The sequence below is a fragment of the Quercus suber genome, unplaced genomic scaffold (assembly GCF_002906115.3).
Source record: "Quercus suber isolate HL8 unplaced genomic scaffold, Cork oak 2.0 scaffold_363, whole genome shotgun sequence".
Classification (NCBI taxonomy): Eukaryota; Viridiplantae; Streptophyta; class Magnoliopsida; order Fagales; family Fagaceae; genus Quercus; species Quercus suber.
In genome coordinates, this window is record NW_027069815.1 from 292820 (window position 1) to 357575 (window position 64756).

General features: G+C 32.7%; 2 protein-coding genes and 1 long non-coding RNA gene across 6 annotated transcripts; all 3 read right to left on the reverse strand.

Moving 5' to 3' along the window:
• Nucleotides 1-881: 881 nt before the first annotated feature.
• On the reverse strand, nt 882-1949 carry LOC136061915 (uncharacterized). The gene is made up of 2 exons (XR_010623769.1): nt 1617-1949; nt 882-1504 (listed from the first exon to the last, which is right to left on the reverse strand). It is a non-coding gene; the product is annotated as an uncharacterized LOC136061915 (long non-coding RNA).
• Nucleotides 1950-6107: 4158 nt separating this feature from the next.
• Nucleotides 6108-12178, reverse strand: LOC112006512 (TMV resistance protein N-like). The gene is made up of 6 exons (XM_065760372.1): nt 11652-12178; nt 8832-9924; nt 8172-8217; nt 7008-7300; nt 6239-6935; nt 6108-6118 (listed from the first exon to the last, which is right to left on the reverse strand). The coding sequence occupies exons 1-6, from the start codon at nt 12152-12154 to the stop codon at nt 6108-6110; spliced, it is 2643 nt and encodes an 880-aa protein (XP_065616444.1). The 5' UTR covers nt 12155-12178.
• Nucleotides 12179-31550: 19372 nt separating this feature from the next.
• On the reverse strand, nt 31551-41406 carry LOC112006510 (TMV resistance protein N). 4 transcript variants are annotated; one of them, XM_065760367.1, is made up of 8 exons: nt 41170-41405; nt 40511-41016; nt 37382-38474; nt 35045-35332; nt 33926-34801; nt 32882-33738; nt 32230-32291; nt 31551-31936 (listed from the first exon to the last, which is right to left on the reverse strand). In XM_065760367.1, exons 2-6 carry the CDS (start codon nt 41002-41004, stop codon nt 33151-33153), a joined length of 3339 nt encoding a protein of 1112 aa, XP_065616439.1. In that variant the 5' UTR covers nt 41005-41016; nt 41170-41405; the 3' UTR covers nt 31551-31936; nt 32230-32291; nt 32882-33150. The 4 variants fall into 4 exon arrangements, with proteins under 4 accessions (XP_065616439.1, XP_065616438.1, XP_065616437.1 ...); XM_065760366.1 differs by having other exon boundaries at nt 32844-33738; XM_065760365.1 differs by having other exon boundaries at nt 32230-33738.
• Nucleotides 41407-64756: the final 23350 nt, after the last annotated feature.

Consider the following 64756-nt stretch of genomic DNA (forward strand, 5'->3'; position numbering starts at 1 on the left):
CAAGCCACCAACAATGCAAGCCACTCTAACAGTTCTGTAGAGGAGTATGGCAGGACATTCTCAATTTTTCTGGTTCCACCCCTCAAGCTAGCTTTGTTTGGGTGAGAAGAGTGACTGATGGTGCTGCCTATGCTCTTGCTAAGTGGGCTTCATCGTGTCATTTTGATGGTCTTGTGCATTACAGTTCCTATCTATTTTAGTATAAAAATTTATTTTTTCTATATACAATCACTTTTCAAAAACACTGAAATCAAATTAGGATAAATTACGTATTTGGTCTCTATCCTTTATACTATATCTCAATTTGGTCTCTAACCATTCAATTGTGTCAATTTGATCTCTAATCTTTCAGTGTTATGTTGATTTAGTCCGTACCATTACCAAAATAAAAAACTAGTTTTTTGCCACATCAAATTATCTATTCTACATTTTATTTCAATATAGTATTTCTATCATTTACACCATATCTCAATTTTGCTCCTAACCATTCAATTGTATCAATTTTATTTCTAATCTTTTAGTGTCATGTCAATTTAGTCTGTGCCGTTATCTCTTAGGCGAAAATTGTTGATGTGACAAACGGCCAAACTAAAAAATTAGTTTATTGCCACATCAAATTATATATTCTACATTCTATTTCAATATAATATTCATTCTATATTTATTTATTTTTCTATTTCAATAGATGGGGAGAGAAGGAAAAAAAAAAAAAAAAGCAAGAGAAATAAATAAAATATTGATATGCACATGAAATATTAGTGGTTTATATTTACACAATTACTATAGCTAGAATGTAAATTTGCACAATTTTACGTGAGCTGATGTGGGTGATTTTTGGTGTTGAATATGCAAAATTTACCTCTTAAGCTATTATGCATTGATTGATGCGAGTACTCTTATAATATCATTTATTTGTTCAAAATCTTGTACAAATTTAAACCATTACTATCTTCTTTTTAGAGAATAAAACATTTACTATCTAATTCCCACAATTACCATTTTTGTTAAAGAAACACTCTAACCACAATGTTCGGAGTCTAGCATTCTTGACCATGAACGCCTTTGCTGCCTTTTCATTATCCACCAAATAATCAAAAGCAGATGCAAGCATAACTTCATCAAACCCTTCTATCTTCATAACTTCTTCATAAAGCTCATTCACATCAAGTTGATCTTTTTTGAGTTTTTTTATTGCTAGCTCAACCTTTTGGAGTTGTTTGGAAAACTTATCACAATAAGAATCTTGGTATGGACAACTCCTTTTTCTATGAGAGCTTACTCCAGATAAAGCTTTATCTGAAGAAATAACTTGCTTCCCTTTTGATGCCTTCTTAAAATCAATGTCTAGATCATTTAACTCCAAGTCAATAATCATTTTTTCTGAATCAATATCACAAAAAGACTTCGCAGAACTCCATGTTGCCATGTCTTTACAAAAAATCAGAGCCATCTTATCAAACATCTCAATTTTCTTGTTCAAATATTGCTCATGATCTGGATGTGCCTGTTTTTTTTTTTTTTTTTTTTTTTGAAAAAAAAGGGGGAAAAAACACATAGTTAGGAAGAGATCAATCACTAATATAAGACATACATAATGATGAATATATGCTTCATACCATTACTTCTTCATCATACACCTTCTTTTCACAAGTAATCATTTTCAGATTATCATTCCATCCAAAAGTATTTTTTCTATTACGAAGTCGTGTAATTGTACTCCAAATGCTTTCAATGGTTAGAAGACAATTCTCCACATGATTAGGTCGGCATTCAACCCCAAATTTCTCGCTAATTGTTTGGGCTGCTAGAGCTAATGATCCAGGCATAAATGTATTGGATGGCTTATTTCCTTTAGTAGCGTCATTAGCAAGTATCTCAATTAACAAACATTGCATTGGTTTTGACCACCTAAATTGTTCGATTTTACTTTCCTTCTCCTCATCCTTTGTTTTGTCCATTGCTACACTTGCAAGAACAAGAAGTGAAATCAAAATTCAGCAGGCCAACACAAAAAATAACGTGAAAACTCTATTTCATGTCCACTCAAAAATTTTATCATCAATCATGAAATGTAAACGCATAATAGACTTTAATGAAGAAAGTTCTAGAAAGTCACATTACATAGCCACCTATACAAAGAAAATTTATTCATTCTACATAACATTATAATTTTCCCACACTGCATGGCATGGCATATTTCATCTGTTTCACTAACCATTCTCTATTTTCTTCCTAAACTTCCCTTTGTTTTTGTTGGACCCTATAATTTTGAAATTCAAATTGTATATCTAGATCTACATCTTCTACAATTGAGTTTGGGGTCAACCCTCCTTATGCGATTGTGAATGACATAACATGCTAAGAGTACCTAAGACTACATTCAACTGTGTTTGCAATGACCAATATGGATATGCATCCAATACAGAAAAATGTTTATTCAATACATCGAAACCTCCCTCAGTAGTTGGTAGCAAGGAAAGGGGAAAAAGTGTAGAATATGGCTTGAATTTGGAGTTCGACTCCTTGTTGGATTTGGATAATAAAGGAATTTTATTCCTTTTGGGTTACTGTTGTTTGAAGTTATCAAATTCTATTAGAAGTCTTGTCTAACACTTGATTTTGAGTTTTATTTGGAATAGGAGTGATTCTCCTTTTGTGTGTGGAAAAGAAGTCTAGTCCTTTTTAGTTTTGGATATACTAGCCAACTCAAGTCTCCTATATATGCATAGTGCTACTACAGAAAATTAGAGAGAAAGAGATGAGAGTGTGTGAGAAAAAGGCTATCTCTTTGTTTGGTTATTTGATATTTGTGGGTTGCAATTTGGAATAGTGAGAGAGGTTTGTTACCGCTCGGTTTTGGTTTTGCGGTTTGATGATTTGCTCTCTCTTGGTGCGTTGCAGCTTTTGGATTTGCTTTGTGGCCCTCTCTTTGGTTTGTGCACAATTGGTATTTGGTATTTGTGAACATTTGGTTCTTTGGTTTGTCTTTGGTTCTTTGGTTTTGTATTTGTGAGAGAGAGCTATTTGGGTGTATTTGAGATTTTGATTTGTGAGAGTGTCTCTACACAAAATTTTATTATCCCAAATTTGTTATAGTGAAATTTGTTCGTCGTCGCCCGTGGATGTAGGCTATTGCCGGACCACGTAAATTTTGGTGTTTTGTGTCTATTTTCTTTTGGATTAATTTTCTTTGTTTCTATTGTTTGTTTGGAGATATTTCTTAAGTCTAAAATATTTTCACAATCAATCTTAATTTTTTGAGCTTTTGCTATTTTACAACAAACTAGTATCAGAGCCCAAGTTTGCTACCTAGGCGTTTGGATTTGTTCTCTTTAGAGATTTTGGTGATTGGTTTGTGGATCTGATTTTTAGGGAGAAAGATGTCAGGTGATTCCTCTACAAAATCTTTGGTGAATTCTTTTGAAAAAGCTATGTCAGAGTCTTTTGCAAAACATTTGGCGATTAGAATGATGGTTTTTAATGCCAAATTTGAAGTAGAGAAATTTGATGGAATGAATAACTTTGGCATGTGGCAATGCGAAGTTATGGATGTCTTGGTCCAACAAGAGTTGGATATTACTTAGGAAGACAAACTTGAAGGGATGTCAAACAAGGATTGGGAAAAGATTAATAGACAAGCTTGTGGCACTATTCGTTTGTGTTTGGCCAAGAATGTTAATTTTGGTGGTGACATGGTGATTAAACCTTTGCACAAGTTCAAGCATTGCTTGGACTTGTATGATATTTGCAATTTGAATTAGCCCGTAGGGGCTTTGGTGGTGGCAACAGAGAAGTTTTGTTTGTTATGATATGCACTTTGTTTTGCACTCTTATTTGGATTTGACACTATCTTTGGGTGCATTTGGCATCCATTGGCGCATTTGGAAGTGGTTTTGGATAATTTGCACTTTTTTTTTTCTGGTTAGGCTCTAATTTGATTGAGTGTTTTTCAGTTGTGATTTAGGAGATGGCTTGTCAGGGTGGAGACTTGTTAAGGATTTGCATTTGGTGGTCTACTAGATTTCGTTTGTAAGGCTTGATGGAATTCAAGCCAAGGTGGAGATTTGTAGAATATGGCTTGAATTAGGAGTTTGACTTCTTGTTGGATTTGGATAATAAAGGATTTTTATTCCTTTTGAGTTACTGTTATTTGAAGTTATCAAGTTCTATTAGAAGTCTTGTTTAACACTTGATTTTTAGTTCTATTTGGAATAGGAGTGATTCTCCTTTTGTGTGTGGAAAAGAAGTCTAGTCTTTCTTGGTTTTAGATATACAAGCCAACTCAAGTCTCCTATATATGCATAGTGCTACTACAAAAAATTAGAGAGAAAGAGATGAGAGTGTGTGAGAAAAAGGCTCTCTCTTTGTTTGGTTATTTGATATTTGTGGGTTGCAATTTGGAATAGTGAGAGAGGTTTGTTACCACTTGGTTTTGGTTCTGCGGTTTGATGACTTACTCTCTCTTGGTGCGTTGCAACTTTTGGATTTGCTTTGTGGCCCTCTCTTTGGTTTGTGCGCAATTGGTATTTGGTATTTGTGAACGTTTGGTTCTTTGGTTTGTATTTGGTTCTTTGGTTTTGTATTTGTATTTGTGAGAAAGAGTTATTTAGGTGTATTTGAGATTTTGATTTGTGAGAGTGTTTCTACACAAATTTTTATTATCCCAAATTTGTTATAATGAAATTTGTTCGTCGTCACTCGTGAATGTAGGCTATTGCCAAACCACGTAAATCTTGGTGTTTTGTGTCTATTTTCTTTTGGATTAATTTTCTTCGCTTCTATTGTTAGTTTGAAGATCTTTCACAAGCCTAAAATATTTTCACAATCAATCTTGGTAATTTGAGATTTTGCTATTTTACAACAAAAATAATGAATTTTTTTTTCTATATTCAAGAGGATCATGACTACATTCTTTCAATCAGTATTGAAAATCACAATAAGGGAAGAGAATTCCTTTTCCATTTGTAAAACCAAAGTCACCAAAATATATAATATTTACTTACAAATTTACAGAAAATAGAAAAAAAATTATTAGTAATGACTAATTATTTGTTATAACAGAGAATTCCTTTTCCATATGTTAGACATTTGTTATGGTTCAAAGTGAGTATTATGCTTCATGAAGCCTTATTTTGAAAAGGCTTATACTGCACCGTTTCCGTTTCCACCATTCTTTTATATCATCGCAATGAAAGGATTATAATATAAGTATAGAACTTTACTTGGCAGTTCTCCAAATCATATGGCATGTTTTGCAAACTGTTAATAAGAATAAAACTTGCATTTCCTTACCTCCATTATTTTTGCTACTTATTGGGCTTTGGCTCTTCATTGCTAATTATGTGTGATTTCCAGATTTGTGGTCAATACGCAAAGAACTTCTCTTATTATAGGTAAATGCAAATGTAATATTTGAGTTGGTGGACTAGAATTAGAATGATTTGTATTTGAGGGTTTAACTTATATATTTTGTAGGTTATATGTCATGATACTTGTTTCTGTTTGAGGTTGGACTCTTGGAACTTGTGGGTGCAAGGTGTGCCAAACCCACATTTGTTGTTAGAGTTGCATATCTTGGGAAGGATTTTGAAAGACACTGAACTATAATTAATTCTTTTTCGTCTTAATTACCAGTGATTTGTTTTGGTCTATGAGTTCGCTTGTGGTCAGGCAAAAAAAGAAAAAAGAAAGTATTAAAATTGCTTGCTGAGACAAAACCAACGGAACACATTAATCCACACCATTTACACACTTAAATCTCTAACATCCTTTTCAAGAATTGCATTATCCACAAGGGTTATTTACGTAAGCTTCTACTAGTTAGTAGGCTTCATGTAACTAATGATAATGTGGAGGCTGAAAAATTAAGTGTTTTAGACAACTGGCATTGAACTCAAGTGACAGAATCTAAGGTTAATTTTCAAGAATACAGAAGTTTAGGGCGATTTGGACTGCTTGAAGTACACAATGTTACCAGGTTAGCTATGAAATAATTTGTCACAACTTGACGAAAGTGTTAGCCACAATTATGCAATACCCTATTATAACTAGCCACAATTGAGATTTCTCATATTTATTTGTAAAGACAAAATCTACACAGTAAATGCCTATGCAACACCTAAACAATCCAATCTAGGCAAAAATATAGACAAGCAATCTGGGATATTACAGCTACAAAGAAAATATTACAAAATAAGACAATACTTGTAACAGGAAGGATGAGTGAGATGGTTGTTACCTCTTTCAGTTTCCCCAGGAAAGCCCCAACTTGCACTACGTTCTGCTTCGTTATGGTCATCATAGGTTCTCACAATTTTGGTAGCTTTTACTACTGCTGAATTTTCAAATTCATGGACAAAATCTGAATCCTCAGAAGTAATGACACAACAACTGCTGCCTTGTGCAATTGTTTGGTTGAACTCTTCCACGTCTTGCTCATATATCAAACGGACAGCACATTTGATCACCTCCACACTCGGGTTGTTGCTGTCAAATACAACATTAATCCGACTGCATTCAAGATCATACCAATGTGTACCTAGCAAGTCATCACGAGACCAATACAATAGCCAGAGGTGACACACACTATAATCAAAGGATGTCTCCCCAATGACAACCTCAAAGGATGTCTCTCCAATAACCTTAAAAGTATGGTGAGGCACATCACCAAGGGCTTTCACATGACCTTTAAGACTATATCTTTCACTTGAATACCCGTAACAATTAATTCTAAAGAGAGCGCACAAAGCAAATCCCATCCACCTACTATTACACCAATTTGGAGGCAGCTCTATGCTTATTGAATACCCAATCCTTTGATGAGTTAACCACTGTGGAACATCCAATCCGGGAATAATTATCTGGAACGCAGCTCTAGATCTATCTTTCCTTCTGGTAGAACTTTCATATAATCCAGTTTTTGGATAAATGAGTCCCTATACCATAAAAACCATATTATTTAACAATGAGAGAGAGAGAGAGAGAGAGAGAGAGAGAGGGTAGATTACCTGTAGGTAACGTTTTAACATTGCAAATGCCAGACCATCACTGCCCTCATTATACTCAACCAACTTGCAGCAATTAAAAAATGAAATTGATGGTTGCAACAAATTGCTCATACTGAGCAATGCTGGTGATGGTTCTAGGGAAGAACAACCTTTAGCATTTATATATCTTACATTTGATGGAAGATCTGGCAACGAGTGAAGCTGAATGCAGTTGCCCAAATCAAGAGCTTCCAACTTCGGAAGTTGACTGATGCTTGCAGGTAAAGCAAAGATAAGATTGTTTGTAGATAGTGCTAAATATTTTAACGAGTGAACGCAGAAAACACTGTCAAGCCTTGACTTAAAAAATTGCTTTTCACATCCATGACATATCAAGAAACTAATGGAAGAGGGAATTTCTCGAATAGCAGCTCCAGTCAAATCAAGTTCCTTCAAACTTTCAATTTTTCCCAAGTTCTCTGGCAGGTTGGCTAGTTTTGAGCATCCCAAAAGAATGAGTATTTCAAGAGACCTTAAACTATCCATGCTGTTTGGAAGATTGATAAGAGATTGGCAGAATTTTAAATTTAAAACAGTAAGCTTACTGAGTTGTCCAATAGATGGGTGGATCTCAACCAAATTTATGCAACCTCTAAGACATAGTTTTTCAAGTCTCGGAACCCCTGTGAAGTCAGGTGTCCTAATAAGGCTTATGGAATGTTCAAGATCGATGAGTTTTAACTTGTCTAAATACTGTAAAAAAAAAAAAGGATAATTAGCTTGCATTAAACAATGAATTTTTTTAGTTATATATATATATATATTAGAACAATTTTTATTAATGAAAGGATGAAGCTCAAGTACAAAGGGAGTGTATTTGATGAGACTTCTGAAGAAAAGATAAATACTAATAAGTAATAAAAAGACAGAAGAACATAATCACCTTTACACCTCTCCAAAGATATTCAATTTTGCTAAACCGCAGTTTGAGTTCAACCAGCTCTTTTGATTGGAATCTGGATGGCAAACATTTTGAAGAATAGCCACGCCATTCAAGTAGTCTTAATTCATAAGAAAGATGATTGAGGCCATTTGGGATGTGCACGTTATCAATTATAAGCAATCTAAGATTACACATCTTTGAAAAAACTTCAGAATAGGATTCAATGGGCTGATATGCCTCATCCCCTCCAAATAAGTCTAGGACAATTGCTTGAATTGCTTTTGTTGCCTAAGAATCAAAAGGAAAGGATCAGTAAATCACACAATAAAAGTTAAGAATACTAGAAAATTTCAGTTTTATAGTGTCAGAGGAGGCAACTAATAAATATACTGAGTTTTCCACACATATAACCTCCTCTTGACCATTGGTAAATCCAAGAAAGTGGAGGATGAGAAATTGACAAATTGAGGCCTTAGAAACAATTTAATTTTTTATTTAAATTTTATTCATATGGTAAAAGTGTTATTTTCATTTGAGAATCATAAATTGCAACGAGTAAGGATGCTATTCTACAATTCAAATATGTAAACAATGTCACAATCACATTATGTTTTCAAAATGTAAGATATTATGATAGATGAATTCAAAATTTATTTATTTTTAAAAATTTTATAAGTGACAATCACATTATATTTTCAAAATACAAGTAACAGTCAGCATATTAACATGAAATTAAATGGACTTTTGTATTATATATTTTATGAATTAAGTACTTGGGTAGCTATTTATATATTGGATTTCATTTTTTTTCTTAAAGAACTTAATTTCCTGAACAAAATTGTGTTGTGTATCCATTCAATATTTCCCTTGAAAAAAAAATGTTATTTTGCCAATGTTCTTACCGTATTGTTCATAAATACATGAAACAAATCCTTACGAAGCCACAACCTACTGCGCTTCCCAGGCTCTTCTCGTGATTCTCGACGCACAATTTCCATACCCATTTCTTGTAATAGATCATGCATCTGCAATGTGTCGTTTTCTATAGTTAGGAGAGATTTATCCATGAGAACTTGTATTCCAATTCTTGCATCAAAACCACAGGTCTCTAATATCTCTATTACTTGATCTTTCATCTTCCCTCTAAAGAAACATGCAACATCTAGAAATATATCCTTCCACATTTCCTCTAGCCCATCAAAACTCAATTTGAGTATGTCAAATATTTCTCTTTTTGGAATTTTTTTAAATCTGTCCAATGCACTTTGCCATACATCCATTGTTCTTCCAAACAAAAAGGAACCTAAACTTACAAGAGTTAATGGATGGCCATTAGCATAGCATACAACATCTTGGGAGAGTTGCATATAACCTTCTCTAGGTTGCTCATTTTTGAAGGCTTTCAAACAAAAAAGTTTTAAAGCATCATCACTGTTTAATGCATTAGGCTTATATATTTTATGTACTCCATGATGGACCAACAAATGTTCATCTCTAGTCGTTATGATGATCAAACTCCCCGATCCAAACCAGCCATGCTCTCCAGCCAAATTTTCTAGTTGGTCCAATTTATTAACATCATCTAGAACAATTAGAACTTTTTTATGACATAACCTTCTCTTGATCATGTCAACTCCGTAATAAACATTCCTTATATCAATATTTCTTTCCTCCAAGATATCTGCTAGAAGCTGCTGTTGTAATTGAAGCAAATCAAGTTTTTCTGGATATTCCCTAACATTAGCAATAAAGGAAGAACCTTCAAAATAATTACGAAACTTTTCATAGACAACTCTAGCAAGAGTTGTCTTTCCAGATCCCCCCATACCACAAATCCCTATAATGCAAACATTGTTCCCAATATCTAAATACGAAGTGATCAATTCTTCCACTGAAGAATCTATTCCTACCAAGTCATTGGTAATGCTTGAGAAACATGAACTCAGATTTTGTAATATGTGTTCCACAATGCTTTGGATTAATTCTGACACATGCCTGTGAAGATGATAGAACAATAATTAAGTGATGGTCTAAAGTCTAAACCAATCATAAAACCTTGGGGATAAAGAAAAATATTGGGTGATAATACTCTCCTTGGTCAAACAAATATGAACTAAGGTGTATAGAACTACTCAACTACCCATATAAGAATTGTATGATTATATTTACTGAAACAACTCTATCAAATTTGGCTATTTACTTATAGGATAAAAATTTTCATTCTTGCCCAAAACATGTGGGCCTTCACAAAGAAAAAGCAGATAAAGAGGGAGAGAAACAGGGATACTATTATACTAGCAGATATCAGGAGCGGAAAGCAAGTGCCATCATCCAATATCATTGCTTAAGTTAGAAATAATATTAAACTAGTAAATCCAAAATCTAATTCACAATTGATTGACCAAAGAATGGGTGTCTTATTTCACCCTTGATTGCTAAGAGAAACTTCATTGGAATATCTTTAAGTTGAACAGGCTAATATAAAAGTTCATGACCTTCTGAGGTAGCTTGAGTGCTAAAGAATTCTTTTTTAAAAATGTTGTTTCCCACTTTGAGGGTTCCGCTTTATGCTTCACCAACCACACATTTATCTTTTTTTCCCTCTTCTAAAGTAACCAAAATTTAAAAGGAAAACGAATATCAGAGAAATGGCACACTGTAGTTGATTGAGTATATAGTGGAACACTCAAACTAGGATAGACGATTTTAGTTCCAAAATATTAATAACAAATCAACAATGGATTACACAAATTTAGATGACCAAAAAGTTGAAAATGCTTTATAATAATACCAGGTAAAATGATTGAAGAGAAGGTAAAGCCGTAATATGGCGTTTGGTACAGGGTAATGTTTTAGGATTCCTAAGAATGTTTAAAGATTCTCATGTTTGGTTGTAAATCATACTAGGGAATCAGATGCCAAGGGAATCTAGATTCCCCCCTTAAACCCCTCTCAGTAGGAATGTGGATTCCCTTTAAAACAGGTGAGAATCCAGATTCCCAGGTTTAAAGAAAATTGTATTTTTTATAAATTGAAAATTTTAACCATTTTTTTTAAATGACTTGGTAGTCGACATTCAAATCTAAGAATAAAATGAGAAAAATAAATAATTTATTTAAGATTCTTGAGAATAAACCAAACATAGGAATAGCTACATTCTTAGGAATGTAATTCCTAAGAATCACATTCCTATGAATCTGAATGCCAGGAGTAATATGGATTCCTAGAATCACATTCCTATGAATCTGAATGCCAGGAGTAATATGGATTCCCCCGTACCAAACACCACATAAAGGTTTCTTTAGGAGGGGAGAGGAACTAAAAATTTAAGCCTTAGTGCCAACAGAGATTGAAGCATAGATTAGAGATTTGATTTTCATCATTGAAGAGAAAAAGGAAAATGCTTCATATGTTTTTCTCCCCCTTTTAAGAGAAGATCTCTTTGAATTTCTATTTCTGCAGACAAATATCAATTATAAACTCGTTGAATCTCTACTTCCTAAAATTATGTTAACATTTTCATTCTGTAAACAATTGGTTTGTGAATAAAATTGTCAAAATGCACTTTTAAGGATTTTACCTAACCGAAAGCAACATTTCAGCCAATAGAGAAACTTAAATAAAATTGTCGTTTAAATATCAGCCAATAGCAATTTATATGCTTCATGATATATGAAAGAAAATGGTGTTTAAATATCAAAATAAATTTCTTAGGAAATTACCCATCTTGAACAAGCCAACCAGACAGATTCGCCACTTCTGTCAAAGCAGCTCTCCACACTTCAACCTTCTCCATGTTCTCCATAAATCGTCCTTCATGCTCAGCAAAAGCCACTGCGAAAGTTCCTCTTTGTCTCTGTACATCGGATGGGTCCACATTATAGAAAACTGGCAGAACTGTCGTTCCCATCTCTTTACTGTATCCAATGATTTTAACAAGCTCGTCCAAGCACCATGTCGAAGCTGCATAGTTTTCTGAGAGAACGACAATGACAAACCTCGATCCTTCTATTGCTTCTAGGATCTCTCGTGCAATAGCTTTTCCTCTCTCAATTTTCTTATCATACTTAAATGTCAAAATGCCCTTCTGTTTCAAAGCAGCGTATAGATGATCTGTAAAACTGTTACGGGTGTCCACGCCTCGAAAGTTGAGAAAAACATCGTATTTCCACCGACGTGTTGAAGAAGAAGAAGGTGATGACGTTGACGCTCCTTGAGTGCACATGGAATCCGTTGAAAATATACTTCATAAATCTTGAACTATAATACATAGATAACAAAAGTAACAAAGTCTATTCAAATCCAATTCAAAGTTCAAACTGGAGACAATTTGATATGTGTAGATTTCTTCATTTCACGGATGAAGTGAAAGTAAAGAAATAAAAGTGTAAAAAATGAGAACTTACAGAGCGAAAATACTCTTGAAACAACGCCGGAATTCAGTTCCTATTACATAGTAATTGCTTTTTTTTAGTAAATGAATGGACAAGGTTCTTTCTCCGTGTATGAGAGAGAGGGAGAGACAGAGACAGAGACTCAGAGAGACGGGAGACGAAGAGTGAATCGAAGTCTATTTCACAATTTCGCGTATTGTTACGTGAGTAAGGTCAACAAGTCTTTAAAATACTCTTTTCCCTTTTACACGCACTTTCCCACGTACTTTAACTATTACATTAACTATCTTTTCCATTCACTGCTTACATTTTTTTTTTTTTTTTGATTGGATTCACTGCTTACAATCTACCGTGTTAAACAAGAAATTATTAGATTAATTGAAAGGTTGTTGTAGAGGTCAATTTTAATTTTCCCAATAGACAAAATATTATTATTTATGCAAATATGTCATAATCTATTTATTCGTTAGTTAAAAAGACTGCGCTAGCAATACCTGTGGCACACCTAATAGTAATAAATAGTTGTTCCAAATACGTGGCACAACACGCCAAAAGACAGTAATTTCGTGGTTTTGGTGACTGCTGGCCAGCTTTGAGCCTATCAAAAACGTTTTAAAATTCTTTTATTCAGATGACATTTAGCTTTTCGGGTCATGTTATGGGAAAATACAGGAACGATCGATTGCATGGGAATTTCCATTTCCATTTACAAGGAAGTTTTCTCGAGACTTGTCCACTTATTATTAGTATTATATTAAATAAGAGATCTTAATTAATTGGACTGATAAAATCTTTAATAGTTGAATATGAAATTTAAAATTTAATTCTTACCTACACCAAATATTAATTGGTGTCTTAGAGTCTAATCTTTAAAAGTACTATCTTGTAATCCTATGCAAATATATGGATACACTTAAAAATATACAATAAGATACATAATATAAATCCTATATATAATTTAAATACTATTGATAGTTATTTTTATATTTTTTTTAATTCTTTAAAAAAATTTGTAAGGATATTATTAGGTATAAATGTAAATTCTCTATTTAAAAAAAAAATTATATTTAAGCACTTTTTTTTTTTTTTTTTTAAGATTCATTTATTATAAACTCTTTAGTTTTTGTACTTAATAACTTGGATGAATATTTATGATATAGTCTCACATTTGATTCTAAAATTAAGAAATAAAGCTCTTTAAGAATAAATAATTTAGGACATATGGCACAAAATTAGAACTTTAATTTCAGTTTCTCTCAAGTTTACCTATTATTATATATAGACTAGCGAGACTTATAAACCGAAGACTCACTCACTAAGTAACCGATGTGGTACTTTAAACAACTTATTTTTTATTTTTTATTTTATAGATAACATAGACAGAAGGCGTAGGGGATGGAGAAGGAGGAAGTGAGAAGATAAGATTTACAACACTAGCACCTACAAAAGGACTTAACATTTGTAAGTACTAGTAGGACTTATAAACCAAAAACTTAGCTACTAAGTAAAGTCTATCTTTCTTCGTCCAAAAAACAAAAAAAAAAAAAAAAAAAACTTAGTAAAAAGAAAAACCAACGAGGGTCTGTATCCGTGTGGGTGGAGAATTATCAAAGACTATATACTCAAATCTACAGCATTTAAGTGTTGTGATTGGTGCATTTAATTTAATTTAATTTTTTTAAAAGAAGCATTTGTGGTGGTCTCATAGATCCAATCACAAGTTAATATCCAAGCTTATGAAATTGAGCGTGGGTTTGAGTATATTCGTAGGCGGACTGAAGACTAAAAAGTCTTTAAGACCAGGGTGGTTGGGTACAAACCAAGGAAAGACTGAAGACTAAAAAATCTTTAAGACCAGGGTGGTTGGGTACAAACCAAGGAAAGAAAGGGAAAAAAAAGGATTACCTTAGTCAAAAGGATTACTTTAGCAATACTTGTGGCAAACCTAATAATATATATTTGTATCAAAGTACGTGGTGTTAAGAATAATAAGTGAATCAACAAATGGTTTTGGTCAAGAGATGCCCAAGATGTCCAACGGCTAGTTTCCAGTCAAATACCCAACGGCTAGTTTCCAACTCTACAGCAAACGGTGGCGTTTTATCTCATGATTTAGTGTTAATGTATTTAACTAAAACGCTGCGTTTAGAACTTAGGATGATTAGTTCAAACGCTGCGTTTTCATCTCTGGGAATGAACTTCACTTACACCGTGGAGACTGTTTTCTGGAGATCAGTTGGGCAGTTAAGATTAGTTAGTTAGTTCCTAATCTTCCTCCGTAAAATACGGATCCATTCCTAGATTTCAGGGATTAGCTTAGTCTGTTATTAGATCAGGTAAGCTATATATATGTATTGTACTTGACATGAGAAGCATAACAAGAATTCTTTTTCAACAGAAATTTTCTCTTCTCTCTCTCTCTCTATCTCTGTTTGAAGTTCTCTCTTCTTTACTCTCTGTTTTCATTACCTCTATAGTGTGAACACCATTGAAGAATCTTTAAACCTCTGTTAGATTCTTTTCATGGTATCAGAGCAACAATCGATCCCAGTAACAATGGCAGAAAATTCCTCAGCTCCACCTTCAACAACTGTACCTTCAACCTCCACAACCTTACCATCAATTTCAACACCTACCTCCTTCAATCTTACAAATCAACCTCTGCTTCTACTATCAAACATGTCAAACATGATGACAGTCAAATTGGATTCTTCCAATTATATCGTTTGGAAATATCAGATTTCCATGGTGTTAGAGACCTACTCCATGTTTGAGCTTCTTGATGAAGCTTCACTTGTTCCTGAGAAATTTCTCAAGGATTTATCTGGCACAATTACCTCAGTGATCAATCCAGAGTATCTCATCTGGAAATCCAAGGAAAAGGCACTGCTTACCTTCATTAGCTCAACCCTCACTCCTTCAGTATTGGCTATAACTGTTGGATGTTCTTCAGCACAAGATGTCTGGAAGGTTCTTGAAAACAGGTTCTCTTCAATCTCAAGGTCACACGTGATGAACCTAAAGGCTGAGCTACACAATGTGAGGAAAGGATCAGATTCTGTAGATGCATATTTGCAGAAGATCAAGGTAATAAGAGATAAACTTATGGCAGTAGGTGTGCTATTGGATGATGAGGAGCTACTTCATGTAGCAATCAAAGGTCTCCCAAAGGAATTCAGTGCATTCAGGTCTGCAATCAGAACCAGAAGCACCAAATTGAGCTTTGATGAATTAACCACCATGTTAAATGCAGAAGAAGAATCGTTGAATGAAGGAATGGAGATCAAAGACTCCACCTTTGCTATGGCAGTCAACACTGCACCAAGATTTAACAATACCAGCAACAATAATACTCACAACCAGTATCACAACAGAGGGAGAGGAAGAAACAACAATGGAAGAGGTAGAGGCAGAGGTCCATTCCCTAATCACTTCAATCATCAATTTACTTCATCTCAGTTCTCACAACCTCAAGGTTCCATCACTAGATCAGAAAGACCTATTTGCCAGATTTGTGGTAAGTCAGGACATCTTGCATTAGACTGTTACCACAGGATGGACTATGCCTATCAAGGCAAGCATCCACCCACGAAGCTAGCTGCAATGGCCACTTCCTCAAATTCAATGATCACTCAAGAGCAACCTTGGTTAGCAGATAGTGCAGCTACAGACCATGTCACTTCAAGTCTGAGTCACTTAAGCTTCCCTAAGCCTTATACAGGTCAGGAGCACCTCACAGTGGGCAATGGTCAGAATTTACCTATTTCTCATATAGGTAACTCACTCATTTCTACCTCCAATACTCCTATTCAACTTAGAAATGTTCTTAGAGTTCCATCTATTGCTTCTAATCTTGCCTCAGTTCACAAAATATGTCTTGATAATAACTGCTGGTGTTATTTTGATGCAAACACCTTACTCATTCAGGCCTTGGCCACGGGGAAAACTCTTTACAAGGGCAAGAGTGAAGGGGGTGTATACCCTATCTACCCTCACAAGGCCACTGACCTTTTGCTTCCCAATAAACTCTGTCATTCTGTCCAGCTCTCTTCTTCTAGTTGGCATCTATGGCACAACAGACTTGGACACCCCAACTCCCAAACTCTTAAGCTTTTGTTACAAAATAATGGCTTGTCTTGTAATAACAATGTCAATTTTGCTAATTCTTGTATTCACTGTCTTCATGGAAAGATGCATAGACTTCCATTTCCTAGGTCCAAATTTGTAGCCACTGCTCCATTTGAACTTGTACACACTGACCTGTGGGGTCCTGCACCTCTTACATCAATAAATGGTCACAAATACTATGTCATTTTTGTTGATCACTTCACTCGGTTTACATGGCTCTACTTCCTCTCTGCAAAATCTGAAGTTTACTCCAAATTTGTCACTTTTCATGCCATGGTTAAAACACAATTTTCAACCACTATTAAAACTCTTAGATCAGATGGTGGGGGTGAGTACACTTCACATTCCTTTGAATCCTATCTCACCTCTAATGGTATTAATCACCAAATCTCCTGCCCATATACACCTCAACAAAATGGCTTAGTTGAAAGGAAGCATAGACACCTAATTGAAACTACCATTACCCTTCTATCACAAGCTTCCTTACCTTCTTCCTACTGGTCATTTGCTGTTCAATCTGCTGTAACACTTATCAATTTACTCCCTACTCCTACATTAGGCTTTCATTCTCCTTGGTATAAACTATATGGTCAACCACCTGATATATCCTCCCTCAAAGTCTTTGGCTGTGCTTGCTACCCTTTCCTAAGACCATACACCAAGCACAAGCTACATCACAGAACCAAAGAGTGTACTTTTTAGGCTATTCTGCAATTTCTAAGGGTTACTTGTGTCTTGATCTGTCTACTCATACCCTATACACTTGCAGACATGTGTTATTCAATGAAACCAAGTTCCCTTTTCCTTTACACACATCCTTTCCTGCAAATTCAACTCCTCCTTCCTCTGATGTCTGGCTGTCTAATCTCCTCTACTTACACTCCTCTAACCAACCTTCCATTCTAGGACCATATTCTACTTCTCCTTCCCATTCCTCAAATCCTACTCATAATTCTTCCTGTCAAACTGGTCCTTCCTCATCTACTACTCCCTTTACACCTCCATCTCCTCCTTCCTCCATTCCTGCAGCCACTACTTCCTCACTTCCTGCAGTCAATACTTCCTCACTTCCTGCAGTCACTGCTTCTTCCCTTCCTGCAGTCAACACCTCTTCTCTTCCTACAGCCCCTACTTCTGTCATTGCTCCTGTGAACTTACACCCTATGACCACCAGATCAAAGAATGGTATATCTAGACCTAAACAATGTTACAAGGCTGTGGTTGATTACACTCACACTGAACCTCCATCCTACAAAATTGCCTGCAAATTTCCTCAGTGGGTTCAAGCCATGGATGAGGAATTCTCAGCCTTGCAAAGACAGCACACCTGGTCCCTTGTTCCTGCTGCTTCTGGTGTTAATCTGGTGGGCTGTAAGTGGGTATATAAGCTCAAATTGCACAGTGATGGCACCATTGCTCGTTACAAAGCAAGGTTGGTTGCCAAGGGTTTCCATCAACAGGCAGGTGTGGACTACACTGAAACATTTAGTCCAGTGGTGAAACCTGCTACTGTGAGACTGGTGCTATCCATTGCAGTCAGTTGCAAGTGGCCCCTAAGGCAATTAGATGTCTCTAATGCCTTTCTTCATGGGTTTTTAAAGGAGGAGGTGTATATGTCACAGCCTCCAGGCTATGTGGATCAGCAACATCCCAACCACATCTGCAAATTACATAAATCTCTATATGGTTTGAAGCAGGCTCCCCGTGCCTGGTTTGATAGATTCACTTCTCAGCTGCTGCATCTTGGCTTTGAAGCTTCCATGGCAGATTCTTCCTTGTTTGTATTTGCCTCTCATCAGATTATAATCTATCTTTTGGTGTATGTTGATGATATTATCATCACAGGCAACTCTTCATCACAAGTCTCTCATCTTGTCACTGCACTTATAAAGCCTTTGAACTTAAGGATCTGGGGGCTCTCTCCTATTTCTTAGGCATTCAAAATGTGCCTTCCAAAGTTGGTCTTACTCTATGCCAATCCAAATATGCTTCCGATGTTNGGCAGTTAAGATTAGTTAGTTAGTTCCTAATCTTCCTCCGTAAAATACGGATCCATTCCTAGATTTCAGGGATTAGCTTAGTCTGTTATTAGATCAGGTAAGCTATATATATGTATTGTACTTGACATGAGAAGCATAACAAGAATTCTTTTTCAACAGAAATTTTCTCTTCTCTCTCTCTCTCTCTCTATAATCTCTGTTTGAAGTTCTCTCTTCTTTACTCTCTGTTTTCATTACCTCTATAGTGTGAACACCATTGAAGAATCTTTAAACCTCTGTTAGATTCTTTTCACGTGGCACAACACGCCAAAGGAGAGTAATTTGGTGGTGTTGGTAACTGGTGACCAGCTATTACATGGTAATTGCATTTTTTTTTTAGTAAATGAATGGATAAGGTTCTTTCTCCGTGTATGAGAGAGAGGGAGAGACAGAGACAGAGACTCAGAGAGACGGGAGACGAAGAGTGAATCGAAGTCTATTTCACAATTTCACGTACTGTTACGTGAGTAAAGTCAACAAGTCTTTGAAACAGCATTTTTCCTTTTACACGCACTTTCCCACGTACTTTACGGTGACTGTTTTATCTATCACTATTACATTAACTATCTTTTCCATTCACTGCTTACAAGCTACTGTGTTAAGCAAGAAATTATTAGATCAATTGAAGGATTGTTGTAGGCTTGTAGTGGCCATTTTTAATTTTCTCAATGGACAAAATATTATTATGTAAATATGTCATAACCTATTTTATCCGTTAGTTAAAAGGACTTCGTTCGCAATACTTGTGGCACGCCTAATAATAAATAGTTGTTCCAAATACGTGGCACAACACGCCAAAAGACAGTAATTTCGTGGTTTTGGTGACTGCTAGCCAGCTATGAGCCTATCAAACACGTTTTAAAATTCTTTTTTTATTCAGATGACATTTAGCTTTTCGGGTCATGTAATGGGAAAATACAGGAATGATCGAATGCATAGGAATTTTCTTGAGTCTTTTCCACTTATTATTACGAGTCTAAATCTTCTATTTCACTTTTTCTGTTTTACTTTATATATTACCAATAAATATTTACTATGTGTTCACTTAATTAATTAAATATCATAATATTATTGAATTATTAATACTACAGTTATTAATTAATAGTAGTATTTAAATAAAAGATCTTAGTTAATTGGACTAATAAAATCTCTAATAGTTAAATATAAGATCTAGAATTTAACTCCCGCCTATATGAAATACCGATTGGTGTCTTGGGGACCTAACATTTATAAGTACTAGCGAGACTTATAAACCGAAGACTCACTCACTAAGTGACCAATGTGGTACTTTAAACCACTTATTTTTTATTTTTTTATTTTTATATATAGATAATATAGACCGAAGACATAGGGGATGGAGAAGGAGAAAGTGAGAAGACAAAATTTACAATACTAGCACTTACAAAAGAGACTAACATTTGTAAGTATTAGCAAGACTTATAAACTAAAAACTTACTCACTAAGTAAAGTCTATCTTTCTTAGGGTCCGTTTGGATAGAACTTATTTTGCTAAAACTAAAAATTGAAAACTGAAAATACTGTAGCAAAATAATTTTTAAATGTGTGAATAGTACCATGAGACCCATTTTTAATGAAAAAGTAGCTGAAAAGTGATATTTGTGAGTCCGTAAACAGTACACAGGTGCACTGTTCACGGTTGAAAAGTCAACCTTTGGCTGTTAAAAAAAGGAACGCAGGAAACGCAAAACGCAGAAAATGTCCTGTCCAAACCGCACCTTAGTCCCAAAAAAAAAAAAAAAAAAAAACTTAGTAAAAAGAAAAAACGAGGAGGGTCTGGATCCGTGTGGGTGGAGAATAATCGAAGAATATATACTCAAATCTACAACATTTAAGTGTTGTGATTGGTGCATTTAATTTTTTTTCAAAATAAGCATTTGTGGTGGTCTTATAGATCCAATCACAAGTTAATATCCAAGCTTATGAAATTGAGCGAGGGTTTGAGTATATTCGTAGGCAGACTGAAGACTAAAAAGTCTTTAAGACCAGGGTGGTTGGGTACAAACCAAGGAAAGACGGAAAAGAAATGTGAAGTAAAAATAGTTGTTATTATATAACATAACCTATTGTTTCTTTAGTCAAAAGGATAACTTTAGCAATACTTGTGGCACACCTAATAATATATATTTCTCCAAAAAAAAAAAAAAAATCAAAGTACATGGCACAACACGCCAAAGGACAGTAATTTGGTGGTGATCGTAACTGGTGACCAGCCATGAGCCTATGAAACACGTTTTAAAATTCTTTTATTTATTCAGATGACATTTTGCTTTACGGATCATGACTCATGTTATGGGAAAATACAGGAATGTCTGAATGTATAGGAAGAGTATGCCTAATATCACAAAATTTTCACAACTTTACCACAATTTTGCTACGTAACAATTTGTGAAGGGTGGAAATAAAATAGTGAGTCTGTATGAGTCCATGATTTCATCATTTATGAGTCGTTATATAGTAAAGTTATGACAAAATTGTAAAAATGTTTGTGGCAAAATTGTAGAAAAGTTTATAGCATTAGACTTACCAGAATTTCCATTTCCATTCACGAGGAAGTTTGTTCTGAGTCTTTTCGAAGTTTGTTAGAAGTCTTTTCCACTTTCTTTTTCAGATGCATTTTTCCACTAATTATTAGTATTATATTAAACCAATAAGATACTATGAAAACACTTAAAAAAAAAAAAAAAACCGACGACGACGACGACGACAAGGGTCTGGACTCTGGATCCGTGTGGGTGGACAATATACTCAAACCCACGCTCAATTTCATAAGCTTGGATATCAACTTGTGATTGAGCACAAACCAAAGAAAGAAAGGGGAAAAAGTGTGAAGTAAAAATAGTTGCATTGCCTTTTTTTTTTTCTTCTTTTTATTTTATTTTATAGAAATTACCAAAATTTTCATTTTGAGAAATCCTTTTCTCTTTCTTCTTCTTCTTCTTCTTCTTCTTCTTCTTCTTTGTTTGTTGTTGTTGTTTTTTTTTTTTTCTAAATGAAATTTACCTTATGTTTAGATGGAAAGAGATGAAAGAGAGGATGGCAATCATAAATCCATAATTATCAAATAGTGGGAAAAAGGCAAAAGCGTTTTTTTTCCCCCCTCTCTTTAATATAGGATTTAGTGTTTGATCTAAATTTGGATAATTGCAATGCCTGATTTAGATTTAAATATTTGGATTTGTTCTGATTTTTAATTTTTGTTTTTTTGTTGGGAGAAGATTAGTTGTTGAGCTAGGCTTTACATAAAGTTCTTATAATCTATGCCAACCGTGTTGACACTTGACAGGACGAAAGGTAGAAGAAAAAAAGGTGCCTACTGAAATTACTTAGCCATATGTAGAACAAAAAACCAAGATAATTTCTTAACAAAATCAAAATTTTCAGTAAAAATAAACTTTCTTATAAAAAAAGATATTTAAATTTGTAAATTGTAGTGAACAAAAGTATAAAATGGTAGACAAATTGAGTTTTATTGTGAACAAAATGAGTATATTTTTGCCAATCAAATCCAAAATTTATTCACATAAGACCATGCAAAATTTAGTTTTTTATTCTTTCTTTACATATCTCAAGAATGAATTGAGTAGTAATTGTTATGTGTGAAAAAAGATAAACAATTTTAAAAAAATCAAGAAAATTTTATATTTTAATAAAATATAATGTAAAATAGATAATCTGATGTCAGAATTAAGATGTTTTGAAAACTGAGTATGTAAAATAGAAAAAATAAGTTTTTATACTAAAATAGAAAGTCATTTTGCACGAGTTAATGTGAATGTTCTTAGCGTGCGTTTGGATTGGGCATTTTGCCCAATTTGCACATTTTGCGTTTTTTGGTGGGTCCCATGGGTATTATTCACTTTTCCACTAAACTCAGTAAAACACATATTTTTAGGTAAATTTGGGTCCCACAGTACTATTAACACTCTTGAATATTATTTTGCTATAATATTTTCAGCAATAAGTTTTCAGTTTTCAGCAAATAAGCCATATCTAAATACACTCTTATTACTCATATTATTAGAATTTAGGACTACCATATGTTGGGTACACCACACCTTGAGGTCCAGCCCACCCACCGTTGGAACTCACATAATGAGCTTGTTAGACACGCAAGAAATGAATCTACTTCTATTAGAAATTGAGTATCATGAGTCTTTAGAAGACTTCATAAAAATTAAAAAAAAAAAAAAAAAAAAAAAGAGAGAGAGAAAAAAAAAAAAAAAAAAACCTCTTTAGAAGATAAACTATTGCAGTTTATATGAACAAAGTTGCAAACTTATGCAATGTGTGGAGATATATTCTTCTTCTTCTTTTGTATATATAAGAAATTTATTTAGAATGTAAAAATGATAACAATTCTATTGATTTATTTCAATGTATATGAAATTAAGATTATGATGATATCTTAACTTCTAAATAAAATTATGATGATTTATTCCAACTATAATAAAATATTTTGCACATGTTTGTTATCCCATAATTAACTATGAACTAGACAAGTACCAGAAACAGTAGCGGCTTCAAGAATTTTTTCAGGATGTTCCTTAAGAAACATAAATTATAATTTAATAAAAAAAGAAATTCATATATTGACAACAAAAACAATAAAAAAAACACGTAAATACATAAAGTTTACAGTTGCCTTCTATGAGTTTTCATATTTTGAAATTGTTGCATGATAATCTCATTATCAATGCTACAACCTACATCTCTTTCAGTGTACACAACCAAGTAATCATTTATTCATCCACTAAATGTAAAACAAATTATAAAGCAAAATTTAATTTTATTGGCATTAAAAAAAAAAAAAAAAAACCGAGGGTGTTCCCAAAATTTTTTTTGAAGGGTTGACAAATAAAAAATTTTAAATTATTATATATATAAAAAAAAATTCAGAAAAAATTCAGGTCAGGGTGGTCCTGCCGCCCCTGACCAGAAAGAAGATTACTTCAAGCCAAGGGTGAACTTGTTTTCCAACAGTGTCTATTTACTTTTTAATTGCAAGAAAATATTCTAGAATGAAGATTGAATTAATGCTTAGCTTATCGTATAGCGTGATTGATAAAAAGTAATAACTTCTAAACTTCTCAAAAATTCACAACTCATACTCTCATAGACATTAACATGAGATAATTGTGAGAAAGTTACCTAAAACTATAGCTTGTAGGCCATCCAATACCAATGGACTTAAATGAACTTCATCCTATGAAGATATTATAAGTGAAACCATATAACTCACATCTGATCAGGAGTAAGGACTAGAACTCCTTAGAAAAGAAAAAAGAAGAAAGAAAAAGATCCAAGCTCTACTATCACTATGAAACAAGATACAAGGATATGCCACTTCAATACATTTCCAAATCATTATAACTGAAGCCATATATAAATTCAATACAACATACCAAGTTTTTTATCTAAAGGGGAAAAAAATCCAAAACATAGTCAGACTAACATAAATGTTTAAGAATATGCAGTGGATGTAGCCCCCAACTGAAAGAGATAGTATATCATGTTTCGGGTGTATATGCCATCCCTCTCATAGCAGTTAGGTCTCACACAGTTGTGGGACCTAGCTGTTGTGAGAGAGATGACATATACACCCGAAACATAATATAATTTTTCCAACTGAAATTCATCCTACGAAATCCTCTCAATTCAAAAGCCAATCAAGTATAAACAAAGCACAAGTGTCATCTTCTGCAAACATGTCAATTGTTTCATTTGTATGTATGTGAAAACTTGAGTTAGTATGGTACTATAATTAAAAAAAAAATAAATAAATAATAATTCACTAATTAATAATCAGTATTATTGGAGTTCCTCATCTTTTCATGGCACCAATGTATGAAGTATGAAGGAAGTACTATACAGTCTCTAGTTTTCATGTCTCAAAACCTATAATAAGGAAATATTCTCTTGCCTTCACCGGCACAACACAAGGTGTATATAAAAATTAGCATAATAATTCAAAACTTACAAATGAGATGCCAAAATAGGACTGAACCATCTACCTTAGCAAATTCTTTAAAGTTCAAAATCAAAAACCTTTTGAAACTATCACATTCGGTAGGTAGGTGGCAAATCAATAATAAGATATTATCTATAATTTAATTTGGATGATAAAAAAACAGCGTATGCTTGTATAAATTTATAATTTTTATTTCAATTATAATACACATAATTACACACATAATGGCATAATTTAGCTAAGGTTCAGTTAAGCACACAAGTAGTCTAGTTTCAACCAGACCGAAGTTTGGATAGCCCAATACTTAATTGAGCTGAACAATTTTGCAGCTTTACTATGGATACATATATTACATTCATGATTGGTAAATATAAAGGTGTGCCTTCTATTCTACGCTAATAAAAGCAGGGCATTGGCATAAATGCAGAAACGACAAGAAGGAAAAGAAAGCTGAAGTCGCCAATTTGACTGCATGTATGGTTGATCTGAACAATCTAGTTCAATGAGTGACAAGCCACAATCTAGAAGTGGTTGGTCTAAATGTAAAGAACCTAAAGGTGGATTAACTTTGGTGAGAAGCCCTTCCACTCTCTTGTTTTTTTTCTTCTTCTTTTATGAATAAGAAATTTCATTAACAATAAACTTAAGAGAGTGGAAGCAGCAAAACAAGAGGCAAGAAAATTAAAAATAAATATTAGCTGGGTGAAAATCATATGATTCTCTCCAGCTATTCCAAGATGTCCATGTTGGGTATGTTTTAAAATTAATTGGGTATGTTCAAAGCTTAAGCCCATAATATTTTATTGTAAAGCCCAAGCCCATGCTCTAGAATTTTCCTTGGCTGGCATGGGAATTTTTGGCAGTAAACAAAACCCTCAATCATCTCATATTTCCTTAGGAAACTAGTCAGCCCCACCTTCCCCTGTTTTGCAGAAAATACATAGCAGCTTGCGGCATCAATGGGAAAGAAAAATTCCTTTGTTTTTGCCTTTCCCTTTTCACTCTATTCATCTTTAGCTACTTCCTTTTTAAGAGCTCTAAGACTATCAAATTCTGCATACATCAGATTAGTTGAAAACAATAAAAACATATATTACTTTGATACTTTTGCTCCTTTGCTTTTGCTGAAAATTTTCTCTTGGGCATTTGTGACGAGTTCGAAACTTTGTTTGTGAGTGCACATTAACAAAGTTGCCGTTGTATCCGAGAAAGCAACTGCCTAAGCTATTTGCACTGACGGATTCATTTCAGTGGTAGCGAAATCGTTTTTTAAGGATAGTGGATTTAGTTCCGTGCTTTGGTGATAAGTTTTACTTAATCCTTAATTTTATATGCTTTTGCACTTGTCTATTTTGCTTATAAGTTAATTTGAGCATATCTTGTTTTACTGATATATTATTGATATTGCTTTGTAACTTTGTTAATCAATTTGGACAATTTTCAAACTATACTTCCAAGAGTCCATTCTATAGGTGGCTAGTAATGAGGAGTAGATTAGGCACTTGGGAAACAATGCTGCATTGGGGTAGTTACATGGGTGATCTAAATTATTCATTTTACAAGAAAAGTATGGAATGTAGAGCACACTTGTATTTTCAGTGCCCATTAACTAAATTGAACATAAATTGCACAATAAGAGGGAAATGGCGGGTCAGGGGAACAACTTTACAGAAAGGAAGGTTTTATTTTTTATTTTTAGTATTAATAATCAGTTTTTGCCTATTAGTAAAATTTGCTCCAAGAGTAAGCAGAAATGCCCTGTCAATAATCTGATGCAAATGCCTTTCTTTCCCTCTCAAGGGTACAACGAAGGCCAAAAAGGCACATACTAGACTGCAAACTAGATAATATATAAGGCTCCTAAATGTTGCCAGCCACGTCCTTTAACCTTGATGCATAGTATAAAATAATAGAGTTAAAGGGCAAGCATAACTACAGGACATTTCCTCTTGAATATATAGGGCACTTTTATAATCTAAAGAGAATATTACTTTACAAGTGAACTTGTCTGAAACTTTCGAAGACCAAATACTAAAATTAATGCTTATTTGATACTATAGCTAGATTGATAAAGACTTATAAGCCTTAAAGTTCTGCTTCAAAATTCACAACTCACTGCCTGATAGACATTAACTCTAATCCACATAGAAGAGAAAAATGTGACAAAGTTACCTGAAGTAATGCTTGTATGCAATCCAAATTCCAATAGCACTAAACTCACTTGAAATTCATCCAAGGAGAAATATTATTACTAAAAACATATAACTCATTATCTGTCTAAACCTAGATCCCCTTTAAAAGTAGATCTTTAACTCCATTTTCATTTTGAAACAAGATGCACAGACATGCCACTTGAACAAGTTTCCAAATCATTTTAACTGAACCAAATACAAACATGGTCAGGCTGATTGAAATGCATGTGCACATCTAATTGCCTAACCCTCGAATTGAAATTCATCCAATTAAAAAAAGATAGTCAAAGTATACGCAGCACTTAGGCGTCATCTTTTGCAGTCATGTCAATCATTATCATTGCCAACTATATGTATAATCATCACCAACTGTATATACATCATCATCATCACCAACAAAAATATATATAAATCATCATCATTATCACCACTGCATGTATGTGAAAACCTGAGTTAGTATAATAATAATAATAATAATTCGCTCAGTACTAATGAGTGTAATTGGAGTTTGATTCCTACCGTTTTGGAAGGCATGACACCAATGATTAGGAAGAATATACATGATAAGGAAGGAAATTCTATGAAAAGAAGATTGGCATCATCATCTGCAGACATGTCAATTATAATCCGTATATATGTTATAATTAAAGGAAGAAAACAATTAATTATTGACTCATTCCTAATAAGTGTAATTAAAGTTGCTCTTGACAGTTTCAGAAGGCATGGCTGTCAAATTGAAATTTTAGGGATTTAAATTTAATAATTGAAATTTTATATATTAAATTGTAGAATGGCCAAATTTGCAAAAGTCAAATAGTAATTTACCTAAGAAATATATATATAAAATGAAGATAATAAACAATAACAATATACTTATAATTCATAGAAAGTTATGTTCTTTTTGTTAAATGCACCAACACTTTTAATAACAAAACAGCAAGGGTCACAAACTATTTGTAGTAGTATAAGCACTGATTGAAACAGAAATTTAACTAGTACATGTTGTAATGGAAATTACCTATCTTGTAAATACCATCCTCCTATTTCCACTGAGGTGTTGAAGAAGAAGAAGATGATGATGATGGTGATGACGGTGATGACGTAGACCTCTTTGGGTGGCTCATGGAAGGCATAGGAAATTTACAGAAAAAATTTGAAGCACAACATGTATAGAACTGAAGAAAATAAGTTAAAAAAAGGAACATAAACTAGTAAAGAAGAAAACAATTTGATGCGTGCGCGTGTGTATATATATATATATATATATTAAGGAGGGAATAAAAGTAGAAAAAATGAAGAGATGAATGCGAGTGAAAAGTGAAAGTGAAAGATTTGGGAGTAATTGTGATAGACCAAAAGGCAGTGGAAATAAACGCTGGGCTGGATTCAGTTGCTATCAGATTATTGCCTATTTGGTTAAAGAATTAAGTAATGTTCGGTGTGTGTGTGTGTGTGAGAGAGAGAGAGAGAGAGAGAGAGAGAGAGGAAGCCCTTCAGTAAGTACTTTAAAAGTAGATCTTTAACTCCATTTTCATTTTGAAACAAGATGCACAGACATGCCACTTGAACAAGTTTCCAAATCATTTTAACTGAACCAAATACAAACATGGTCAGGCTGATTGAAATGCATGTGCACATCTAATTGCCTAACCCTCGAATTGAAATTCATCCAATTAAAAAAAGATAGTCAAAGTATACGCAGCACTTAGGCGTCATCTTTTGCAGTCATGTCAATCATTATCATTGCCAACTATATGTATAATCATCACCAACTGTATATACATCATCATCATCACCAACAAATATATATAAATCATCATCATTATCACCACTGCATGTATGTGAAAACCTGAGTTAGTATAATAATAATAATAATAATAATTCGCTCAGTACTAATGAGTGTAATTGGAGTTTGATTCCTACCGTTTTGGAAGGCACGACACCAATGATTAGGAAGAATATACATGATAAGGAAGGAAATACTATGAAAAGAACATTGGCATCATCATCTACAGACATGTCAATTATAATTCATATATATGTTATAATTAAAGGAAGAAAACAATTAATTATTGACTCATTCCTAATGAGTGTAATTAAAGTTGCTCTTGACAGTTACAGAAGGCATGGCTGTCAAATTGAAATTTTAGGGATTTAAATTTAGGACAAATCTTAGATACAATCCCTTAGGTACTATTCTTTAAGTTCTTCCTTAGGATTTAGCTATATAGCTACTTAACTAAAAAATACACTTACATCTCATGAGAAAAAATTCACATAGCAAAATTTTAAAAGGAGAACTTAAGGAACAAAACCTAAGTACCGTAACCAAGTCTTACCCTTAAATTTAATAATTGAAATTTTATATATTAAATTGTAGAATGGCCATATTTGCAAAAGTCAAATAGTAATTTACCTAAGAAATATATATATAAAATGAAGATAATAAATAATAACAATATACTTATAATTCATATAAAGTTATGTTCTTTTTGTTAAATGCACCAACACTTTTAATAACAAAAGAAGAGCAAGGGTCACAAACTATTTGTAGTAGTATAAGCACTGATCGAAACAGAAATTTAACTAGTACATGTTGTAATGGAAATTACCTATCTTGTAAATACCATCCTCGTATTTCCACTGAGGTGTTGAAGAAGAAGAAGATGATGATGATGGTGATGACGTAGACCTCTTTGGGTGGCTCATGGAAGGCATAGGAAATTTACAGAAAAAATTTAAAGCACAATATGTATAGAACTGAAGAAAATAAGTTAAAAAAAGGAACATAAACTAGTGAAGAAGAAAACAATTTGATGCGTGTGCGTGCGTGCGCGCGCGCGTGTGTATTAAGGAGGGAATAAAAGTAGAAAAAATGAAGAGATGAATGTGAGTGAAAAGTGAAAGTGAAAGATTTGGGAGTAATTGTGAAAGACCAAAAGACAGTGGAAATAAACGCTGGGCTGGATTCAGTTGCTATCAGATTATTGCCTATTTGGTTAAAGAATTAAGTAATGTTCGGTGTATGTGTGTGAGAGAGAGAGAGAGAGAGAGAGAGAGAGAGGAAGCCCTTCAGTAAGTCCAACTCTAAGCTGAAGCCTTGAAACCGGCAACCGGTCAATAAAGTTGAGATGACTTCCGCTGACTGCTATTCTGAAGTAGGAAGTGTCTTTTCACTTTTGTTCACTGTTCACTACTAAAGTAGTAAATTTCCCCTTAACCTTTTTACTAATTTAGTAAAGTTAAAAAAAATTTATCTTCCCTTGTTTAGAAATTTTTATTTATTTATTTTATATATTTTATTTTGTTCGTTAAAATATTTTAGAGTATAGTATTAGACTATTAGTACATTTAAAACCGTTATATATTTCTATTAAAAAAATAATTTAAGTGTAGTTTCAAATTAAATCTTATAATTTTTTAAATTTTAAATTAAACCATAAGAGGAATAAGACTATTACAAATTAAACTTGATAATTCCGTTAGTTTAAAATTAAACCCTAAACTTTTAAAATTATATCTATTTAAACCATAAACTTTTTTCTTGTTTTCATTGAGAATCTATCAAGCACATGCACATACATCTCATTTAGAGTATTGTACTAGTATTATATTGGTGTTGTATTAGTCTTTTTAAATTATAATTTTTCAAAAATTGTTCATGTCGCCATTTTGTACCCATAATCATGTTTGTTTTCGTGCTTCCCAAATGAGAATAGAAAGTGTTAGGTTTTAAGTACTTAGGAACTAATGTATTAAAACTCTAATTTGTATTGTTAACAAACTATGATCAAAACAAGTTATTAGTCTTGTTTTAGACTTGCTCAAAGTATGTCTTTTATGACTGACTCGATCGATCAAGAATTAGATTCGATCGATCGAAAGTCGGGCAGAATATTTTTTCTGCAGAATTTCCAACTCAGCCATAAGCCCATATGTCGTGTAGAGTTTTATGTTTTACCCAAGTATAAAAGGTAAACCCTAGCCACGTTTAAGAGGTTACTCTATTTGCTATGTGTGTGAATCTCTTATGAGATTTGAGAGGTGGTTGCTTTCACACAAGCTTAGGATTATCAAGAAGGAGATTTTATTGAGAGCTTGATGATCATTCAGTTGTTGCACTAAAGAGCTTAAAAATACACAAGCAGGAGTGCTTGTACTTGCTGAAGAATCCAAGAAAGAAGGAATCCATAGTCTCGGAGCTTGCATGTGGTCGTGTCAATAAGTTTTCTACATGAGGTAGCAATAGGATGTTAGTGGTCTAAGTTGCTATTGTAAAACTTCGATTTTTTCATAGTGAATTCAGGTTTACCTTGAGGATAGCTAGGTTAAATCCTCCCCAAGTTTTTTACCGGTTTGATTTTCCTGGGTGATCATATCTTTGTATTCTTTATATTCTGCGCTTTACATTGATATGATTATATGATTGTGTTAACTTAGATTTGTTTAATCTAGACTAAGTAAATAACTTGGCTTGTTAACTAGGTTGATCCTATTGTGTTTTAAGGGGTCTAAAAACAAACAGAAAAGGACCATTACTAACAAGATTTTAATCATTATTTACATTCCACTATAATAATATCATTTACATTACTGTAGCATAATTTTGATATATAGATAGGCCAAGGAATTATAAGATCATTTTTATTTAGGAAAAAAAAAAAAAAAAACACATATTTCTCTCTGTTTTGTTATCTCATATTTGTTAGAAGAATCTCTCAATTGTCCTCTCTCTTGCTTTTGACATCTATAACATCAATAAAAATCCAACTATGCATTCCAAACTAGTTTAGTCTACAAGCCTAATATGTCTCAATTCCCACCAATTTTAACTAAATATAGATTTGAGACCTGTTTCCGATCTGAAATTGTTATAGGATTTGCAATATTCAAGCTTTACAATCAATTTAAGCATAAATATGGTAAATTACAGTAAGAAGAAGAAGAAACGGGAGGGAGTTGGGTGGGGGAAAAATTAAGTAAAAGGAAAATTTTGTTGTACTATAATAGCTTGCTTTTGCCAATTTGTGAAACTTGTTCCATGAGCAAACATAAATGTTTTTACATTTTAGCCAAATAAATAAATAAGCTTGTACAATAGTCTCTAAATCCAATCTGAAGGACTTTTAAGGATTTAACAAAGGCCACAATAGCACAGACTGGATTCCCAACCAGATAATATGCTCCAAGATAGACATAGGCTCCTCTATGTTGCTAGCTGATTACTCCAGTGATATAAAGCAACCTCTACATTAGCCTGATATGCTGGTTTATATTTAGAAGAAAGATATTAATAATATAATGGTTAGAAATAACTATCAAGTAGGCTAGTCCTTGGAAGAAGATTACTGAATTTGATGAAGCTTTCAAAAGTATTTGTAGACTGTTTAATTGTAAGTACATATTCTAGAATGAAGACTGAATTAATGCTTATCTGATCATATTGCGAAAAAAAAAAAAAAAAAGTAATAGCTTTTAAGCTTGTCCAAAATTCACAACTCAAGCTCTAATATAGGTTAACTCAAATAAACTACATGAGAGAAATGTGAGAAAGGGACCTGAAAGTACAGCTTGTAGATGATAGCAGTTGGCTCAATTGAACTTCACTTCATCCTAATATCTGAAACCATAGAAATCATATCTGATAAGGACTAGAACCCGCCAAAAAACAAAAAGATCCAGGCTATATTGTCATTATGAAACAAGATGGAAGGATATCTCACACTAACACATTTACAAATCATCATAACATATAAATTCATAACAACATACCAGGTTTTTTATCCAAAAAAAAAAAAAACAGTCAGATTGACAGAGACCATTGTGCACATCAGATAGCAGTAGCCTCAATTAAAATTCATGCTATGAAAATCCTCCTTCCTATTTTGCAGTCAATCAATGTTTGAAAAGAAAATTGGCATCATCAGCTGCAGACATGTCAATTATGATCTGTATATATGTAAAAACCTTAGCTAGTATGGTACTATAATTAAAGAAAGAAAAGAATTAATTATTGACTCATTCCTAATGAGTGTAATTAAAGTTGCTTCTTGAGCGTTTTTGAAGGCATGGCTCAAATGATTCTAAAGTATGAACATGTTAAATTTTCAAGACTAAACACTAAAATTAATGCTTATTTGATACAAATAGCTAGATTTATAAAAGCTCATACTTCCAAAGTTTTCTTGACAATGTGTCATTTATTTATACCCTCGACGGTTACGGACAGTTATTAGCAGTTGTTCATCCACGTGTCTGTCTATCTTTAGGCTTGAATGAAACTTGCCGTGATGTCAGGTGCTGCTTGTAACTTCTGCAACTACATCACATCACCGCCACTTGTTTTTACTTTCTACACTATTAAATGGATTAATGACTTCCATAGAAACTGCCGCATCTGCTTCCCATATCTTTCTCTATGCTCTCATGCTTTTACTGGTGTAATCTTTTGTTGTGCCACTTGTTGCATTCTTAGCAGCTTAGGAAAATTTTAATTTATTACCAATAGAACCCTCGTTAGTGTTGACACGGCTATTGCTACATTGTGCAATTGATTGGTTGAACGCTTCCACATCTTCCTCGAATACCAAACTGACCCCACATTTCTGCGTAACCCAGGATGGGTTAGTGGTCTCAAATACAATCTCAATCTGATTGCATTCACCATTCCAACCAGTAGCAAACCAATCATCACGAGATAGATACAATAGACAAATGTGGTCTGCGCCTAATTCCATCCCAAAGAAAATTTCAGTGGCACAATGACTGTGAGGCATATCACCAAGGGCTATCACACGAGCTCTTAGACCAGATGTTTTGCCATGCTCCTCAGCATTAGCAATAATAGGCGAATATGATGCATACAAACAAGCACAGAGAGCAAATCCCATCCATCTACTATTACACCAATTTGGAGGCGGCACTATGCTTACTGAATTTGTCACACTTCGATGTTTTAACCACTGTGGAATTTTAGATCCAGGAATAATTAACTGAAATTCAGTTCTAGATCCACCCTCTTTCCTTTTGGTATTAGTTTCAAATCCAGTTTTCCGACAAAGGAGTCCCTGTACCAAGAAAAACACATGATATAATACTACACTTAACAAATACACTAGAGAGGTCAAGAGGCTTATAGTTCAACTGGTGCTTCTTGGTGTTTCTAATGAAAATATTTAGGCTTGAAATCCCCCTCCTCAAACTATCAAATTATCAAAACAGAAAAATCAAAAGAGAGACAGAGACAGAGAGTACCTGTAGGTAATGGTTCAATAATGTAAATGCCACTTCACCTTTGCTCTCATCATACTGACAACCGAAGAGGGAGCGAGGCTGTAACAAACTGCTCATCTTGAGTAGTGCTGTTGATGATTCTAGGGAATAACAAGCTTTAGCATTTATATATCTCACAGTTGGTGGAAGCTCTGGCAATGATTGAAGCTGCTTGCAGTAGCACAAATCAAGAGTTTCCAATTTCAAAAGTTGACTGATGCTTGCAGGCAGTGTGACACATTCGGTATAACTTAGTGTTAAATATTTTAGCGAGGATAAGCGACCATTAGAAAACATTTTCTCAATTGGCCATCTTAATCCAATTCGACTCAAATCAAGTTCTTTCAAACAATTTATTTTCCACAGGTTCTCTGGCAACTCAACAATTTGTGAACATCCGGAAAGAACAAGTTTTTCAAGAGACCTCAAACCATCCATGTTGTTTGGAAGACGTTCAATATTTTCACAGTTTCTTAGATCTAATACAGTAAGGGCAGTCAAACACTCAATTGATGAGGGTAGTTTCTCAATAGCAGTCCCACTCAAATCAAGTTCTAATAGGCTTTTCAATATTCCCTCAAATTCTGGAACCTTCCTGAATTTTGAGCAGCCACAAAGCCTTAGAGTTGTAAGAGACTCCATTTTAGTAGTCATTCTTGGAAGATTGATAAGTGAGTGACAGTGTTCCAATTCTAAAATCAAAAGCCTTCTTAGTTTCCCAAGAGAAGGGTGGATTTCAACCAAATTACTACACCAACTAAGATATAATTTCTCAAGAAACGGAACCCCTTTGAAGTTAGGTGTCTGGATAAGGTTTTCAGAATGTCTGAGATCGATGCATTTTAACTTGTCCAAATTCTGATAAAAAAGAAAACTTCCATTAAACACATAATTTATTTTAATAAGACCTCTCCAAAAAAATGGAGGTAAGGCTGCATACCATAACTTTTCCCAAACTCTATAAAAGTGGAAGCTTTGTGTATTAGGAACAACCTTTTAAGGAAACTATATTTTATAGTGACTAGAGTAAACTCAAATACCCAAGGAGTTTGTTGATGCTACTCCTAAAGAAAAGAAGGATTATAAAAAGAACAAAATTACCTTTACTCCGCGCCAAAGATACTTGATGTGGCTAAACGGTAAAGTAAGTTCAACAAGCTCTTTTGGTCTGAAACTGGATGGCAAACATTTTGAACCATAATTAAACCATTCAAGAAATCTTAGGTCATTAGAAAGATGACTGAGGCCATTGGGGATATCCTCATTATCAATTATGAGCAATCTAAGATTGATCATCTTTGAAAAAGGTTTAGAAAAGCCTTCAATGCTCTGGTATTCTTTTTCTAGTTGAGAAGACTTTAGGACTATGGCTTGGATTGCTTCTGTTGCCTAAGCATCAAAAGAGAAAGGATCGGTAAAAATACACTACAGAATATAAGAAGACTACAAATACCCAAGTGTGTACTGTATTAAAGGAAATAAAAATAGCAAGATCTTAAATTTTTCTGATATGTAAACTCCTCTTAACAATTGGTGGAATCAAGTAGGGTAAGGTGGGAAATTGCTCCTATTAGCCCTTTTGAGAAACAATTTAATTTTTGCATCTTCTTCCCTCAACCAAAAATAAAAAAGCCTCAAATATTCAGCCAAATAAAATTTCTAAAAAAAGTCCCTTGAATGGTGGACCAAACTTCAAATCATATACTATATAATAAAAATTGGATCTTAGAGGCCATGATTGCATCAAGTGGCTATCTTCTCTATGCAACAATTATCAAATTGATTTATCTTATTAATTGTTATGATTCTTGTTAGTATATTTAGAACCTAACAGTGTAATTTATTAAAACTCTGTTCATAGATATAAAAAATTATATTCTAACTAAAATTCTATTTATCTTAATATTTGTTAGGGCGGTTTAATATAGGTAGCACTCTATTATCTAAGTTTCAAGAAACTTAAAATATGCTTCAATTAAAATTATATTATCAAAAATTTTAAGAAATTTATAATAAGTTTTAATATTTATTTCAATAATTTTAATCATATATCATAGTTTTTTTTATTTATTTTTTATAATTGTAATGTAATAAAACTTCCACAATACATATTTTCCTCAAGTCAAGTGGCTATATGTGTGTGTATTATAATAGTTACTTAGAGTTTCAAGTGGTTCACTAATTATTATGGTAGTTTTAATAATATTTGTAGATTTTGTTTTTACATAAATTTTGTAATTAATATGTGCATCACAAATGCATACCACTAGTTTAACAATAAAAAATAGACTAACTTGCAAAATACCAGTTAAGAGTCACCGGATAAAAAAAAATTAGGAGTTTGTTTTTTTAAGGAATAAGAGGAGAATATATATTAAGAGTAAGACAAATTTAAAAGTTTACTAAAGAATGGATCAACCCTCAAATAAGATCGACAGCAACCTCCAACCAAACTTTGTCTGTACTAGAATTAGGAATAAAAATCCTTCATTCCATTTTTTGTATTTCATTTTACACTCTACCAATCACAATTTGTTACATATTATTTTTTGCTTTCTTATAAAATAACCAAAGTTTTAAAAAAAACTCACACATGAAAACTTGTAATTGACATGGCATAAAGTAGAGCACAAAAAGAGGGTTAAAGGATTTCTATTTCTAAAATTACAAGCCTATAATCTACAAGATGTAATATTAGCATCGTGTTTAACAGTACTGAACCTGAACCTACAGCTTTGAAAATGACGCAATAAGCTCTTCATCTCTTCTAGTATATGACCAACAATTAAGGGTCCTATAAGTTAAGAATAATTCGGATTTAAAAAAAAAAATCGTTGTACAACATGTCAACATATGTTAAAGAAGTCTTCTTAATTTAGCCTTTAAATTCATAGACTAAGATTGTTGTTTTTTTTATACCATACATTAATTAATTTATTTTTTGAGAAAAACCATACATTAAAATTAGCAAGGTGCAATTCTACCTTTTAGAAATTCATGACCAAGGGAAAAAGGAAAACAACCTAAAAAAGAAAAGAAAAAAAAAAAACGAAAAGATGAAATTACAACATTATTTTTCAAGTGATATAAAAAAATATAGCCTTTTGTTTTAGTTAGTAATCAAGAGATGAAAAATTGGTTGATTACATCAAGAAAGATGAATTCAAATTATATATATAATAATCACACAATCACATTATGTTTTCAAAATATAAGATCTAATTAAAGACAATATATTAGCATGTTAAATGACAGTTTGTATGTTATATTTTATTATCAAAGTACCTAGGCAATTACATATTTGTTGGATGGTTTTTTTTTTTTTTTTTTTTTTTTTTTTTTTTTTTTTAAGAATAAATTTTTTGACTGAAATTGTGTTAATATACCAACTAAATATTGTTTGCTGAAATAAAATTCTAGCTTTGTCATTGTTCTTACCGTTCCTCTCGTCAATGCATGAAACAAATCCTTATAAAGCCACATCCTGCTACACTTTCCAGGCTCTCCACGAGATTCTCGATGAACAATTTCTCTACCCATATCTTGTAGTAGATCATGCATCCACAACTTCTTTCCTTCTATGGTCAAGAGAGATTTATTCACTAGAACACTTACACCAATTCTCGCATCAAAACCACAATTCTCTAATATTTCTATTACTCGATCTTTCATCTCACCTCTAAAGAAACAAGCAATATCCAAGAATATCTCCTTCCACATTTCCTCAAGTCCATCATAACTTACTTTAAGTATATCAAATATTTCTCTTTTAGGAATTTTTTTAAAGTTGTCCAACGCACTTTGCCATTCATCCATTGTTCTTCCAACCAAAAAGGAACCCAAAGTAACAAGGGCTAATGGAAGGCCTTTAGCATAGTACACAACATCCTGGGAGAGCTTCATATAACCTTCTTTGGGATGCTCATTTTTGAAGGCTTTCAAACAAAAAAGTTTTAAAGCATCATCAATATTTAGTGCATTAGGCTTATATATTTCATGCACTCCATGCTGAACCAACAAATGTTCATCTCTAGTTGTTATTATGATCCAACTTCCCAATCCAAACCAACTATGCTCTCCAGCCAAGTTTTGTAACTGGTCCAATTGATCAACATCATCTAGAACAACTAGAACTTTTTTATAACAAAGCCTATTCTTGATCATGTCAACTCCTCGATAAACATTCCTTATCTTTATATTTCTTTCCTCCAAAATTTCTTCAAGAAGTTGTTGTTGTAATAGATGCAAATCACCTTTTTTTGATACTTCTCTAACATTAGCAATAAAGCTAGAGCCTTCAAAATGATTATGGAACATATCATAAATAACTCTAGCAAGAGTTGTCTTTCCCAAACCCCCCAAGCCGCAAATCCCAATCATGCAAATATTGTTCCCAAGACCTAAATACAAATTGATCAATTTCTCCACTGAAGAATTTATTCCAACCAAATCATTAGTAATGCATGAGAAACTAGAACTCAATCTATGTAATATCACTTCCACAATATGTTGGATAAATATTGACTCCTGCCTGTGGAAAAGATAGAATAATAATTACGTGATTGTCCAAACCAAACTTAAACCCTCAGGGATGAACAAAAATACTAGGCAATAATACTCCTTGGTCAAACAAATATGAAGTCATTAGCTCAAGCAATGTGGATAGAACTACCCATATAAGAATTGTAAGATGATATCAGATATACATAGTTTTTGTTATATTGAATTGAAAGAGACTCATCGAATTTCGTTAATAACTTGTAGACAATTGTTGTTCGGTTGTTCCTTCCTAAGACATGTGGGCCTTCCTATTCATAGAACCAAATAAAAGAGGGAGAGAAACAGGGGATACCAGTAGCTGCAAAAACAGGGCAAAAGCAAGTATTTACCATTGGTTAGGTTAGCAGTGATATTAGCCCTTTACCAAAACCAAAAAAAAAAAAAAAAAAAGACGGCAGAAACTCCTCCAATTAATTTTACAGCATACTCATTCGAAATTTTGTTGTTGATTAAATTTTTACTCTCTCTCTCTCTCATAGGATTGGATATTGGAGTTGGAGGAATAAGAAAAGGGGAAAGGAAATTGGTGGATAAATTTGACCGTAAACAACAAAATCTATTAATGTGGAGAGAACTTTAACCATTTCATTTTAGTCCAAATTTTAGGGGTAGAGTTTCAACCTATGACGTCCGTTTCTAATGATTGTGTTTTTTACTATCAGACTAAGATATTAATCGGTTTTTCATGCAGGCAAAGATTGAACTACAAATCTCATATTCAACTATCAAAGTTTTTACTAATTGAGCTAATTGAAACTGACAACTATTCATTCTCCCTTGTGTACGTGTTTTGTTTCTTAAAAAAATAATAATACAAAACAAACAATCAAACTTTTGTGGATTATAATGTGAAATAGCCAAACCACAAAGGGTAAATTGTAATTTATCCAAAAAATATGATAAAGATAATAAACAATGCTAACAGATTTATAATTTATATAAAGTTATGTTCTTGAATAGTGTAGTTCCTTTTAATTGCAAGGGTCTCAAATGAAATTATAAAAAGAAAACTCTAACTTTTACTTTAAAGAGAGATAGAGAGAGTGAGGCCGGCCCAAAACAGTTCAAGGCTTAAGGCTTAATGTGAAAATTTTAAAGGGGCCTTTTTATATCAAAACATCACTTAAATAATATTTAATTTATTTTTTATTTCAAATCTAATTCTTACTTTTTAATATGACTAATTCCCCCATAATGAGCTAATGATACTATAAATTTTACTATATAGATTTTACAAACTAATGACGTGTCATCAAATTTTTTTTTTTTTTTAAAGTTATTCAAACATTCATTTATTATATTATTTAAGTGGCACCAATCATATTCCTACCATATCAATTTGTAAGTTTTTTGTCATACAATTTGTAGTAGCTTTAGCATTTTTAATTCACATAATGATGATTTGGTTGTATTTCTATTAATTCATTTTTTTTTTTTTTGTTTTGGTAGAGAATATATTAAAGTTACTATAGATTTTATTACAAAAAACTTACAAACTGATGTAGCAATAAGGTGATACTTCAACAAAAGAATAATTGATATATCAATTTATAAGACCTATCTAGTAAAACTTGTAATAAACTGGCATAATTCTAAGATTTTGAGCCTTCTTAAGAGTGGAAAAAAAAATACATATAGCTCTGCATATATTTTTTGAATTAAAAAAAAAAAAAAAAAAAAAACAAACAAACAAACAAACAAAACAAAACCTTAATGCCCTATATTTTGGGCCTTTCTATGTTAGGCGCATGAAAGACAGAGAGACTGGGAAAGTATAAGCACCTCCTACACGGAGTCCTAGAATATAACAACATAATTTTATCTAGTATATGTAACATCTCAATCCATGCATATTATTATGCATTCCAATGGCTATTTATATGCTTCATGGTTTGTGAAAGATCGTTCATATATTAATATTGTAATAGTTATTTATATACTTCATGGTATATGAAAATATCGTTTATATATTCATAAAAATAAAAACAAATTTCTCATGGAAATTACCTATCTTGTAAATGCCAACCAGAGAGATTGGCCACTTCTCTCAAAGCAGCCCTCCATGTTTCCACCACCTCCATGTTCTCTTTAAAACATTCTTCATGTTCTTTAAAAGCTTGTCCAAAAGAACTTGTTTGTTTCCGTACATCAGATAGATTCACATCGTAGAAAACTGGCAAAATTGTCAATCCTTTATTTTTCATGCATTTAACAATCTCTGCAAGTTCTTTTAAGCACCATGTCGAAGATGCATAGTTCCTTGAGAAAATGACGATAGCAAACCTCGATTCTTCTATTGCTTTCCAGAGCTCTAGTGAAATTGGTTGTCCTCTATCAAGTTCTTCATCGTCCCTAAAGGTCAAAATACCCTTCCGTCGCAAAGCAGCATATAGATGATCCGTAAAATTTCTAAGGGTGTCCAAACCTCTAAAGCTAAGAAACACCTCATATTTCCTCTTAGGTGTTGAAGAAGAAGAAGATGGTGCTCCTTGAGTGCTCATGAAAATTTTAAACTATAAGATAGATAGAAAAAGAAAAAAGTTCATTCAATTAAAACTGAAGAGAAGGAAAGTAAATTAAAGAAGAAGAATACAATTTGATGTGAATTTTTCATTATAAGGACAAACTGAAAGGAAAATAATAAAAGTGATGAATATGTGACTTACAGATTTGGAAATCGATATCACAGTAGTAGTGATTGTATTGCTCGGAATCCTCTTGAAACAAAGCCGGATCCAATTCTTTTTAGATGTAGGAATGGAATCTGTGCTTTCTTTCTCCGTGTTTGTGTTCACACTTCGTTATCCTCTGTTTTAAGTCAAGTCAACAACTCATCTGCGTCTTGAATGCCTATTTTCCTCTGTTACTGGCTATTGCTACTTTCCCAGTCCATTCATTTATCTTTTTTACTTTCTTTAGAAAAATATATAAATAAATAAAACGACCGAGTAATTTCGTGGTGACCAGCATGAATCTTAGTGGAAATTTCCTTTTTACTCAGAAGTTTCCTTCCTATTTTTCTTGTTCGGACTTCGGATAATTGGTCTCTCTTTTTTTATTCCTTTAGAAAGATATCCGGTGTATGGTTCAATTTTATTTGAGATATGCTATGCTATGTTATGTATACGAACTTTTACCAATATTTTTGTAACAAATTATAAGTGATAGGTTTTTATTGTTTATTATTAGTGGGCAAAAAATAATTTTAATGATGAGTTCAAATTAAAACCAATAGTCAGTAACAAATTATATTGTGAACGTACACTTCTTTTCTTACTTTTATCTTCCTTATTGGAAAAACTATTAGGTACTTTTAGTAATGTAGTGCTTCATTATTTCATATTCATAATGGACTCCATCATAAATTTAATTAGTAGAATACATTTGTGCACCACAAATAAGAGAAGAGAGAACCACATCATCAACTCCAAAACTAAAAGAATCTAATAATTACTTTCCTCATCAACTCTTACCATGTTTTATTATTATTATTACTATTATTATAATTATTATTATTATTATTATCAACAACAATGTTACTATTTTCATTGATTTATTTTGCTTTAAAAATAAATTTAGTAAATGTAAACTATACCCAAAAATATTATGATTTTTAAAAATTGTGCATAAACCAATGATAAATAAATAGTTGAACTTTTAACAATATGCACTTGATTTTGAAATCGCCTATAAGATGGCTCAAATAATGTTGTGTACTAACCTAATCTTTACTTAAGAGCAAGTTTTAAAAATTATCTTATTTCATAATTAAAACGTATTATTTCAAAATTTTAATTAAAGTGTATTTTAAAATATTAAGTGTGGATTTTGCTTATCTTTATTTTTCTTTTTTCAACAAGTTATTGAGAGATTTTCTGTTGCAAGTATTTTGGTACTTGATCAATTTTGTATTTTTATTCTACATTTATTAGTTATTTATTTACTAACCATGGTTGAACTTGTGTAAAAAGATCTTATAAAATTTACAATATTTTATTACGAATATAAATAAAGAGGGGGTCGGAAGGAATGAGTGTTAATTTCTTCAAATCTCAATAGAGGGGAGTATATTTTTCCCTGCAGGTTTGAAGTGGAGGATCATTCCCTCAAACTTTAAAGGAGGAGAGTGTAATTACTACCCCAACCTTTTTATTACTATTCATTTGACATCTCTTTGGCTTCTTTTTTTTTTTTTTTTTTTTTTTTTAGAGAAACTCTTTGGCTTTTCTANTTGTTGTTGGCTTTTATTTGCTTTGTTAAGTTGGTTGTGGGATTGTAAGAGAGAGAGAGAGATGTGAAGGAACTCAAGCATTTGAAGACTGAAGATTTCTCGCAGGTATATCGCGACTTAGCTACCCACGAAATGAATCATGTGCCCTGCACGTGCTGGAATGCGAAGAGTCAGGCCAGATGGAGATAGCTTGTGTTACGGATCCGAAGAACTAGACAAGACACAGTTCTGAGAAGCCTTGTTGGAGTAAGAGCTTGGAGGGCTAGGTATAGAGGGTAGATTAGGCTTGGAGGGTCTCTTGTTCACCCTTGTATCTCAACTGATTGTCTAGTGGATCGATTTTTGCTTGGAGGGTGGCGGAGAGGTTTCTCACTAAGTTCTTCGGTTTCCTCTTCGATAACATGTCTCGGTGTTATCTGTGTTTGCATCTCTCTTCCTTACTCTTGTTCATTTCATTTTTTACTACTGGGTTGCTTTAAATATGGATTAGAGTAGTTGTCTTGCTTATTCGCTTGTGTTTACACTATTCCGCACTTAGTATTAAGTTAGTGTAAAATCCCAAGCCGTATCTTTTATTTGGGGGTTTAAACAGCTCGTATGTTTCAACACTTTTCCAACTTTCAAATACATATGATTTTAATAAGGTAATCTGATGTACTACATCTCAGTTTTATCCCTTCACAAATTGAATAACTAAAAACTAAAAAATATGGATGTGGCTATCATGCCTTAGAGAAGAATGGAAAAAGACAAAATGAGTTAATTTTATGATTGCAAGGGTCATCAAATAGCCCATGACCCATGGGCTGGCCCAATAGCCCGCTAGCCCACCAGGCTAATGGGCAGCCCAGCCCGTAATATTGAAGCCCGTGGGCCCAATAGCCCAATAGGACAGGCTATGGGTTGGTTTTTTACCCATGGGCACCCGGTGGGCCGGCTATTGGGCCCATTAGCCCGACCCGTTAGCCTGACTCATTGCCCAAAATTCATGACAAAATAATTTTGGGGTTGGGTGGGTGAGGGATTGAACTTTAGACATTATAAAAACTTTAAGACCACACTAACCACTAAATATTTGGAGTGATTGTGATACAATATGCATAATAAATATATATATTTTGGTATTAGTTTAGTAGTATGAAATATTTGAAGAATATGAAATAAATATACAATATGCATAATAAATATATATATTTCCTTTAAGCAAGAAATATTTGAAGAATCAAATATTTGATTCTTCATATATTTCTTTAATGCTTAACGGAAATATATGAAGAATCAAATATTTGATTCTTCATATATTTCCTTGCTTAAAGGAAATATATGAAGAATCAAATATTTGATTCTTCAAATATTTCTTGCTTAAAGGTTTACAATACAAAAGTCAGTTTTTTTTTTTTTTTGTTCAAGTATCCAATCTATAAATACCTATACCATTTCTCTCATTTTACTCACAAAAAATCTCTCAAATCAAATTCAAACTCTCCCTAGACTATTCTCAATTTTTCATCTCTTATTATTTTTGCCCTCTTATAGTTATATACTCTATAGAATAATAGTATTATATTTTTATAGTTATATTTATACAATTACAAGTATCAAATAATCAAATTCTTCAAGTTGGAGGCTTGGAACTTGGAGGCTTGAGCATCCAATTGCATTTGAAAATCAACTTCTCCAAATTGGAGTGGAACTGTGGAAGCTATTTGTCTCAAAATTCGATTGATTGGGTAACTTCTTTTCATAACTTTTATTATATACTTGCTGTCTCATTATTTTTATACACTATTTTTGTTAGTTTTCAAATTTTAAAATGACTCATAGAAATGATCACATCATACTAGATGATTTAGATGAGCAAGGGCAACATTTTGAGTCAATTGGCTCCCCCACATCCCCAATTTCCCCTACATCTAATGTACAAACTAATAATAATACTACACTTGGCTCAAATCCAAGTTTTACTAATAAAAAATTAAAAAGTGAAGTTTGGAAAATTTTTGATAGGGTAGAGAGGATAAAACAAGATGGAACAAAAGAAATTAAAGCTATATGTAGCAAATGTGGTGATGAGCTGGCTGGTGGCCCAAGTGCGGGGACTAACCATTTAAAACGTCATATGTTAAATAGTTGTAAACGAAAAAATCAAATGGATATTAGAGATTTTCAACAATAGGAAAAGACTAAGGAGGGAAATTTAACTACATTTATTTACACTGATGCAAATGCACGTAATGAAGTGGTAGAATATCTTGTTAGAGCTGAACACCCATTTACATTTGTTGAAAAACATGATTTTACAGGAATGGTACAACGTGGTTTTACTCCACATTATAAAGGATTTTCTGCATCCACCGCAAAAAGAGATATTATGAAGAGTTTTAAATTTTATAAAGAAAAATTAAAAAGTATTTTGCATGCACATATGGTAGATTTTGTTTAACTTCTGACTTGTGGACATCAAGAAATAAATTAGGTTTTCTCTCTTAACTATTCATTATATTGATTCTAATTGGAATTTAAATAAAAGAATATATCATTTAAAATGTTGGAATCTCCACACACGGGATATAACATTGCAAATCTTATTAGTGAGGAACTTCAATATTGGGGGATTACTGATAAAATATTTTCAATAACACTTGATAATGCAACAAATAATGATACAGCAGAGATGTTTTTAAAAGAAAAATTAAGCTTACCTTTACATGGTACATTATTTCGAATACGTTGTTGTGCACATATTTTAAATATAATTGTTCAAGATGGTTTATCAAATTTATCCTCATCTGTTGAAAAAATAAAAGATATTGTTCGAATATTAATAGTTCTCAAGCAAGATATGAATTGTATATAAAATGTTGTATGGAATTGAAAAGAAACAAAAAAAATAAAATATTGATGTGCCTCATAGGTGGAATGCTACTTATCTTCTTTTAGATTCAGCAATAAAATATAAAGATGTTTTAAATTTATATTATTCTCATCTTTCTCAAAATTCACGTTGTCCTCTAGAAAAATTGAAGAACATGATTGGCTGTTAGCAGAACTTGTAAGAGACTTTTTAAAGGTTTTTGATGATTCAACAAAAATTTTTGTGGTGTATATTATCCAACATCTTGTAGAGTTATAATTCAATTGACTAACATTTGTGCAAAATTTTCAAAATTTTATGGGCAAACTTTTGGAATATTTGATGAAACGTTAGATTTAATGAGACAAAAATTTGACAAATATTGGGGAGATATTCCTTTGATTTTTGGAATGGCTATTATTCTTGATCCTAGATTTAAGATTGAAGAGTTGAATGTTTTTTTAGAAATAATTTATAATGATGAAGTTGAAAAAATTCAAAAGACCATACAATCATTTCAAAATTCAATGACACAATTATTTGATTATTATGGAAATGCTTATAAAAATTCCGAAATTGGTGCCCAAACACAAAACACAAGAAGCGCTTTATCCTCTACTAGTTTTCTAGGTGACCAAGAAGAACAAAATGCTTATCACATGGTTAAAAGAAGAAGAGAACAAGCATCTTCAGTAACATCAGGTGGGTTATCGAATTTCAACGTTATTTAAATCAACCTTTACTTGAAATTGATGAGGAAGGATCATTTGATTTATTGGGCTGGTGGAAAACAAATCAAAGTAAGTATCCCATACTTTCCATTATGGCTTGTGAAATATTATCAGTTCCTGTTTCCACGGTAGCATCGGAAGCATCTTTTTCTGCAGTGGTAGAGTTGTATCTGACAAGAGATGTGGTCTTAGTCCCGAGACTGTTGAGGCACTTGTGTGCTTAAAGGATTGGAACTTAGCAGACACAAGACAACAAGAAGCAGAACAAGAAGAAGAATTAGCAGAGGCATTTGAGCGATTGAAGTTAGAAAGGCCTGAGTGGATGCCAAGAAGTCCACCACATGACCAACAATCCACCACTTCAAGATAATGCTTGGCAAATAGTTATAAAATTTATGTAACAAGTTTTTCAATTTTTTTCTTAGATAAAATTATTTGATGTTTCAACACAAATAGATTGGGAATTGCAAATGATAGACAAGTGTGTGGGTGCCAACCTAGTTGGGATGTACACATTTGTAGTGATGCAACTATTTTCAGTCTAATATATTCATGAAAATTTCAATGTACTTATTTATTCTTATCAATACAAGTTAATTAATCTTATTTTAGTACCTTTTAAGAGGTATGTCTTAGTATTTTTTTTTAATAGAATCTTTTTAGTAGATTTAATTGTTCAATTTGATAGTTTGTAATAATATATAATTATAATTTTTTTAGTTAAATTTTTATAACCCCATTGAAGACCCATTAAAAATGCCCATGGGTAGCCCATTAAACCCACCTCACTAGCCCAGCCCGCTAAGGCCCAAATGGGCATTGCCCATGGGTAGGGCCATGGGCTAGGGATTTTCCATCCAGCCCGGCCCGACCCAGCCCATTGACTAGTCAACAACCCGTTAAGCCCAGCCCATTAAGCCCATGGGCCAAGTAAAAACGGGCCGGGTCGGCCCGGCCCGCCCATTGACGAGGCCTTGCACAGTTGGATTTGGGGTGGAAAGAATTTTATGAGTGATGTGTTGGAAGGGGGCCAATCTTTTAATTTTGTGGGGCCAACTCTTAACTCAAAATGATTCTAGCCTAGTTTTACCTATAATTAGAGAGGTTTTAAAAAAATTTGGAGGGGCCATGCCCCCCCCCCCCCCCCCCAATGCATAAGTGGCTCTGCCCCAATGATGTTTCAAGCATCAAAAGCAAAAGAGAGAATATCTTATGGAGATATTTAGTCTAAACTTCAGAGTTGATTGAGAATGGACAAGATATTTATTTGTAAGATGTTTCAAGGAGTCTAGTTTGGCTAGTACTAATTTTTGTCCAACGTATGAAAGGAAAACACAATAATATCACTATTCAATTTCTCACAACTTGAAAGAGGAATTTTTTTTGGGAATTGAATTTTAAGATTTTAACCACTTTATAAAGACAATAATGCCATTTATGCTATTTTGTAAGAGCAATGATAGAGTTATAATGCCATTATTGAATTTAGTACAATTTTTGTTATATTGTGTCCGCAGGTGCGTGTGTGTATATATATATATAATCAAATGCATACAAAAAGACAAGTCATAAATAATGATAATATATTCAACTTAGGAATTGTTCACTCTTATAGGAAGAGTCCTCCCTACCACCCCTTGTAAGAGGAAGAAACTCCTCCCACAGGAATGAATAATTTCTTATATTCAACTGAACTTATAACATTAGAAAAACATTGGGTAATTGGTTGAGCATAAAGTAAAACACAAAAAGTGGAATGAGAATTTACATTCTAGATATACCCATGCCTTAAAATCAACCACATACAAAAAAAAAAAAAAAGCAAGTAAAAATAATGATATCATATTCAACCTAACTAATAATCATGATGGTTGGAATTATTGAGAAAAAAGTCAAGATTGCTGAAATTTTTTGGCAGAAAAATCAGGATCGTTGATATTGTTGGTAATTGCAATAGTGTAATTGGATAAGCTTAAAATCAACCTGTTTTTTCACCGCTAGTTTATGTACAATTTTTTAAGATGTTACCTCTTTTCGGTATTGTTTACATTTACTCAATTTATTTTTTAAGCAACATATATCTATTAAAGTATACTTACATCAAAGCAGCAAAAATTCCTGGTTTTTCATTCCACTCTCTTCTTATCCATTTTGTAGGTTTGCGCTCCCTACATACTATATAATCGTATCAAATAGTAGTTCGAAGGTTAACCTTTTTATTTTAATCCAATACTCAGTGGTAGAGTGTAACATTAGAAAAGCCAAAGAGTTTCTCTCTGGAGAGAGAGAGAGAGAGAGAGAGAGAGAGAGAGAGAGATGGTAAAGAAAAAAAAAATGTCAATTAGTAACTATTAATTGGAAAACAAAGAGGTTGTAAGGAGAAGTAAAAATAAAAAATAAATATGACCAATATGGAGAACATTAAAAACTTTATAGTGCAATAAAATCAATTGTTACATTCACTTAGAAAATTGAATCAATAACTAAACACAATCATAGCAATATATTTAAACTTAAAACTAATCAAACTCTAATTCATAAATAAAAGGAGATTTTCTCATGTAATAAAGAAATTACATAAGAAATAAAGTTAGAAAATTTTGAAATCCTTTTTTTGACATTTCATTTAACTTTATATATATATATATGTGTGTGTGTGTGTGTATAATCTTCATACACAATTACATTTAAAAATCTAATAAATTAAATGATGCTACATCTCATTTGACACCACTGTTATGAAAATCATTAGTCAGTAAATATATAATAATAGTAAAAAAACGTTATAAATGAAATTATGAAAAAAAAAAAGTGATAAAACTAATTAGCTGCTATCATTATGAAGTAGTAGTCTATGATTTTACACATCTAAAGAAGTGTAATATATAAAGTTTACTTAAGGTATATGTAAAGATTCACATTAAAAGAAAGATATGTAAAGGTTAAAAAAATGTATATTTTATAAATAAATAAAAAGGTATATGTAAGGTTTTTATTAACTTAAAAGAAAATGAAAAATCAATTATTAACAACAACAACAACAACAACAACAACAACAACAACAACAACAACAATAATAATAATATAGGGGTAATTACATTCCCATTCCTTGAGGTTTGAGGAAATGACACTCTACCCCAAACTTGAAAGGAAAAAAAAATTTCATCCTTTACATTTGTTTGTCCAAACTTTGTGAAATTAATATTAAAATATTGTGTACTAATTTGATTGTGCTTAAGGTAGGTTCCAAAATTATCCTTAATTTTAAAATTAAATTCTCTTATTTTAAAATTTTAAATTAAAGTGTATTTCAAAATATTAAGTAGTGTCTTTTGCATTTTTATTCCCCTTTTCTTTTCCCAATGAGTTATGGAGAGATTTGTCATTTCAAATGTTTTGGTATTTTATAAATTTGTATTTTAATTCTAAAGTTATGAGAAGTGTCTTTACTAACCATGGTTAAACATTTATAAATAGATTCTTAAATAAATTTAAAATATTCTGTTATTAATATGAATGGAAGAGTGTTATTACTTATTACCTCAAATATATTTAATAAGATCATCTTAAAAAAAAATTATCTCGCGCAATGCGCGGGTCTGCGACTAGTCTATATATATAATAATAGGTGAAGCAGAGAGAAAATTCAATTAGATTTCAATTGGATTCTCAATTTTGCGCCACTTGTCCTAACCAAAACTCAAAAAAAAAATCTAATTAGATTATAAATTTGACTCCAATTTTGTGTCATGTATCTTATCTAAATTTTCTAATTTTTGTGCCCAAATAAATGATGCATTAATATTTAACACGGAAGCCAAGAAAACTACAATAATAATGCTCATTAACCTAAGCAAAAACATCTTACATGCACACTTTTATGAAGATTATAAATTGGACTCTAATTTTGTGTCATGTATTTTATCTAAATTTTCTAATTTTTGTGCCCAAATAAATGATGCATTAACATTTAATACGAAAGCCAAGAAAACCACAATGATAATATTCATTGGCCTAAGTAAGAACATTTCACCTGCACACTTTTATGGGTGATCTTAATAGAGTCTGGAGCTCTTCTAATTCCACAACGAGAACCAAGGAGTTCAACGAGAAAGACTATAAAAGTAAAACATCATTTCCTCCTAATTCCATATCGTCATCCCATGTCTCCTCCTCTCTCAAACTCTACCAACTAGATCCACACACTACCCTCTCCTCCTCCTTACGGATTTCTCAGAGCAAGGTCGGGTTCAAACACAATGTTCAATCCCACTCTTCCTTACTTCACACTCTCATACATTAGCGCTTCATTGGTGCCTCCAAGAAGATTCCAAGCTCAATGATAAGTTTTTATTTTTTAATGTCCCTTTATATATTTAAAATAATAAAATGCAATATTCTTTTTTTTTCTTCACTGTAGCATCACTTAAATAATAAAATGCAATATTCTCTTTTTTTTATTCATTGTTTTATCTAATGCTATCCTATGTATGATAAACCAAAAAAAAAAAAAACAATAGCATTACTTAAATAATAAAATGCAATATATATTTTTCATTGTTTGATTTAATTCTATCATCCGTGTGATAACAAAAAAATTGGCCAATAGCATCATTACAATTAATCAGTCCCGTGCGGTAGCATGGGGTCACATACTAGTATATAATAATAGGTGAAGCAGAGAGAGTGCGAAATTGAATTCCAAATTAGAACTCTAATTGTGTGCCACGTGTATTCCTAATTAGAGTTCTAATTTTGTGCCATGTGTCTAGAATCTGAAATTGAAGTTGAATTTTGCATCATGTAGCTAAATATATGTGGGCTCATTCTCATTAAAACCACTTCTATGTATCGGGTCAAGTGAGTTACTATGTTAATAAAGTTTTTTCTTGATTTTGCAGTCAAACGTGAAAACCAAATAGATTAATATCGGTGAAATTGAAGTTGAATTTTGCATCATGTGGCTAAATGTATGTGGGCTCATTCTCGTTAAAACCACTTATATGTATCGGGTCAAGTGAGTTACTGTGCTAATTAAGTTTTTTCTTGATTTTGCAGTCAAACGTGAAAACCAAAGAGATTAATATCGGTGATAAGAACTTGGTTTGGGTACATTGCATAATTTCCAAAAAGATAGCAAAGCCAGAGTTTGCATCTTTGTTATAAATTGCTTATAAAGTTTGCATCTTTACATTTGCACTGAGTTTCGGATTAAAGTGTTTTCTTCTTGGTTCTGACATTGAGTTTTGTTTACTGTTCACTTACAAAGTTTGCATCTTTACATTTGTTATAAATTGCTAATATGTGATTAGATGCACATTATGCCTAAAATTCACAAAGTTTCGGATTAAAGTGTTTTCTTCTTGGTTCTGACATTGAGTTTTGTTTACTGTTCACTTACAAAGTTTGCATCTTTACATTTGTTATAAATTGCTAATATGTGATTAGATGCACATTATGCCTAAAATTCACAATCCTTATATTTGGCTTTTTGTTCAAGTTTGGCACCTATAACAATGAAGAAAGCATTGCTATGGACCGATGGATGATACTTTTTGCAGGCTACAAAGGAATTTAGTGATCAATGGAATCTCACGCGAATTGGAGAGTACTCGGCTGTAGATGTCTGGATGGCAGATGTGAGTCACTATGTTTTTAAAATTTTCAGTGAAGGTAAAGGTTATGAACAATGTAAATTTTTTAGAGAGAGATTTATTATTCTATATTTACGCAAGTTTGGTTGCCTTCTTGGAGTGGATCACTCCACCCTGTCTTTCTATTGGAATTTTTTATTCAAATTGTTACAATTTAATCCGAAATTTTATTTGAATTTTCCTGTTGTTGTTACTATCATATATTATCATTCCAATTGTTCAATTAGAATTTGAAATTGGAGTTCAATTTTACTATACACGTGTACAATCTAATTATTTTTAATTTTGCTGTCATGTGTAGAAGCCAATGAGATGAAATTAATAACACATTAAACACTCATGCTTTGGGAATCGGTAGTACCAATCTAAATCCATTGGACCTGCTTTGTGATAATACAACTACAAATGATGTATAAAAACACACACAAATCCATCTCTCTATAAAAAGAGATTGGAGAGAATTTCTTTTATCAGCCATAGAACTTCAGAGGTTTTTTCTTCACACAAATGCCCATCATGTTACAAAATGACCCATCGTAAAACTACAAAATGAGTACAACTCTGAGGGTTTTTATTTTTTATTTTTTTTATTTTAAAATTTTAAAATTTTTAAGCTACGAAAATTTCAATTACCAGTAGAGATTGAAAATTCAAAAGCGTGAATGGATCTTTTGGATAAACATTGTCACCAAGGTTCATCTTTCTGTGTAAAATATATATACTGCCAAGTTTTGTTAATAAAATTTTCTGGTTAATAATATGAATTTAGACTTAACTGAGCCTTTTAAACATGAATAAACTCATGATTAATAATATATTCATTCCCTTGCGGTAGCACGGGGCTACATACTAGTTATATATTAATAGTCCAAGCGTAGAGAAAATTCAATTAGATTTTAATTGGACTCTCAATTTTGCGCCACATGTCCCATTCAATTTAGATTTTGTACCAAGTGAATTATTGAGTGTAAAAATCGAAGAGTCCAAATCCAATTAGATTCTAAATTGAATTTCAATTGAAGTCCAATTTTCAACCTCGTGTCCATCTAAGTTTTAAATTTTTGTGGCAAGTGAATTATTGGGTGCAAAAACTGAAGAGTCTAAAACCAATTAAATTCTAAATCATATATATATAGGGTTGGGTTCAAGTTACACCTAGTGTAACTCTAAGCAATGTTACACCGTCAAATAATTTGTTATTAAATTCGTATTTTAAAAATCTCACTGTTGGATTATATATTTTATATGTTTTTAACATGCATGCCAATTTTTATATCAATTAGATGTTATTTACTATTTGATCTATAAACTTAAATTTTATGCAATTTTTTAAATTACAAAACCTTGAATTTAAAAAATTGATTGATGACATGGCTATTGATCTTTGATTACCTTGAAATTTTGCAAATATGGAGAATATACAAAGATAATGTAATCCAACGGTTGATTTTTCAAAATTCGCATCCAATTAAAAAATATTGAGTGGAGTAATATTGTTTAAAATTACACCTAGTGTAACTTGAACCCAACCCTATATGGGGTTGGATTATATATATATATATATATAATGAGAAATTATTACATATTTTAAAATTTTATAGTTTAAAAAGAAAGTGTAAGCTAATTTTATATATAATTTGAATCGTATAATTGTAATTGTTTTTAATTATATCCGTGCATATGCACAAAGCTACACACTAGCTAAAAAAAGTGTAATTTAATTTTATAAATAATTTGAACCGTATAATTGTAATTATTTTTAATTATACTCGTACATATGCGCGCGCACACACACCCATACACACACACACACATATATATAGCCAAAGCTTAGAAAAAATCCAATTAAATTTTAATTAGATTCTCAATTTTGTGCCACATGTCACGTTTAATTTTTAATTTAATGCCAAGTGATTTATTGAGTGCAAAAATTGAAAGTTCAAATTCAATCTATAATATATTATAGAAGTTGGATCCTCAAACTGGAGGATGCACACAATAGTGACACGTGTACTCTTAACAATGCATAAAACAATGACACATATAAAATTGTGAAGATAGTGCTACATGGCAGATAATTATTGATACATGTCAATTTTTTAGCCATGTATCAACAATAAATTCCACCATTATAATAAATATCCACCACAAGCTCTTTAAATAATCCATTAATTTTTTTTGCCTTTTCTTTTTCCCTAAATATTTTTTTTTATTAGTAAACTAAAAGACCTTTTTTTAGAGTACCCTAAAAGGCATTTTTTTTTTATTTATATTTTTTATACAAGATAGAATTGTATTCTAATCTAATCTAAATGTATATGTGTGTGAAACTCCCTCCTGCAGACTTGAACCCCAGTTTTTGCTCCCCACACCCCATAAGCATTTATACTTCTAGAGTAACCATTGCACCAAGAGTGTGCGGTGGTCTAAAGGGCATGTTTTAAAATGTGCTAAATATGTGTAATTGAAAAAATATCTGGTACCTATATATTTCTTCCATCCAATTGATAAAAAAAGCCATAAAGGTTTACACACACACACACACAATAAATATGAAATATGGAATAGAAAATATAATTATCATTTAAAAGGCAATAATTTTCTCTCCGTAAACATTTTTGGTAAAAAAATAAATAATAAATATGGAAAGTCTCAAATTTTCTATAAACCTATATGGTAATCCAAAAGTTCTCTATTCAGTCTTGCTATTATGCTACCACATTGAATTGGATAAGTTTATATATATATATATATATATAACTTGCCTATTACATATACATTTTTTAATCACCAAAACATTCAAGATATCTTCCTCTTTCCCAACCTTTCCCCTACCTCAATACTTCCTCTTCCCCTACCTTTGTCTATCCTTACATATTTTCATATTTATATATGTTCTCTTTTTATCTCTCTTAAAACTAACAAGCTTAGTATTTGTGATGGGAGAGTTTTTTGTTTTTTTTAATCACTACATCTTTGTTTTTGATATATACAATCAAAGGTACCTCTCTCTCTCTCTCATTTTGATTTCTCTATAATTTTGATCTTTGATTTGTTTTAATGCATGTGTTTTGTAGATTACTCTCTTTGTATATGATAACTAAGGTTGAACGATCTTTTTGCTATTAAAGATTGATTATCATTTTATAATGTTCTTAAACTTTGGTGTCTTGATTGTTTTACTTTAGAATAATCTTTTTAGGCATGATGCAAGTGTGTAATCACCTCTATCTTCATTCTACACGGAGCAAGAGCTGTAATTTTCTTGATCTTCATACTTTATGATTGACTCACCACTAAGCATAATGACCTAAAGTTCACATGGGAGAAATAAGAAAATATTTTGATATTGAGAAACTTTTATTTTTTTTCTCTTTAAATTTATTTGATTTTAGATTCAATTTGCATTTGGATTTATATATATTGTGTGTGTGTTGATGATGTGGGAGGCTTTGGTACTTGTAGGTACAATAATTGATTTGAAGTATAATATGTCTTTGGCCTAGCTCTTTCTTTTATTCCATTATTCCAATATACAACAAATTTTTTTAATTAAGATGTTACTATTATCGTAGAGGTACTAGAAAATGAGAGAAAAAGAAAAGTCTTTTCCATGGTTGAATTATTAATATTTCCCTTAAACAGTTCTTGACCATTATTTTTTTTCCAATTTTTTCATTTTACAATTATTTGACAGGTTATTATCATTATTTTTACCCATTAAAATTATCGAAGATGGTAAACTTTTCAAATGATAACTCCTATAAAGTTGATAATCCAAAACCTTATAATTTTTTTTTTGATAGTTTAATTATGAATAAAAAAAAATTAACAATGGATATAGAAATATGTTCTTATGTCAATTTTTTCTTCTCATACATTTTGAGAAGTCCAAGTTAGAGAAAAATTTTCTCATAATTAACATGAAAAAAAAAATGTAGCATAAAGTATAACTATATATCCCATTTAAATATAAACAAATCTTCTTAAATCCCCCTTAATTTGTTAAATGGGAGATGGTGGATATATAATTATAGAATATTGCCTTTGTAAAGTTGTGATTTTCAACTATGCTTTGTTGGCTTTAATTCCTTGTTAAATTTGATTGAATTTTAGTCAATCATTTCCTTGTATGTATGTGGGATTTAATGTAAGAGTTGAGTGTGAGAGATTGGTAAAGAATTGTGAAGAATAGTGAAGTTCACGACTTGCTTGCGACTGGCTCGCGAGTGGACAACCCTCAAAAGGCCACATGACAAGCACATGCAGGAAGATGAAGAGTCAAGTGCCAGGATGGATTTCGCGAGTCATCTCGCGACTTGGCAAACTCTTGAGTGGCCCATTGCCAGGATGATTTTAAAGTATGCTTTACTAATTTCTTTACCCACACTATATAAGCCCATATTACCCACGAAATTGTAAGGAAACTTTCAAAGAGAAAACCTTAGAAATACACTTAAGAGTTAGAGATTGTAAACGCACAATCATCTACCCAGTTTCTCTTAGTTTTCCATTACTCCTACCTCTCCAATTAAAATTCTTGAGAGTTTCTTAGGCCAAACACTTACTTCACCAAATCTGAGTGTTGAGAGTGGATTTCGTGCTTGTGGGAAGTATTGGAAGAAGCCATTGATTGGCAAATGAAATTTGGAGCTAACTGCTAGATCTGAATAACTAGTGAAGACATGATTCAGTGAAGTCTGTTGGTAGTTGGAACTTGAAGGGTTCAAGTACATTGAGTAAATTAGGTGTAAGGTTGAATTTAATTAACCATTCTGTTGTCTTTATTCCGTGCCAAATTTGTTTGTAATTCAGCATTTAGAAATCCTGTATTTAGGTGAGAATCATGTAAGGGTAATGTGTGAGAGAGTGTGAAGAAATGCTCAAAATTGTGCAGTGAAGCAGAGACTCGTGACTGGATCTCGTGGGTAGCTCGCGATTGGCAAGCCGCCAGATGATGCACACGAGTGAAGCATGCAGAGAAGCTGAACCTTCATGCCAGCTGTTGCACTACAGGACAAAAAGTCCAGTCTGGCCATTCAGTTGTCTCGCGGCTTGAACTCGCAACTCAGTCAAGTCGCCAGCCAGCTCTGTTTTGGAAAAATGACTCTTCGCATTCCAAACACCCACCACTATATATAGACCCTTATACCCACGAAATGTAGAGAGCTTCCAAAGAAAAATTTGAGAGAGAAACCCTAGAGAAAAACAAGATTGATTCATCCACAACCTTTACATAAAGACTCTTCAAATTCCTCTACTCTCACCCTCTCTATTGTCACATCCTTGAGAGGTTCTTACCCAAATCCTTTTCTCACCATACCCACATCTGTGAGAAGGTTATTTGGTGCTTTGGGAAGCAGTTAGGAAAGGACCAATGGTTATTGGTTGATGCTATGGGCTATAGCGGAATCTAGTAAGCTAGAAAAGACAAAGGTTCGGCGTAACCTCGTTAGAAAGAAGCTTGGAGGGCTTAGGTACACTGAGTAGATTAGGCTTGGAGGGTCTATTGTTGTTTATGTATCCCAACTTCATTTTCTAGTAGATTATTGGCCGCTTGGAGGGCGGCGGAGAGGTTTTACACCGAGGGCTTTGGTTTCCTCTTCGATAACATATCGTTGTGTTGTCCTTGTATTTGCATCTCTCTTTCCTTAATCTTTGCCATTTAATTTCTGTTGTGGATGTGACTTTATTTAGTTTAGATTGTTTATCAATTATGTTATAAGTTTATGTTCATTTTCCACACATATATTGTTTGATATTAAGCTTGAATTGGTAATTTGTAAATTGGGGGTCTAAACATTCATAGTGTTTTACACGCTATTTGAAAATTCATTAGGCTTGGAGGGTCTTTTTGATATTCTTGCACTCCAACTTTATTCACTAGTAGATCATTTCAGCTTGAAGGGCCACGGAAACGTTTTTTGCCGAGAACTTTGATTTCTTTTTTGATAACACGTCTCGGTGTTATCTCACTGTTTACATGTCTCTTCCCTTACTCTTTATATTTTGTACTTATTGTCTATTGTATAAGATTATGCATTAGAGAGTAGATCCAGTTTTATTGCATTTCATTTACTCTTATTCTGCATTTAAATAAGTAGAGTAAAAGCAATTTAGCCGTTTGTTTAAAATTGGGGGACTAAACAAGCTATAGTGTTTCACACTATTGAGCTTTCAGCCCTCATGTTGATTAATAGCTTGAATCTTCTTTTTAGTTTTTATTTAACTTGATTCATACGTAAAACTTTAATATAAACTTCTATCAAGCAATGAACTTCTTGAAATAGACATCATAAGATTTTATAATTATTATCAATAAAAAATGATAACACTCTTTATAATTTTAAGAAATTCACATTTAAAAATGTAGTTGTCACGCCCCGAACCCAAGTAAGAGCTAGGCACGTGACAACAGCCACACACTTATAAAGTTTACACCATATAAGTGTGAAAAGGTCTTCTTAACAACTAAAGAATTATCCTCAAAGAAAACTTCATCAATAAATTTAAAAATATCCTCAATAATGCAATTCTCAAAAGATCTCCAAATAATAATCTTCCAACATCAAAATAAAAATAAACTAAATCCTTTAAATCTAAAGTGTTAGGTTCTAAAGGTTTAGGAATTTATGTATTTAGAACTCTAATTTGTATTGTTGGCAAATCATGGTCAAAACAGGTTGTTTAGTCTTGTTTAGGCTTGCTCAAAGTTGTGTCTTTCATGTAAAGTTGGAATCGAGAAGCTGTAGATGCATTGGTGCATTTCGGCCTGGCTTAATCGATCGAAAGAAAGACTCGATCGATCGAATCTCAGGCAAAATGTTTTTCTGCAGATTTTTCCAACTCAGCCCTACCTCATTAAACGTTTAGGGTTTTATGTTTTTGCCCTAGGTATATAAGGCAAAACCCTAGCCACGTTTTTATGAGTTGCTCTGAGTGTATTGTTGCTCATACTTTTGCTGTTTGTGTGAATCTCTTGTGAGATCATTGCGGAGCTTTCTTTCACATAAACTTAGGGTTTTCAAGGTAGAGATTATTTCAACATCTTGATGATCAACTCGGTTGCTGCTATTGGAGCTTAAAGAATAACAAGCGTGGGTGCTTGTAGCTGATTGGAGAATCCAAGAAAGAAGGAGCCCGTGGATTCAGAATTTGCACGTGGTCGTATCAGTAAGTTCTACTGGTGGGTAGCATTAGGAAGTCAAGCGGGGAGCTTGTAAGTCCTTTTGTATGAACTTCGATTCTTTCGTATAGTGGATTCAGTTTACCTTGAGGATAGCTAGGTCAAATCCTCCCCAGGTTTTTACCGTGTGGTTTCCTGGGTCATCATATCTTGTGTTATTTATATTTTCGCTGCTTTATATCTTAATATGATTGTTTGATTGTGATAACCTAGATTTGAATAATTTGACTAAGTTAATCACTTGGCTAATTAACTAGGTTAATCTGGTTGGGTTAAGGAGTCTAAAACTGTTCAAGTGGTATCAGAGTGGGTAGCTCTTGTGTTGTTGATCTTTTGATCTCTGAGCTGATCCTTGACCCCTGTTGTCATGGAACATGGACACTCTCTTGTTGTTCCTTCTCACTTTGATGGGAATAACTATGCTCATTAGAAAGTAAGGATGAAAGCATTCCTGAAATCTATTGATGAGAGGGTTTGGAATTCCGTTGAGTACGGATGGGAGAAGCCCACTACTCCTGTGAGTAAGTGGCAAACTTCTCAAAAAGAAGCAGTTGGGTTCAATAGCAAAGCTATGAATGCCATCTTTAACGCTGTTTCTATGGAGGAATTTAAGAGAATCTCTAATGTTGAGGTTGCTCATACTACTTGGAAAATCCTCTAGACTGTGCATGATGGCACAAAGGCAGTTAAGATTAATAAACTGCAGCAATTAACTTCTAGATTTGAAAGCATTAGAATGTCTGATGATGAATCTTTTGATGAATTCTATGCTAAACTGAATGATATTGTTAATTCTGCTTTTAATCTGGGTGAATTCTATGATCAACCTAAAATTGTTAGGAAGATTCTTAGATCCTTGACTGAGGACTTTAAGCCCAAAGTGACTGCCATTACTGAAAGTAAGGATGTTGACTCCATCCTTGTTGATGAGCTTGTAGGATCTCTTCAGTTCTATGAGCTAGACCTACCCAAAACTAACAAATCCAAATCAATGGCTTTTAAGTCAATTGATGATGTTGAGGTTAGTAGATTTGATGATAAGCTCTCTGCTACAAAGATTGCGTACCTTGCCAAGAACTTTAGAAACTTTCTTAGGAATAACAATAGAAAGGCAAGAGGTACAAACACTGCTAAACCTAGAAATTTTAGGAAGAATGATCCCATTAAGGTTAATAACTTTGAAAAACCTAGAGAAAAAGTTGGTCAATCTTCAAACAATTCATTGGGTGCTCAGTGTTTTGGTTGTCAAGGGTATGGTCATGTTAAGTCTGAATGTCCTACTTACTTGAGGTCTAAGGGTAAAGCTATGGCTGTAATCCTTAGTGACAATGAGGTTTCTGATGATGAGTCTGGATATGACGAGGATGAAAACTTCATTGCTTTCACTGCTACTGCAGTAGTCAATGAAAGCGTATCTGTTAAAGAGAACCCCTCTGATGGGGAACTCTCTGAGGATGCAGATCTTCAAGAGGCCTATAATAAACTTTGCAAAGTTGCTGCAAAGGATGCTATGAATGTTGAACTTGGCCTGAAGAAAATTGAATCTCTTGAGCTTGAAAAGAAGAATTTGCTTGTTAAATTGTTTGATGCTAATGATCTTTTGAACAATGTGAAATCTGAAAAATATGCTCTTGCTTGATAAAGTTAAAACTTTGGAAAATGATTTATCTGTTGCTAGATCTGCTAGTTCTAAACTTGATCAAATGCTGAGTGTTAAAAAGGCTCCTTCTGACAAATCTGGATTAGGTTTTATTGAAAGCATAAATGTGTCTACTCCTACTTCCATAAACTTTGTTCCTTCATCTTCTTTTGAACCTTTCGTGAGTGAGGTTGTTAGTGAAACTGTCAAACCCCCTGTGAGTGAGGTTGTCAAACCCATAGAAGTTTCACCATCTAGGAAGATTAGGGTTGATCTGAAAAAGTCTAAACCTAAGGTGTCTACCCTTTCTAAGGACAAGATGCATGGTAAACCTGCATGGATTTGCCATTTTTGTGGAAAGTTTGGACACATTTGTCCTAACTGTTACAAGCTTCAAACTGCAAAGAGAGCAAACAAACCAAAAGTGTCTGTGCCTTAAGCATAAGATACTATGGTATTCATTGGTGAATTGGTGAATTGGTGAAGGCTTTAAACCTTTATGCCAATTCTAGAGTTGGAAATCACTCGAACGTGATTAGGAACTCCAATGCTCGTGATGCATCTAATAAGTTTTGGATGCAAAAGACTCGATCTAATTGAGTCTTTCTGACATGGTCCTTGTGCTTCATTGCTCATTCTTTTGTGACCATTGTTCTTTGGTTTTTGTGTTTTTGTGTTTTTTTTCTAGGACTTGCATTGCATAACATTCATGCATTTCATTCTATGATTTATTTGTGTTTTCTCTTTTAAATAAATAAATAAAGGGAAAGCAAATTGTGTTTCGCACTATTTTTCTTAGTTTTTAAAAACAAGGTTGGTCAATTTATTTACACAGAACATGTACTTGTACCTTGTTTAGCTTTGATGAGCTTATTTATTACACTTGACTAGTTGAAGGTTTGTAGTGCATGTTGTGTGGGAAAGATGTTTATGGTGTTTATCACTTTGTTTTAATCTTGAAGTCACATGTTATTTGACTGTCAGACTTGATCCTTTTGAGAAAGGCATAAATAACCATCTCACCACTGTTCACTAGCCAATCATGAACACCTTAGTGCATATCTTAAGATTCTATGCTCGAGAAAATGTAGCACATGCACAAAAAGAACATAAGGTGAAACCTCGGTTTAAATGTTTAATGCTTAAAATTGGTGTGTACAATTAGGCTTGATGCCAAATCACTTAAACTAAAATTGGTGTGTATATTATGAGGCAAAAATTCAAGAAACTTAAATGATTGCAAGCTTATGATCTAGGAGATGTGGGAGTTATATGATGTAACTCTTTAGGTGATAGTCTCTTTTAAATTCTATGTGATGAATTTTGTAGACTTTGTGATTGATTTCTATTCACATGTCACCTCACATGTATCTCAAGTTTTTTGCTAGTTGTACACACTACACAAGTTACTCTTTACTAAACACTGTACATGATATTGTGTGTGCTTTTGGTCTGACCAACCCAGTTTGAAAATACCTAAAGTATTATGCAAAACGTTTTTTTTTTTTTTTTTTTTTTTTTTTTTTTTTTTGGTTTACTGTTTTCTGTCACACATGCGTTTATGCGTTTGTTGAGTGTTTCAGGAATATACAGGTTGATTCAATTGAGCTGCTGTCTACACTTGCAACTGATGGATAGTAGTTAGGATTGAATTTAGTATTATGAGCATTATTTATGTAAAGGGCTTTTACTTGTAAACTTTGAGCTTTGTGTTTGTGTTTTGTTACGGATTGCCAAAGGGGGAGTTTGTTAGGTTCTAAAGGTTTAGGAATTTATGTATTTAGAACTCTAATTATATGTTGGCAAACCATGATCAAAACAGGTTGTTTAGTTTTTGGGCTTGCTCAAAGTTGTGTCTTTCATGTAAAGTTGGAATCGAGAGGCTGCAGATGCATTGGTGCATTTCGGCCTGGCTCGATCGATCGAAAGAAAGACTCGATCGATCGAATCTCAGGCAGAATGTTTTTCTGCAGATTTTTCCAACTTAGCCCTACCTTATTAAACGTTTAGGTTTTATGTTTTTGCCCTAAGTATATAAGGAAAACCCTAGCCACGTTTTTATGAGTTGCTCTGAGTGTATTGTTGCTCATACTTTTGCTGTTTGTGTGAATCTCTTGTGAGATCATTGAGGAGCTTTCCTTCACATAAACTTAGGGTTTTCAAGGTAGAGATTATTTCAACATCTTGATGATCAACTCGATTGCTGCCATTAGAGCTTAAAGAATAACAAGCGTGGGTGCTTGTAACTGATTGGAGAATCCAAGAAAGAAAGAGTCTATGGATTCGGAGCTTGCACGTGGTCGTGTCAGTAAGTTCTACTGGTGGGTAGCATTAGGAAGTCAAGCGGGGAGCTTGTAAGTCCTTTTGTATGAACTTCGATTCTTTCGTATAATGGATTATTTTACCTTGACGATAGCTAGGTCAAATCCTCCTCAGGTTTTTACCGTGTGGTTTCTGGGTCATCATATCTTGTGTTATTTATATTTCCGCTGCTTTATATTTTGATATGATTGTTTGATTGTGATAACCTAGATTTGAATAATTTGACTAAGTTAATCACTTGGCTAATTAACTAGGTTAATCTGGTTGGGTTAAGGGTCTAAAAACTGTTCATAAAGGTCTACACAAATGGTAATTTTAAACGTAAAAGTTCAAATCTTATTCCATTGATTTCCTAAACTTCACTTATGCGCACATCCTAGCAGAAGCCCAAACATATGCTACTCTTCCTGATCAGAGTCTGAAAGGGGAAAGAGGGGGGGGGGGGGTGAGTTGACATAACCAAAGTCCTAAAAGTTCTATCAGGCAAATAGATCTGTAAAATAATAATTTGTATATTGATCAAATATTTTAAATCTTACAAATATATCATAGATGGATTAGAAAATAATCAATTTCCATATATATCAAAGCTATAATTTATAACAGGTTCTATAAATACATAAGCAATTTCAAGGACTTTAAACAATTCAAATTTTCAATCAATTCATATATTCTTAGCAATCTTTACGACTATGATCACACTATATTCTTGGGACTGGGCATCAGATTCAGATGAAACTAATTTTGTGCTAATTTATATCCCCCATTAGTTGGGTCTAGAAACATGATAGGCTCGTCCTGCCCAAATAAAACTAGTTTCAGTACCAATAAATAACCCTCATTGCTAAGTATCAGAGTCAAACATAATCAGATTGTCTAAATAATAGTTCAAACAAAAATATATATTAAATCATAGTTCAAACAAAATATATTTCATTCAAATACATATATAAAATCATATATTTAGTAATCAAATATATTTGTCATAATTCTTTATTCTTTACTTTAAATCAATGTAGCTAAACAAATAAAATAAAATTGTAACAACTATAAACAATTTTCAGTAGTTAAAATACGCAAAATAAAACCAATTAGGATAAGGTTACTTACCTCAGCTAGCTCACCACAAAGAACTTCTCTCTAACACTTTCTTTGAAATCCTTAGATATCACCTAACAATTTACAAGCACCATTTACTTAATAATCAAATAATTAAAAAAGAAAAAAAATTTATAACAGTACCCGACCAGAAGAAAGACTATTAAAATATCCCATAATTGCCCATTTATCTCAGACCAAAATTCCACCCCATCATAATATTTTTCTTTATATATATATATATATATTTTATGCCACCATAATGCCTTAAAAGATCAGGCTATAGCTCCTAGTACTATGTCACATGGTTATTAGAACCGGACCGGACCAGGAGGTTGGACCGTGAAAACCGAGAACCAGGATAAAAACTAGTTTTTTAAGCCTAAAGAACCGGTTTTTTGTTAATTCCATGAACCCCTAAAACTGGGGTTGGACCACACGAACCGGTGAGAACCGTGCGGTCCAACCCTTAGCAAAATTTTTTTTTTTTAATAAAAACAACTTATACAATTTTATTCTACTTAATTAAAATCCATCT

Bases quoted from the DNA above. Each gene is read 5' to 3' on its own strand.
- LOC112006510 (XM_065760367.1), bottom strand. From the start codon at position 41,004: ATGAGCACTCAAGGAGCACCATCTTCTTCTTCTTCAACACCTAAGAGG. The intron at 38,475-40,510 runs GTAATTTCCATG...TCTTTTCCACAG, and splicing joins GGTTGGCATTTACAAGATAG to GCAGGAGTCAATATTTATCC. The intron at 35,333-37,381 runs GTAAGAACAATG...TTTGATGCTTAG, and splicing joins ATGCATTGACGAGAGGAACG to GCAACAGAAGCAATCCAAGC.
- LOC112006512 (XM_065760372.1), bottom strand. From the start codon at position 12,154: ATGTGCACTCAAGGAGCGTCAACGTCATCACCTTCTTCTTCTTCAACA. The intron at 8,218-8,831 runs GTAAGAACATTG...TTTGATTCTTAG, and splicing joins ATGTATTTATGAACAATACG to GCAACAAAAGCAATTCAAGC. The intron at 6,936-7,007 runs GTAATCTACCCT...TTTATGGTATAG, and splicing joins TGTTAAAACGTTACCTACAG to GGACTCATTTATCCAAAAAC.